Below are 61,103 nucleotides of genomic sequence, written 5' to 3' on the forward strand. Positions count from 1 at the left end.
TACCTTTCTATCCAGTATGTACGTACCTTTACCTTTCTATCCAGTATGTACGTACCTTTACCTTTCTATCCAGTATGTACGTACCTTTACCTTTCTATCCAGTATGTACGTACCTTTACCTTTCTATCCAGTATGTACGTACCTTTACCTTTCTATCCAGTATGTACTTACCTTTACCTTTCTATCCAGTATGTACGTACCTTTACCTTTCTATCCAGTATGTACGTACCTTTACCTTTCTATCCAGTATGTACGTACCTTTACCTTTCTATCCAGTATGTACGTACCTTTACCTTTCTATCCAGTATGTACGTACCTTTACCTTTCTATCCAGTATGTACGTACCTTTACCTTTCTATCCAGTATGTACGTACCTTTACCTTTCTATCCAGTATGTACGTACCTTTTCCTTTCTATCCAGTATGTACTTACCTTTACCTTTCTATCCAGTATGTACGTACCTTTACCTTTCTATCCAGTATGTACGTACCTTTACCTTTCTATCCAGTATGTACGTACCTTTACCTTTCTATCCAGTATGTACGTACCTTTACCTTTCTATCCAGTATGTACGTACCTTTACCTTTCTATCCAGTATGTACGTACCTTTACCTTTCTATCCAGTATGTACGTACCTTTACCTTTCTATCCAGTATGTACGTACCTTTACCTTTCTATCCAGTATGTACTTACCTTTACCTTTCTATCCAGTATGTACTTACCTTTACCTTTCTATCCAGTATGTACGTACCTTTACCTTTCTATCCAGTATGTACGTACCTTTACCTTTCTATCCAGTATGTACTTACCTTTACCTTTCTATCCAGTATGTACTTACCTTTACCTTTCTATCCAGTATGTACGTACCTTTACCTTTCTATCCAGTATGTACTTACCTTTACCTTTCTATCCAGTATGTACTTACCTTTACCTTTCTATCCAGTATGTACTTACCTTTACCTTTCTATCCAGTATGTACGTACCTTTACCTTTCTATCCAGTATGTACGTACCTTTACCTTTCTATCCAGTATGTACGTACCTTTACCTTTCTATCCAGTATGTACGTACCTTTACCTTTCTATCCAGTATGTACGTACCTTTACCTTTCTATCCAGTATGTACGTACCTTTACCTTTCTATCCAGTATGTACTTACCTTTACCTTTCTATCCAGTATGTACGTACCTTTACCTTTCTATCCAGTATGTACGTACCTTTACCTTTCTATCCAGTATGTACGTACCTTTACCTTTCTATCCAGTATGTACGTACCTTTACCTTTCTATCCAGTATGTACGTACCTTTACCTTTCTATCCAGTATGTACGTACCTTTACCTTTCTATCCAGTATGTACTTACCTTTACCTTTCTATCCAGTATGTACGTACCTTTACCTTTCTATCCAGTATGTACGTACCTTTACCTTTCTATCCAGTATGTACGTACCTTTACCTTTCTATCCAGTATGTACGTACCTTTACCTTTCTATCCAGTATGTACGTACCTTTACCTTTCTATCCAGTATGTACGTACCTTTACCTTTCTATCCAGTATGTACGTACCTTTACCTTTCTATCCAGTATGTACGTACCTTTACCTTTCTATCCAGTATGTACGTACCTTTACCTTTCTATCCAGTATGTACGTACCTTTACCTTTCTATCCAGTATGTACGTACCTTTACCTTTCTATCCAGTATGTACGTACCTTTACCTTTCTATCCAGTATGTACGTACCTTTACCTTTCTATCCAGTATGTACGTACCTTTACCTTTCTATCCAGTATGTACTTACCTTTACCTTTCTATCCAGTATGTACTTACCTTTACCTTTCTATCCAGTATGTACGTACCTTTACCTTTCTATCCAGTATGTACGTACCTTTACCTTTCTATCCAGTATGTACTTACCTTTACCTTTCTATCCAGTATGTACTTACCTTTACCTTTCTATCCAGTATGTACGTACCTTTACCTTTCTATCCAGTATGTACTTACCTTTACCTTTCTATCCAGTATGTACTTACCTTTACCTTTCTATCCAGTATGTACTTACCTTTACCTTTCTATCCAGTATGTACGTACCTTTACCTTTCTATCCAGTATGTACGTACCTTTACCTTTCTATCCAGTATGTACGTACCTTTACCTTTCTATCCAGTATGTACGTACCTTTACCTTTCTATCCAGTATGTACGTACCTTTACCTTTCTATCCAGTATGTACGTACCTTTACCTTTCTATCCAGTATGTACGTACCTTTACCTTTCTATCCAGTATGTACGTACCTTTACCTTTCTATCCAGTATGTACGTACCTTTACCTTTCTATCCAGTATGTACGTACCTTTACCTTTCTATCCAGTATGTACGTACCTTTACCTTTCTATCCAGTATGTACGTACCTTTACCTTTCTATCCAGTATGTACGTACCTTTACCTTTCTATCCAGTATGTACGTACCTTTACCTTTCTATCCAGTATGTACGTACCTTTCCCTTTCTATCCAGTATGTACGTACCTTTCCCTTTCTATCCAGTATGTACGTACCTTTACCTTTCTATCCAGTATGTACGTACCTTTACCGTTCTATCCAGTATGTACGTACCTTTACCTTTCTATCCAGTATGTACGTACCTTTACCTTTCTATCCAGTATGTACGTACCTTTACCTTTCTATCCAGTATGTACGTACCTTTACCTTTCTATCCAGTATGTACGTACCTTTACCTTTCTATCCAGTATGTACGTACCTTTACCTTTCTATCCAGTATGTACGTACCTTTACCTTTCTATCCAGTATGTACGTACCTTTACCTTTCTATCCAGTATGTACGTACCTTTACCTTTCTATCCAGTATGTACGTACCTTTACCTTTCTATCCAGTATGTACGTACCTTTACCTTTCTATCCAGTATGTACGTACCTTTACCTTTCTATCCAGTATGTACGTACCTTTACCTTTCTATCCAGTATGTACGTACCTTTACCTTTCTATCCAGTATGTACGTACCTTTACCTTTCTATCCAGTATGTACGTACCTTTACCTTTCTATCCAGTATGTACGTACCTTTACCTTTCTATCCAGTATGTACTTACCTTTACCTTTCTATCCAGTATGTACTTACCTTTACCTTTCTATCCAGTATGTACGTACCTTTACCTTTCTATCCAGTATGTACGTACCTTTACCTTCTATCCAGTATGTACGTACCTTACCTTTCTATCCAGTATGTACGTACCTTACCTTTCTATCCAGTATGTACGTACCTTTACCTTTCTATCCGTATGTACTTACCTTTACCTTTCTATCAGTATGTACTTACCTTTACCTTTCTATCCAGGTACGTACATTACCTTTCTATCTATGCAGTATGTACGTACTTTTACCTTTCTATGCAGTATGTACGACCTTTACCTTTCTATCCAGTATGTACTTACCTCTTACCTTTCTATCCAGTATTACGTACTTTACCTTTCTATCCAGTATGTACGTACCTTTACCTTTCTATCCAGTATGTACGTACCTTTACCTTTCTATCCAGTATGTACGTACCTTTACCTTTCTATCCAGCATGTACTTACCTTTACCTTTCTATCCAGTATGTACGTACCTTTACCTTTCTATCCAGTATGTACTTACCTTTACCTTTCTATCAGTAGTTACGTACTTTACCTTTCTATCCAGTATGTACGTACCTTTACCTTTCTATCCAGTATGTACGTACCTTACTTTACCTTTCTATCCATATGTTATGTACTACCTTTTCCTTTCTATCCAGTATGTACTTAACCTTTAACCTTTCTATCCAGTATTACGTACCTTTACCTTCTATCCAGTATGTACGTACCTTTACCTTTCTATCCAGTTGTACGTACATTTACCTTTCTATCCAGTATGTACGTACCTTTACTTTCTATCTCAGTAGTTGACTCACCTTTCTATCCATATGTACGTGACCTTAACCTTTCTATCCAGTATGTACGTACTTTACCTTTCTATCCAGTATGTACGTACCTTTACCTTTCTATCCAGTATGTACGTACCTTTACCTTTCTATCCAGTATGTACTTACCTTTATACGCTTTCTATCCAGTATGTACGTACCTTTACCTTTCTATCCAGTATGTACGTACCTTTCTATCCAGTATGTACGTACCTTTACCTTTCTATCCAGTATGTACTTACCTTTACCTTTCTTCCAGTATGTACTTACATTTACCTTTCTATCCAGTATGTACGTACAATTACCTTTCTATCCAGTATGTACTTACCTTTACCTTTCTATCAGTATGTACGTACCTTTACCGTTCTATCCAGTATGTACTTACCTTTACCGTTCTAATCCAGTATGTACTTACCTTTACCTTTCTATCCAGTATGTACGTACCTTTACCTTTCTATCCAGTATGTACTTACCTTTACCTTTCTATCCAGTATGTACTTACCTTTACCTTTCTATCCAGTATGTACTTACCTTTACCTTTCTATCCAGTATGTACGTACCTTTACCTTTCTATCCAGTATGTACTTACCTTACCTTTCTATCCAGTATGTACGTACCTTTACCTTCTTTCCAGTATGTATTACCTTACCTTTCTATCCAGTATGTACTTACCTTTACCTTTCTATCCAGTATGTACTTACCTTTACCTTCTATCCAGTATGTACTTACCTTTACCTTTCTATCCAGTATGTACGTACCTTTACCTTTCTATCCAGTATGTACTTACCTTTACCTTTCTATCCAGTATGTACGTACCTTTACCTTTCTATCCAGTATGTACGTACCTTTACCTTTCTATCCAGTATGTACTTACCTTTACCTTTCTATCCAGTATGTACTTACCTTTACCTTTCTATCCAGTATGTACGTACCTTTACCTTTCTATCCAGTATGTACTTACCTTTACCTTTCTATCCAGTATGTACTTACCTTTACCTTTCTATCCAGTATGTACTTACCTTTACCGTTCTATCCAGTATGTACGTACCTTTACCTTTCTATGCAGTATGTACGTACCTTTACCTTTCTATGCAGTATGTACGTACCTTTACCTTTCTATCCAGTATGTACTTACCTTTACCTTTCTATCCAGTATGTACTCACCTTTCTATCCAGTATGTACGTACCTTTACCTTTCTATCCAGTATGTACGTACCTTTACCTTTCTATCCAGTATGTACGTACCTTTACCTTTCTATCCAGTATGTACGTACCTTTACCTTTCTATCCAGTATGTACTTACCTTTATACCTTTCTATCCAGTATGTACGTACCTTTACCTTTCTATCCAGTATGTACGTACCTTTACCTTTCTATCCAGTATGTACGTACCTTTACCTTTCTATCCAGTATGTACGTACCTTTACCTTTCTATCCAGTATGTACGTACCTTTACCTTTCTATCCAGTATGTACGTACCTTTACCTTTCTATCCAGTATGTACGTACCTTTACCTTTCTATCCAGTATGTACGTACCTTTACCTTTCTATCCAGTATGTACGTACCTTTACCTTTCTATCCAGTATGTACTACCTTTACCTTTCTATCCAGTATGTACGTACCTTTACCTTTCTATCCAGTATGTACGTACCTTTACCTTTCTATCCAGTATGTACTTACCTTTACCTTTCTATCCAGTATGTACGTACCTTTATCTTTCTATCCAGTATGTACTTACCTTTACCTTTCTATCCAGTATGAACTTACCTTTCTATCCAGTATGTACGTACCTTTACCTTTCTATCCAGTATGTACTTACCTTTACCTTTCTATCCAGTATGTACTTACCTTTACCTTTCTATCCAGTATGTACGTACAATTACCTTTCTATCCAGTATGTACTTACCTTTACCTTTCTATCCAGTATGTACGTACCTTTACCGTTCTATCCAGTATGTACTTACCTTTACCGTTCTATCCAGTATGTACTTACCTTTACCTTTCTATCCAGTATGTACGTACCTTTACCTTTCTATCCAGTATGTACTTACCTTTACCTTTCTATCCAGTATGTACGTACCTTTACCGTTCTATCCAGTATGTACTTACCTTTACCTTTCTATCCAGTATGTACTTACCTTTACCTTTCTATCCAGTATGTATGTACCTTTACCGTTCTATCCAGTATGTACTTACCTTTACCTTTCTATCCAGTATGTACGTACCTTTACCTTTCTATCCAGTATGTACGTACCTTTCTATCCAGTATGCACGTACCTTTCTATCCAGTATGTACGTACCTTTCTATCCAGTATGTATGTACCTTTACCTTTCTATCCAGTATGTATGTACCTTTACCTTTCTATCCAGTATGTACTTACCTTTACCGTTCTATCCAGTATGTGCTTACCTTTACCTTTCTATCCAGTATGTACGTACCTTTACCTTTCTATCCAGTATGTACTTACCTTTACCTTTCTATCCAGTATGTCCGTACCTTTACCGTTCTATCCAGTATGTACTTACCTTTACCTTTCTATCCAGTATGTACTTACCTTTACCTTTCTATCCAGTATGCACGTACCTTTCTATCCAGTATGTACATACCTTTCTATCCAGTATGTACTTACCTTTACCTTTCTATCCAGTATGTACTTACCTTTCTATCCAGTATGTACGTACCTTTACCTTTCTATCCAGTATGTATGTACCTTTACCTTTCTATCCAGTATGTACTTACCTTTACCTTTCTATCCAGTATGCACGTACCTTTCTATCCAGTATGTACATACCTTTCTATCCAGTATGTACTTACCTTTACCTTTCTATCCAGTATGAACTTACCTTTCTATCCAGTATGTACGTACCTTTACCTTTCTATCCAGTATGTATGTACCTTTACCTTTCTATCCAGTATGTACTTACCTTTACCATTCTATCCAGTATGTGCTTACCTTTACCTTTCTATCCAGTATGTACGTACCTTTACCTTTCTATCCAGTATGTACTTACCTTTACCTTTCTATCCAGTATGTCCGTACCTTTTCCGTTCTATCCAGTATGTCCGTACCTTTACCTTTCTATCCAGTATGTACTTACCTTTACCTTTCTATCCAGTATGTACTTACCTTTACCTTTCTATCCAGCATGTACTTACCTTTACCTTTCTATCCAGTATGTACGTACCTTTACCTTTCTATCCAGTATGTACTACCTTTACCTTTCTATCCAGTATGTACGTACCTTTACCTTTCTATCCAGTATGTACGTACCTTTACCTTTCTATCCAGTATGTACTTACCTTTACCTTTCTATCCAGTATGTACTTACCTTTACCTTTCTATCCAGTATGTACGTACCTTTCCTTTCTATCCAGTATGTACTTACCTTTACCTTTCTATCCAGTATGTACGTACCTTTACCTTTCTATCCAGTATGTACGTACCTTTACCTTTCTATCCAGTATGTACTTACCTTTTACCTTTCTATCCAGTATGTACGTACCTTTACCTTTCTATCCAGTATGTACGTACCTTTACCTTTCTATCCAGTATGTACGTACCTTTACCTTTCTATCCAGTATGTACGTACCTTTACCTTTCTATCCAGTATGTACGTACCTTTACCTTTCTATCCAGTATGTACGTACCTTTACCTTTCTATCCAGTATGTACGTACCTTTACCTTTCTATCCAGTATGTACGTACCTTTACCTTTCTATCCAGTATGTACTTACCTTTACCTTTCTATCCAGTATGTACGTACCTTTACCTTTCTATCCAGTATGTACGTACCTTTACCTTTCTATCCAGTATGTACTTACCTTTACCTTTCTATCCAGTATGTACGTACCTTTACCTTTCTTTCCAGTATGTACGTACCTTTACCTTTCTATCCAGTATGTACTTACCTTTACCTTTCTATCCAGTATGTACGTACCTTTCCTTTCTATCCAGTATGTACTTACCTTTAACCTTTCTATCCAGTATGTACGTACCTTTACCTTTCTATCCAGTATGTACGTACCTTTACCTTTCTATCCAGTATGTACGTACATTTACCTTTCTATCCAGTATGTACGTACCTTTACCTTTCTATCCAGTATGTACTCACCTTTCTATCCAGTATGTACGTACCTTTACCTTTCTATCCAGTATGTACGTACCTTTACCTTTCTATCCAGTATGTACGTACCTTTACCTTTCTATCCAGTATGTACGTACCTTTACCTTTCTATCCAGTATGTACTTACCTTTATACCTTTCTATCCAGTATGTACGTACCTTTACCTTTCTATCCAGTATGTACGTACCTTTACCTTTCTATCCAGTATGTACGTACCTTTACCTTTCTATCCAGTATGTACGTACCTTTACCTTTCTATCCAGTATGTACGTACCTTTACCTTTCTATCCAGTATGTACGTACCTTTACCTTTCTATCCAGTATGTACGTACCTTTACCTTTCTATCCAGTATGTACGTACCTTTACCTTTCTATCCAGTATGTACTTACCTTTACCTTTCTATCCAGTATGTACGTACCTTTACCTTTCTATCCAGTATGTACGTACCTTTACCTTTCTATCCAGTATGTACTTACCTTTACCTTTCTATCCAGTATGTACGTACCTTTATCTTTCTATCCAGTATGTACTTACCTTTACCTTTCTATCCAGTATGAACTTACCTTTCTATCCAGTATGTACGTACCTTTACCTTTCTATCCAGTATGTACTTACCTTTACCCTTTCTATCCAGTATGTACTTACCTTTACCTTTCTATCCAGTATGTACGTACAATTACCTTTCTATCCAGTATGTACTTACCTTTACCTTTCTATCCAGTATGTCCGTACCTTTTCCGTTCTATCCAGTATGTCCGTACCTTTACCGTTCTATCCAGTATGTACTTACCTTTACCTTTCTATCCAGTATGTACTTACCTTTACCTTTCTATCCAGCATGTACTTACCTTTACCTTTCTATCCAGTATGTACGTACCTTTACCTTTCTATCCAGTATGTACTTACCTTTACCTTTCTATCCAGTATGTACGTACCTTTACCTTTCTATCCAGTATGTACGTACCTTTACCTTTCTATCCAGTATGTACTTACCTTTACCTTTCTATCCAGTATGTACTTACCTTTACCTTTCTATCCAGTATGTACGTACCTTTTCCTTTCTATCCAGTATGTACTTACCTTTACCTTTCTATCCAGTATGTACGTACCTTTACCTTTCTATCCAGTATGTACGTACCTTTACCTTTCTATCCAGTATGTACGTACATTTACCTTTCTATCCAGTATGTACGTACCTTTACCTTTCTATCCAGTATGTACTCACCTTTCTATCCAGTATGTACGTACCTTTACCTTTCTATCCAGTATGTACGTACCTTTACCTTTCTATCCAGTATGTACGTACCTTTACCTTTCTATCCAGTATGTACGTACCTTTACCTTTCTATCCAGTATGTACTTACCTTTATACCTTTCTATCCAGTATGTACGTACCTTTACCTTTCTATCCAGTATGTACGTACCTTTACCTTTCTATCCAGTATGTACGTACCTTTACCTTTCTATCCAGTATGTACGTACCTTTACCTTTCTATCCAGTATGTACGTACCTTTACCTTTCTATCCAGTATGTACGTACCTTTACCTTTCTATCCAGTATGTACGTACCTTTACCTTTCTATCCAGTATGTACGTACCTTTACCTTTCTATCCAGTATGTACTTACCTTTACCTTTCTATCCAGTATGTACGTACCTTTACCTTTCTATCCAGTATGTACGTACCTTTACCTTCTATCCAGTATGTACTTACCTTTACCTTTCTATCCAGTATGTACGTACCTTTACCTTCTTTCCAGTATGTACGTACCTTTACCTTCTATCCAGTATGTACTTACCTTTACCTTTCTATCCAGTATGTACGTACCTTTTCCTTTCTATCCAGTATGTACTTACCTTTACCTTTCTATCCAGTATGTACGTACCTTTACCTTTCTATCCAGTATGTACGTACCTTTACCTTTCTATCCAGTATGTACGTACATTTACCTTTCTATCCAGTATGTACGTACCTTTACCTTTCTATCCAGTATGTACTCACCTTTCTATCCAGTATGTACGTACCTTTACCTTTCTATCCAGTATGTACGTACCTTTACCTTTCTATCCAGTATGTACGTACCTTTACCTTTCTATCCAGTATGTACGTACCTTTACCTTTCTATCCAGTATGTACTTACCTTTATACCTTTCTATCCAGTATGTACGTACCTTTACCTTTCTATCCAGTATGTACGTACCTTTACCTTTCTATCCAGTATGTACGTACCTTTACCTTTCTATCCAGTATGTACGTACCTTTACCTTTCTATCCAGTATGTACGTACCTTTACCTTTCTATCCAGTATGTACGTACCTTTACCTTTCTATCCAGTATGTACGTACCTTTACCTTTCTATCCAGTATGTACGTACCTTTACCTTTCTATCCAGTATGTACTTACCTTTACCTTTCTATCCAGTATGTACGTACCTTTACCTTTCTATCCAGTATGTACGTACCTTTACCTTTCTATCCAGTATGTACTTACCTTTACCTTTCTATCCAGTATGTACGTACCTTTACCTTTCTATCCAGTATGTACTTACCTTTACCTTTCTATCCAGTATGTACGTACCTTTATCTTTCTATCCAGTATGTACTTACCTTTACCTTTCTATCCAGTATGAACTTACCTTTCTATCCAGTATGTACGTACCTTTACCTTTCTATCCAGTATGTACTTACCTTTACCTTTCTATCCAGTATGTACTTACCTTTACCTTTCTATCCAGTATGTACGTACAATTACCTTTCTATCCAGTATGTACTTACCTTTACCTTTCTATCCAGTATGTACGTACCTTTACCGTTCTATCCAGTATGTACTTACCTTTACCGTTCTATCCAGTATGTACTTACCTTTACCTTTCTATCCAGTATGTACGTACCTTTACCTTTCTATCCAGTATGTACTTACCTTTACCTTTCTATCCAGTATGTACGTACCTTTACCGTTCTATCCAGTATGTACTTACCTTTACCTTTCTATCCAGTATGTACTTACCTTTACCTTTCTATCCAGTATGTATGTACCTTTACCGTTCTATCCAGTATGTACTTACCTTTACCTTTCTATCCAGTATGTACGTACCTTTACCTTTCTATCCAGTATGTACGTACCTTTCTATCCAGTATGCACGTACCTTTCTATCCAGTATGTACGTACCTTTCTATCCAGTATGTATGTACCTTTACCTTTCTATCCAGTATGTATGTACCTTTACCTTTCTATCCAGTATGTACTTACCTTTACCGTTCTATCCAGTATGTGCTTACCTTTACCTTTCTATCCAGTATGTACGTACCTTTACCTTTCTATCCAGTATGTACTTACCTTTACCTTTCTATCCAGTATGTCCGTACCTTTACCGTTCTATCCAGTATGTACTTACCTTTACCTTTCTATCCAGTATGTACTTACCTTTACCTTTCTATCCAGTATGCACGTACCTTTCTATCCAGTATGTACATACCTTTCTATCCAGTATGTACTTACCTTTACCTTTCTATCCAGTATGTACTTACCTTTCTATCCAGTATGTACGTACCTTTACCTTTCTATCCAGTATGTATGTACCTTTACCTTTCTATCCAGTATGTACTTACCTTTACCTTTCTATCCAGTATGCACGTACCTTTCTATCCAGTATGTACATACCTTTCTATCCAGTATGTACTTACCTTTACCTTTCTATCCAGTATGAACTTACCTTTCTATCCAGTATGTACGTACCTTTACCTTTCTATCCAGTATGTATGTACCTTTACCTTTCTATCCAGTATGTACTTACCTTTACCATTCTATCCAGTATGTGCTTACCTTTACCTTTCTATCCAGTATGTACGTACCTTTACCTTTCTATCCAGTATGTACTTACCTTTACCTTTCTATCCAGTATGTCCGTACCTTTTCCGTTCTATCCAGTATGTCCGTACCTTTACCGTTCTATCCAGTATGTACTTACCTTTACCTTTCTATCCAGTATGTACTTACCTTTACCTTTCTATCCAGTATGCACGTACCTTTCTATCCAGTATGTACGTACCTTTACCTTTCTATCCAGTATGTACTTACCTTTACCTTTCTATCCAGTATGTACTTACCTTTACCTTTCTATCCAGTATGAACTTACCTTTCTATCCAGTATGTACTTACCTTTCTATCCAGTATGTACGTACCTTTACCTTTCTATCCAGTATGTACGTACCTTTACCTTTCTATCCAGTATGAACTTACCTATCTATCCAGTATGTACGTACCTTTACCTTTCTATCCAGTACGTACTTACCGTTACCTTTCTATCCAGTATGTACTTACCTTTGCCTTTCTATCCAGTATGTACTTACCTTTCTATCCAGTATGTACGTACCTTTACCTTTCTATCCAGTATGTGCGTACCTTTTCCTTTCTATCCAGTATGTACTTACCTTTACCTTTCTATCCAGTATGTACTTACCTTTACCTTTCTATCCAGTATGTACGTACCTTTACCTTTCTATCCAGTATGTACGTACCTTTCTATCCAGTATGTATGTACCTTTCTATCCAGTATGTACTTACCTTTACCTTTCTATCCAGTATGTACTTACCTTTCTATCCAGTATGTACTTACCTTTACCTTTCTATCCAGTATGAACTTACCTTTCTATCCAGTATGTACTTACCTTTCTATCCAGTACGTACTTACCGTTACCTTTCTATCCAGTATGTACTTACCTTTGCCTTTCTATCCAGTATGAACTTACCTTTCTATCCAGTATGTACGTACCTTTACCTTTCTATCCAGTATGTACTTACCTTTCTATCCAGTATGTACGTACCTTTACCTTTCTATCCAGTATGTACGTACCTTTACCTTTCTATCCAGTATGTACGTACCTTTACCTTTCTATCCAGTATGTACTTACCTTTACCTTTCTATCCAGTATGTACTTACCTTTACCTTTCTATCCAGTATGTACGTACCTTTACCTTTCTATCCAGTATGTACGTACCTTTACCTTTCTATCCAGTATGTACGTACCTTTACCTTTCTATCCAGTATGTACGTACCTTTACCTTTCTATCCAGTATGTACTTACCTTTACCTTTCTATCCAGTATGTACTTACCTTTACCTTTCTATTTACTTTCTATTCAGTATGATTACAACGGAAGGTGTGTGTTATTCCAGTAAAGGAAGGATACAGAACAGACTATATACTCTCTTGACCAGTTGATATGAATAATTAGATATTGGTGTGTGTGTCTCCTCCAGGGTTGTGGATTGTGAAGAACATTTTCCCTCTGGTCCAAAAATGGGAATGGGGAACCACGTCCAACTTCCTCTTCAAGATCGACGGTACAGTAACATCAGACCTCTTCCTAACTTGATAGCATAACTAGTATCAGTCATCAGGATCTTATGTTTCCCTCCAAAATAGCAGCTTTCTTGGTTGGTTCTCTCTTTCTCTCTCTCCTCTCTCTTCTCGCTCCCCCTCTCTCTGGACCCCCCATTTCTCTCTATCCCCCCTCTCTGTACCCCTTGCTCTCTCTACCCCCTCACTCTACGCTCGCTCCCTCTCTCTCTACCGCCCCCCCCTTTCTCAATCTCCCCAGATACTAACGTTCCGAGCAGCATGGCGTCCAAAGAGAAGATTCATCTGGTAGACGCTGGGTTAAAGTTGAACTCTCCCTACCCCCCCGTCCTGCGCACATCGAGGAAGGTCGACCTCATCATCTCCTTGGACTTCAGCGAAGGAGACCCCTTTGAGGCAAACACACACACACAATGTTTATTCCTATTCAAGCCTTTCAGAAGAACATGATGTGCCTAGATAGTAGTGACCCTCTCAATTCAATTCAAGGGGCTTTATCGGCATGGGAAACACATGTTAACATTGCCAAAGCAAGTGAAGTAGATAATATACAAAAGTGAAATAAACAAAAATGAACAGTAAACATTACACTCAGAAATTCCAAAATAATAAAGACATTACAAATGTCATTATGTCTATATACAGTGTTGTAACAACATAAATGGTTAAAGTACAAAAGGGAAAATAAATAAACATAAATATGGGTTGTATTTACAATGGTGTTTGTTCTTCACTGGTTGCCCTTTTCCTGTGGCAACAGGTCACAAATCTTGCTGCTGTGATGGCACACTGGTATTTCACCCAGTAGATATGAGTTTATCAAAATCGGGTTTGTTTCAAATTATTTGTGAATCTATGTAATCTGAGGGAAATATGTGTCTCTAATATGGTCATACATTTGGCAGGAGGTAAGGAAGTGCTGCTCAGTTTCCACCTCATTATGCGGGCAGTGTGCACATAGCCTGTCTTCTCTTGAGAGCCAGGTCTGCCTACAGCGGCCTTTCTCAATAGCAAGGCTATGCTAATTGAATCTGTACATAGTCAAAGCTTTCCTTAAGTTTGCGTCTGCCACTGTATACTCTCTGTTTAGGGCCAAATAGCATTCTAGTTTGCTCTGATTTTTTGTTAATTCTGTCCAATGTGTCAAGTAATTATCTTTTTGTTTTCTCATGATTTGGTTAGGTCTAATTGTGTTTCTGTCCTCTCTCTCCCCTCTCTTGCTCTCTCTCTAGGGTGTAGGGGCTAGGGAGTAGTGACTAGGATGTAGGGCCTAGGGCACATGTCAAACTCATTCCATGGAGGGCTGAGTGTCTGAGGGTTTTCGATCCATCATTGTACTTGATTGATAAATGAAGTTACTAACTAGTAAGGAATTCCCCTCATCTGGTTGTGGAGGTCTTAATTGAAAGAAAAAAAGTCAAACCTGAGCCACTCAGCAAGCCATGGAATGAGTGACACCCCTGACCTAGGGACTAGGGCCTAGGTAAAAGTTACTAGGAAGTAGGTATTAGTGACTAGGAAATAGGGACTAGGGATTAGGGTCTAGGGAGTAGGGACTAGGGGCTGGTTTGGAGAAGGACATTGACATAACCATACTACTGATTCTGCTCTTCACAGACGGTGTTTAATGCCAAAACGTATGCGCTTCAGCAGAAGCTTCCCTTTCCCCCAGTAAAGGAGAGTGTGAGGGAGGAGAAAGACCATCCTCAGGGCTGCTACATTTTTGAGGGGCGACGCCCTGAAGAGCCCACCGTCATGCACATGCCCCTGTTCAACCTGCAGAACTGCCAAGGTCAGTTGTAGACACAGACTACTATGATGACTATCTGTGTCTGACTTTTATCCTTGTCTCTCTGACTACGCCCTATTCTGACATCTCTTTTTTCCCCTGTCTTTTTTTTTTATCTCTGTGTCATGTCTTTTTCTTGTTTATCTGCACCAACTGTCTGCTTTTTATGACGGCATTAGTATTTAGTTTTTTTATTTCAACTTCATTTAACTAGGAAAGTCAGTTAAAAACAAATTCTTATTTTCAATGACGGCCTAGGAACAGTGGGTCAACTGCCTGTCCAGGGGCAGAACAACCTTGTCAGTTCAGGGATTCAAACTTGCAACCTTTCGGTTACTAGTCCAACGCTCTAACCACTAGGCTACCACTACCGACTTGGACTGGAGTGTGGACCTCAGTTTATCTTTCAATCACCCACGTGGGTATATTCTCCTAAACACCAATGAGGAGATGCGAGAGGCGTGACTTGCAGTGCACAAGCATTGTGGGTGCAATGATTGGATACTGCACTCGACAAGAGCGGTCATCATGTTAGTCTCTGTCTCAGTCTCTAAGTTGTTCTAAGTGTTGTATCTGTATTAATTCTCTGGACTCTATTTTTAACACCCTCACGCCATTGTAAATCTAAACGGTGGCGGTAGCACTATAGCAGCCATACTCAAGCGCGATCCGGACCCAGAACTGGGTCAATACGGACCGCGGGTCCGGAGTGTAAAAAAATTCTATATGATTATTATAATTTTTTACACTCGTGTCACGAACTGGCTCGTAGCCCGTAACAAAAAGGGAGACAATGCAGAGATCAAGGAATAACAAAAATATATGTATTAACTAAAAAGAACTATATTCAATTAACAATGCGGTGTGTAGTCAGTAATCAGTAATGCAAGTGATTGGTTGTGTAGGTAGATGTGATAATGAGGGGTGTCCCTGGCTATGCCCCCCACCTCCCCCATAAAACTGGGGACCCCCAAGGACCCCGGAACATCACACTAACTAACCGTAAACAAACAAAAAACTGCCCTGGTAAACGTTATCACCCTGCCCCGGCAAACTTCATCCTCCCCAGACCTCAGCAACCTTTGCGCACAGGAAGCAACCTTTAAGAGGGAAGAAGAAAATGAGGACAGCAGGGAACAGATGACATGAGCGACAGTGGAATGCTAAATAAACTAAAGAAACAGTGGCCAGCCTTCCCTGGGGGACCAAGCGTATGAGAAAACGCATGTCCACCGATCAATAGGACCAGGCGCGTTCAGGAACAGCGCGCACGAGAGATCACGTCAGCAACGACATTATCAGTACCCCTGATGTGCCGCACATTGAGATGGAATGATCATGGAATGAGTCACCGCCCATGCAGAGAACACCTCTGGGAAACACTGTGCTCTCGTCGGGAATCCCTACAAACGATGGCTTAGCAGAAACCACCAGAGATGAAGACACGACAGGCCATACACGCTCACCAGAGAATTTATTCCCAAGGATAACGTTGATACCCTCAATAGGAAACGAAGGACGCACCCCTACCACAACCTTGCCTTTCACCAGTTCAGACAACATCAGTTTATGCAATGGAACTGACAGTGTTCAACCCGATTCCCCTAATTAGAACACTATTCCCTGAATCAGTCTTTTAAACTGTGAAGATAACTCTCACGCAAACTCAACATGAGTCTGTTTATCAGCCTTTTTTAAATTCTAAATCTTTGGCGGTAAGCCTCAGGAATCAATTCGTTTTAACCTGACACTGTCGACTACACCAAGAGCTGAATATGCTTCCTGCGATTTACCAGTCAACACACACTGCAACATTAAAGTGTGATCAGAATCAGGCCAGCTCCTAGTGTCAACAACACGCTCAAACAACAACAACAAAAACGTCTCAGGGTCCTTCTCATGAAATTTTGGCAACAGCCGTACGTTTTCAACAGTATTAAATGTGTCCGGGGCACGACGAGGAACAACCCCTAGGTAACTCAGGGTCACTTTCCCAAAGCAAACTCTCCCCCGGAAGCTTTCCTTCCCTAACTAATTCTAGCCGCTCTTGTTGCAGCTTGATTTTAGCACCAAATACTGTTTAAATTCCAATTCCTTTTCATACTTAACACGATCATGCTCCAGTTGAGCTTGTTCATGCTCTGGCTGTAACAGAAGCAGTTCTTTCTGCTGTTCAGAAGGAAGACGGAAAGGCCATTGTAATAAAACAGGGAGACTGCTGGGGGGGGGGGCGAGTCCTTGTCAGAGGCTTCTGGGGGGTGGCGAGTCCTTGTCAGAGGCTGCTGGGGGGTGGCGAGTCCTTGTCAGAGGCTGCCACAGTGGTAATGTTGACTATACCACTTTCCATCAGATTGTCCTTCAATATCAATTTCAACCTGGTAGTGATTAGTGATCTTCATCAGCTGTTCTTTAGCACATAATTCTAACAGTTCCTCTGATGGAATGTGAATGAACTCGTCTAATTGCCATAGTCACAAGTAACTACTAAAAATAATCTTGCTCTTCCCGTCTGCTGAGCACACCAGACCACAACAAGAGAAACGCAAATCATACTGGGCACCACAGGAGAGAGATGAGATGCATAAGGAGCTTCCCCAAATCCTACAATAACTCAACCTTAGTCTTCATGTGGATTTGCGGTGTGTATTTACGCACTGTAGCCCGCTGGCACAGGGGGAAAAACTGCACGGATGTGCCCCCGAGACAACTGCTCTGTCCACAGACACCACACGAAAATAACAAACAAAATAACCATGCCCAACGTATTTCAAAGTGGAACATGTCACTAAGCCTAACAAGGGAAAAGAAAGGCTATAGCTCTGGGTAGCAAGTGGCACTACCCTACCCAAATCTCTCATTGGAGGTACACAGCAGATTGAACTCTGCTCCTCGAACCATTATCCCAATAGTGAGAGGAGCAAGAATTCCCAGCCTGTGCAGGGCCTGGAAACGAATCAATGTTACTCCAACGCAGCACATAACCAATTATCCACCGCAGCGGCAAGTTTAACAAACAGAGGCAACCAACACTGGGCTTACCAAACAGCGCAACTCAAAACAGCTGTACCAAAAGCTGCAAACAAGCAGCTACAGAGTTGATCAAAAAAGCAGCTACAGAGTTTATCAAACAAGCAGCTACAGAGTTTATCAAACAAGCAGCTACAGAGTTTATCAAACAAGCAGCTACAGAGTTTATCAAACACTAACTCCACATTTTCTCCCAAACAAAATACACTTACCAGTTAGCTTAACGAGACTAGAATTAGGCCTACTGGCATACTTTTGCATGCAACGCACCATTTGATGACATCACAGAACAACCAAAATCACTGATACTTCTATAAGGCACTATACCAAACACTTATAAGACTATGCAGCGAATACCAACTAAAGCGCATCCCAATTAGCATTAATCCCTTATAATGCAACAAAATACTATACGCAAAAATGTCTAGGAACCAACCATATAATCCCAGATGAGCCATCACTTGTCATGAACCGGCTCGTATCCCGTAACAAAAAGGGAGACAACGCAGAGATCATGGAATACAAAAATATATTTATTAACTGAGTTAAACTATATACAGTTAACAATGGGGTGTGGTCTTATGTAAGGGAGTGGTTGCGTACATAGATGGTGATAATGAGGGCTGTTGAAAGGTGCCGAAACAAACAACCCACAAAATGCCACAACCAAAAATAACTGTGTCTGCGTGGAGTGAGTCTCCTCAATGAACGGGGGAAAGGTGAATTTATCCTCGAGAAACACCCAAACCCAGGTGTGTCCCATTTCCCTTACAACCCTCCCGGCTCCACCCACCGACATCCTATTAAGGAAAACAAGAGCAAAGAAAAATAATTCGGCAGACAGTGGGAGGTTGTCACACTCGGACCCGCGGTCCGTATAGAACCTGTTATGGGTCTGGATCCGGAACGCATTTGAGTATGGCTGCTATAGTGCTACCGCCAACGCTTAGATTTACCATGGCACTAGGTTTGTTAAAAATAGAGCCAAGAGACTAAGAACACAGATACTTACAAAACTGGTTTTACTCAGTCGGGCTTTGATCCCAGGTATCATAAACACACAAGACATGGACAAATGTGTAGAAATTAGCTTTAAAATGTCAAAATGTTCTCTCTGCCAACAACAGGTGTGTAAACAGTTTGGAGTCGATTGGGTTGCGAGGTGGGGGTTTATTACTGCTCAGATAATTGACGATAACCATCCAGTTCTCACCTACAGCAAGGTCAAACAAGTCAATGTTTTCGACAGTTTACTAAACTACTTATTTAGAACCGTAGAGTTACAGCAAGTCATCACAAAGACAACAGGAGCAGGGTCTATTTTTCTCCACTTCCTGTCTGACTGATGTGCCCAAAGTAAACTGCCTGTTACTCAGGCCCAGAAGCCAGGATATGCATATAATTGGTACCATTGGATAGCAAACACCTTGAAGGTTGTAGAAATGTTAAAAATATTGTATGAGACTATAACACAATTGATATGGTAGGAGAAAATCCAAAGAAAAACCAACTGGACTTATTTTTTTGGAGAGCCCATGCTCTTCCAATGGAACGTATAGGGTCATATCCAAATCCAGCTCCCAGATGGCAATTCCTATGGCTTCCACTAGATGTCAGTCTTTGTTCGTTTGTTTGGTTTCAGGCTTGTTTCTTCCCAAACGAGGAAGGAATTATTCCTCTGAAACTTAATATTTGAATAACATTTTGGTGATTTTAAGATTTATTTCCAAGCTGTCTCAGGAGTCAAACCATTTATTGACATTATTGACTACTTCGCGATTGCTCTTATTCCATGCGCATATGGGAAGTGTGTCAACCCCCCCCAAAACAGCTTTTGGTTAGTTATAAATATCCCAATCAGCGGTGACTGAAATTACCACTTTAATCATATTTTTAAGGACACACCTAAAATATTTCCACTCCTCCCATCTGATTGCAAGGAGCCGATATAAAACAGGTAAATTGCTCAACCTGGTGTTCGGGCAGGAACATGATAGTGGGTCAGTTTTTACATGACGAAATTGCAAACGTACATGTATTTGACACTAGCGTCGCCTTAATCCCCCAGCTGTAAATAGAACCCTCTGTGTTCAATATGTTCAAAGTTGTGTTGTAAGGCTCTCTGTTCTCTTCCTAGACGAGGAGGGGATTAAGAAGGAGAGGGAGAAGTACACAACGTTACGGCAGCCCTACGGTGCGCCTGAGAACGAACGCCTCCTGAAGAAGGCCAAGGACAACTTGAAGAACAACAAATACAGGATCCTGGTACAGATCATTATGGCTGTCCAACGCAGAAAGAATCGCAAGTCAGTGGCTCAATAGTCTGTATCTGTGGTGTAAAGTACTACAGTATATATATATTTTTTGTTGTTGGTATCTTTACTTTCTTTATATTTGACAGCTTTTACTTCACTAAAATTCTAAAGAAAAGTATATTTTTTACCCCATACACTTACCCTGACACCCAAAAGTAGCCTACTTGTTACATTTTGAATGCTTAGCAGGACAGAAAATGTATAATTCAAGCACTTATCAAGAGAACATCCCAACCTGTTAGTCCCTGCTGCCTCTGATCTGGTTGACTGATTAGAAGCACCTGCTGCTCATCTGTGTTCCCAACAAATGCTGTCTTGATTTAAAAAGATTTGTATCTACACACTAGAGAAAACTGAAAGGTCTGTGTATGCTATCTCTAATGCATTAAAAAAAACTTGATTTTCTTTTTGAGTGCAGACACATCACACCCTTCCTCTGAATTTGCAGTTTTTACGCACGAAAAGCTAGATTGTCCCGTGATTAGGACTCAATAAACACAAATGCTTCTTTACATGTCTGAGTGTTGGAGTGTGCCCCTGGCTGTCTGGATTGCGAATATAAGTCCTGTGATGTGATTTATACTTAAGTATATTTAAAACCAAATACTTTTACCAGGTGATTTTAAACTTAGGTCATTTTCTAAACTCAGCAAAAAAAGATGTCCTCACTGCCAACTGCATTTATTTTCAGCAAACTTAACATGTGTAAATATTTGTATAAACATAAGATTCAATAACAGACAAACTGAAAAAGTTCCACAGACATGTGACTAACATAAATTGAATGTGTTCCTGAACAAAAGGGGGGGTCAAAAGTAAAAGTCAGCATCTGGTGTGGCCACCAGCTGCATTTTAAGTACTGCAGTGCATCTCCTCATGGTCTGCACCAGATTTGCCAGTTCTTGCTGTGAGATGTTACCCCACTCTTCCACCAAGGCACCTGCAAGTTCCTGGACATTTCTGGGGGGGGGGGCCTAGCCCTCACCCTCCGATCCAACAGGTCTCAGACGTGCTCAATGGAATTAAATTCCGGGCTCTTCGCTGGCCAGAACACTGACATTCCTGTCTTGCAGGAAATCATGCACAGAACAAGCAGTATGGCTGGTGGTATTGTCATGCTGGAGGGACATGTTAGGATGAGCATGCAGGAAGGGTACCACATGAGGGAGGAGGACGTCTTCCCTGTAACGCACAGCGTTGAGATTGCCTGCAATGAGTCCGATGATGCTGTGACACACTGCCTCCAAATCGATCCTGCTCCAGAGTTCAGGCCTCGGTGTAACGCTCATTCTTTCGACGATAAAAGCGAATCCGACAATCACCTCTGGTGAGACAAAACCGCGACTCGTCAGTGAAGAGCACTTTTGTCAGTTCTGTCTTGTCCAGCTATGGTGGTTTTGTGCCCATAGGCGACGTAGTTTCTGGTGAGGACCTGCCTTACAACAGGCCTGCTAGCCCTCAGTCCAGCCTCTCTCAGCCTATTGCGGACAGTCTGAGCACTGATGGAGGGATTGTGCATTCCTGGTGAAACTCGGGCAGATGTTGCCATCCTGTACCTGTCCCACAGGTGTGATGTACCCGATCCTGTGCAGGTGTTACGTGGTCTGCCACTGCGAGGACAATCAGCTGTCCATCCTGTCTCCCTGTGGTGCGGTCTTAGTACGTCTCACAGTACGGACATTGCGCTATTGCGCCTTCTTTACCACACTGTCTGTGTGAGTGGACCATTTCAGTCTGTCTGTGACGTGTACACCAAGGAACTTAACTTTCCAGCTTCTCCACTGCTGTCACTTCGATGTGGACAGGGGGTTGCTCCCTCTGCTGTTTCCGGAAGTCCACAATCATCTCCTTTATCATAACAAATATTCATTCAAGGAAACTGAGATTTACAACACAAGCCTTTGTTATCTAACAGCTATGAACTTTTCTTTAAGGTTAGAAAAATTAAGCAATCGGGTAACTAAAATCATAAACTATGGGTGTGGTCAAAATCTGTTTGCCATGCCAATACCTAGGGTATCCAGGGAAAAAACCCACAAACATAAGGAATTAAGAACATTCATGTATGTATTATTTTCATAGTAAATTCATAAATCACATTATCATAGGCAATATTTAATATTTTTGTAAATGGAGCAAAAACAATAAATATAGGAGAAATAAAATGGGAATTTGACTCCAACACTAGTGTTTATGGAAACTAAATCATGAATGACATCCATTTCTAAGAGGTATCGTGTTAGCAGAGTATTAATCTTGGAACCTAGAAGCTAGCTTTTAAATTGAAATTATGGGGGAGCAGGAAATAAACACTGAGGACGTCTCCACCCCACTAACATTTTTGCCACAATGCCCATTCCATTCCGTCCCCGGCCCTACGTTTACAATCCGACCTGGAAGCGTTCCGCGAAACATTGAGTTAGCTGAACATGTTGGATGCCATCATTTCGCAGGTGAGCAGTGTGCATGCAATTCCGTTTGTAAAAAATCTGATTTCACTTGTAGCACCCTACTCTCGATTTGGTCGATAGGTTTTTACCAAAGCCACAGATTCTATTTAAATAGTCGGATTTATTGAGAGTGGCAGATTACTCATTTTCTGTTACACTTTGCATTAGCCCACCATTATTCCTGATTCTCCAATAGAATCTGTGGATCTGGTCAAGTTGAACCATTTTGGGTTCCGTTTAGAAACCTCAGTGGAAATGGTTCAACATGGAACCCAACAGGACTCTTCAAAAGGATGCTCTGAACATTGGCTCCTACAGGGGAAAATTAAAGAACCCTACTTTGATACTAATGATTACTTTTTGTGTGTACCATCGTCACCTGATCATCCACTACATTCACCCGCTCTTCTGTCCAGTGCAACTCTTCCCCAGGGCTCCACTACAACACAGTAAAGTGCTGTAATGGTCTTCCTCTTGGATATTAGTAGTCGTTCTGGACCACTTCCGACCTATATTTTTGTGTACAGAGCTTTGTGAACGTCACAGGGTCCAATCCTTTATTCCGCCGCCATTCGCCATTCTCCAGTGCAGAGCAGACTTGAAGTGTCAGGTTTCACATCCCTCATTTGCATAGGGAGCGATGTCACATTTTCTGGCCTATTCGGACAAAGGATTGATATCCTCTGGCTTGTTTTCTGGTAGGGGAGAGTGGTGCGCATTTGTGAACTTTATCTCACCATTTGAACTTGCTGTGGTCTTCTCAGATGGATTAAGATCTCAAAATTATTTTTTTCCTGTAAAATGTATATATGATGACTACTTTCTCACAGAGGGAGGAAATCAGACTCCTTACAACTTCAGCGTTAAGTGAAGACATTTGAATGGTAGCTGTGTGACGCAGAACTTTCTGACAGTAATGTAAAATGGTGGCAATTTGTCACTTAACATTTATTTTTGTTGTAAGAAAGGTGAAATCTTAGTCATTTTTAATTTGATTGTTACTATATTTAGAAAGGCCTTTTGCTGAATAGGGGGAAGAAAATCATGTTTCATAATATTTGTACTTGAACCTGTGACCTCAAGTTAGTACACCTCAGCAATTTCTAACCATTGTGTCACAGAAAGGTGAGTTCCAGACCTTTCTAGAACTATTCAGCATGGCCAACACATGAAAAAAATAACTTTTGGACATGTCTATTTAGGTGGAAATCTAAATTTATATAGCTATATTCATAAAAAAAAAATTGTGCAGAACAGAAAGGGTTTTTTCATGTTACAATCATTTCAGCACCATTACATTAATGAAATAAGCATGCATGAACATACTGATCTTCGATTGTCTATAATTTCACTGCCATTGGGAAAGCAGAAAAGGGTGTTTCAGAACTATATTGTCTATAATTTCACTGCCATTGGGAAAGCAGAAAAGGGTGTTTCAGAACTATATTAAAAGGTCTGGTTTTGTATCTCATCAGGTAAGATTTGTTTTAAATTGTTTTTGGGGGGTGAAATGCTAATTGACTTTTTTGTGTGTAAAGGATACAGACAAATCTTAGCCTTGTAATTTACTTAAATTTGCAGAGGAGCACTTACTCTGGTACAGTCCAATCAGTCTTAGGGACATTCATATGAGTGGCGGCTTGTGATTGACTGATTATATGGGCGGACAGCCTGCTGAAATGTTTGGACAAAAATGCATTTCATTACCTTAGCCTATATGCTATAGTTAATTAAACCAGTCAAAGGCAACAGTTTGCCAAGAAAATAGGGTTTTCCAACAGGTCCAGTACTGCGAGATCCATAAATTCTACTAAATGCCCCAAAACCTGACTGGATTGACATCATTACAGAATAACACCAGTCCTGATGGAAACCAGAAATGACTGCAGATCAAAAACACAGTTCTGGCATAACTGAAATTGCAGAGAAAAGCTTAATTGCCAACTATATTGCCTTGCAAAAAATAAAAACCTTATCCTCTCCTCCATTGGTGAATAAGAATACATCATTTTGGGACATACACCAAAGCAAAGCGCCAGTCTGAGTCTACTGAAGGATTGGGCCTCATCAAGTAGCAAGCAATGAACATTCAAGCTGTGTTGGCTAATCTGGAAACTAATTCCACCAACATTTCCTCTTGTTGCCTAAACCTGTCATGAGCATGACAGTCAAGCCAGAGGTCAGGTGCCACACAAAATCAGTGCTGTATTGATCATGGGTTACTTTATTCCTGATTTCAGATTGTAATGACATATACAGTATACTCACAGCCGCTAATCCCACCACGAGATGCTGCCTGTCGGCGCCAAAATCCCATTAATTTTCACATCTGTTGACCATGATTACTGCCTGCTGTTGGAATGGAGTTAGATCAGATCAGCCAGGACGTTCAAGCTCAACGCCCCAGGAGGAGCAATAGACTTAAAGCAGCAGTGTATTTCTTCTCAGAACCGCTAGGTGTCAATGTAATCTAATGTAGCGGTCCTGGATGCTAAAACATGCCCCCCTCAAAGCAATAAGAGGCCAACTGAAATAATAGTTTGGAACACATTTAAACTGTAAAATATAAAGGCTACAGCAATTGACTGTTTTAAACACACTTTTTTTTTGGGACCATACGGTGCCGCCCCCAACACCCTAATGGGCAAGCCGCCACTGATTCATACTGTACTAAATACCAGTGCGACTGCATTGTCTTACGACAGGTGTCGTCATGCTAGTTGCCTGAACTTCCTGTCTTGAAGAGTAATCCAACAGATCAGTGTGGACGAAGCTGTCAACGGTACGTCTGTACCATAGACCACCTTTACCCTAATCATCATGATCCTAGTCAGGAGAGAGATGTTCTGAAGGACTTCTGTTAAACACTGGAATCTGAACATGTTTTCATTTTATTTTCTTCCCTTCTTGGTAAGGATGGAAAAACGGCATTCTCCAGAATGTTCCAAATCAGAACTTGACAGGGCAAAGGAAACAGCAGATCATCCCATCGGTCACATTTTTCTGATGCGTTCAGGCTCTTTTCTTTGTTCTTTTCAAATCATTCTTTGACAGAAAGTAGGAAGCTGCAAACGTCCCATTAATTACCTTCTCACAATGAAAAACAGGGACAGTTGTAATAACGACGTTCTCTTGACATAGTGTGGCATGCTTGTACCTTTAATAGTAAAGCAAGTGTTAACAGTTGTCTTATCAAAATAAGGTACAACTTTGTACCCCTCCCCTTAACAAACATTCAGGAATCTGAGGGGACATATAAACAAAACAGAAACACAAACCAATGGGGGGGGTCTTGAGGATACCCCTGCCTGTCAATGCAGGAACTTTGAAAGAGTGAGCCATACCCCCCTTAACCTGTACCCCCTATCCCTCCCACGCAATCCTCCCTAGCCCCTCACGCACTGAATTTGGCCCATGTGTATGCACAAGTGTGTGTGTGTGTGTGTGTGACAAGTCCCTGTCCACCAGAGGAGGATTTGGTCTGTGTGTTGATGCATGCATGTATGTATGTATGCATGTATGTTTAGTCCCGACAGGCAGGCCAGCAGCCACCTCAGGAGGCGTTGGTGATTGGTTTGTACTTCTTGAGGCGGGTCCACTGTCCTGTGGAGTAGTTCATCTCAAACACTGTGTCCACCAGCATGGTGGTGCTGCCCGTGCCATCTGCCTTGGGCAGGATCTCTGTGTGTTCACTCAGCTTTATCTGGATAATGTCCCCCTGCTCCGGACACGGGTTCTCTGGAGAAAGAGGGTATAGATCAGTCAGATGTTCTAGAGTGTTAAGGTAGAAGGGTTCTCTGGAGAAAGAGGGGATAGATCAGTTAGAGATTCTAGAGCAGTGGTCGCCAACCAGTCGATCGCGATCGAGGCATCTTCAAGGCATTCCTAGTCGATCACCAAATATTTCTGTAGGAAAGCCCATGAACGATAAAGGCTTGCGCTTGTGGTGAGCAGTTGACGGTAGGTGCACTTGATTCAAAATCCTGCTCACCGTGTAAGCAAAGTGTTCCCATGAGACAAACTCCACTGGTGGACCGGCAAATCTGTGACTAAATCGAGTGCACCTACTGCGCTGCCCAATCGGATAGCTCAAATCACTGTGGCTACAGAGCTTCCATGACCCTGGCCACAGCCAAGTTAAATAGGCTACTAGACAACGTCAGATTAAATAACTTTTAAAACCATCAGCACAGAGAGACTGTCAACGAATACAGCAAAGAGCTGCTGTTTCCATGACTGCGTTCATGGTTAAGTTTATAGTCAGCAATGTCGCTGTTTTTATTCAACACTTACAAAATGCGCCTCACCGTTCTTCCGTTTGGGCTGCAGCTGCAATGAATGAGTAGCCAAGAATCGATAGCTCTGCTCTGCTCTCGATTTTAATATTAAGGAATATTTAACTTTCTCTGGTCATAGTAACAACATGAATTTGTGCATGAGGCAGATGCAATGCGACTTGAGTTTCGCCATCAGGTGGGAGACTGTGTCCCCTCTCTCTGGTCACTCTCACCAGAGGAAAGGAAGGAGAGCAGGGACCGTGAGAGGCGGTTGGGAAAAATAATTTTGAATGGTCATCCAACTCGGAATTCCAAGTCAGAAACTCAGGCATCTTTCTAGAGCTCTGACTTTTCGACCTGAAGACCACTGACGTCGTGATTTGACCTCGCTGACTATCAGATGCAGGTACCATCAGTCCAGTAAAATAAAAAAGCTAATTATTTAATTTTGTGCTAAACCAACTGATCCATTATGTTATCAAAGCTCGAGTTTTGAAATATAATATGGTCTGATTATTAACAATATTGGCAGGCCAATCATATAGCCAATATGCTGTGATAATGTGTTAGGGCCAACTGCCCAAACCTCATTCCTACAAAACTGTTTGCGTGAGGTTAATGTAAAATAAATACATCTCAGCAGTAGATCTCAGCTTGCTTTTTGACTGCGAAAGTGATCTTGACTCACAAGGTTGGTGACCACTGTTCTAGAGTGTTATGGTAGAAGGGTTCCCTGGAGGAGGGGATAGATCAGTTAGAGATGTGTGCTAATATGGTAGAAGTCAGACATTTTCAACTAGCAGTGAGGGTAAGAGTATTGGAAGGTGTGTTTGTGTACACATGAGTAAATAGCCAGTTAGGCTTAGATTCGACCCCCACCAGAGGGCTTGCACATATCCACATCCCAGTCGAACACATTACTAAAACATTACTAGTACGTTAAACTCACAGTATACGACAAGGTGGACATACCCCAGGGAATATTCATAATCCATTGAAAAAAGCTATTACTTTTGACTAAAATCAGGGAGTATTTTGCAGAAAGCAGTACAGTACCTCTGGATCCAGCCATGAAGCCCAGGATGAGTGCTTTCTCTGGTCTGGTAACCTTGTTGGCCGTCTTGAACATTTCCTGAGCAGCATACATCTGGTCTCTCTGAGGTTACACACACAGCGGCGCAGAGGTTACACACACAGCGGCGCAGAGGTTACACACACAGCGGCGCAGAGGTTACACACACAGCGGCGCAGAGGTTAGACACACAGTGGTGCAGAGGTTACACACACAGTGGTGCAGAGGTTACACACACAGTGGTGCAGGGGTTACACACACAGTGGTGCAGGGGTTACACACACAGTGGTGCAGGGGTTACACACACAGTGGCGCAGGGGTTACACACACAGCGGTGCAGAGGTTACACACACACAGTGGTGCAGGGGTTACACACACAGTGGTGCAGGGGTTTACACACCACTAAGGTAGGTAAAACTACCACATACTGTACTACAATCTCCACAGTTAATGTTTGTATGTAAGCATAGCAGTCTCACATCGTAAGTAGTACAGATTAGAACGCTCACCCAATATAATGCCTAATTCTAAGTAGAATACTAGTGTGGATATTGGAAGTCCCAATGATGCCTTGAGCCAACTCACCGTGAGCGAGAGGTTCTTCTTGGGCTGGGGCTGCTGGGGCGTGGGCGTCGGGGGCTGTGTGGTGGGGGTCTCGGGCTGCGTGGCGGTGGCGGCGGCCGGGGGGCCGTTGCTGCTGGCAGGGGTGCTGGTTGGCGTGCTGGGCGAGGCGGGGGCGGTGGGGCTGGTGGCAGTGTTGCTGGCGTTGTACATGGGCGTCCTCTGTTTGAACTGGCCCGGGAGGGTGGTGGTGGCGGCAGCGACAGGCGTGGCTGACTCCTCAGGCTGGCGACCCGACTGCAGGGCGTCACGTCCCAAACCACCTGCGTTCGCTAGAATGAAGACCCAGTTATCGACATGAAACAATCGCTATATCACTCTGCCAATCTGAGAAGATTGGATAGGAGTAACTACAGAAAATGTGTCTGGAGTACAAGGAGTGGAATGTTAGCACAAACCGACTGATACCCAGGCTAGCCAAATGGAGGGTTACCCTGAGATCGGAGTAACAGCTCTGTAGGCGTCTCTCTCACCTGGCTGTGTCTCTGAACTGGGAATGTAGGAGGAGGAGGGGACCATACTGGGGGTAGACGGCAGGTAGCTCGTAGACGGCAGAGCACTCTCGTTGTTCAACGCACCCAGTTTCTGAAACACAGGAAAAGTGGGTCAATACCTCTGTATAAGTTGCATTACATTGTGTGAGTTAGTGAGTGTGTGTGAATGACGCTGAGTGAGTGAGTGTTCCTACCTGTGTAGATACCAGTCCAGCAGCATAGTCTGGTGTAGCGTTCTCCACCACAGCCTCCTCTTTGGCAGCTTTCTCCCCAGCCTCGGTTTCTGTACACACAGAGACAGGGCCATAAGTGGTTTAAGTGATCATTAATCATTAATAAGAGTCAGTGAGTCTGAAGGATGGTGAGCAACAGTGAAGACTGCTAGCTAGAGAGGGATAGATGGGAATAGAAAAGGCAGTTACCCAAAGTCTTTCTTCTCCTCTTTGCCTCTCTACCAGCTCCCACCATATCCAGCTCTGAGATGTCTAACAACTGGGGAACAGAGAATAATGTGCATCAGCTTCTCTTGACACATTTGAACACACACTATGTAGGGAATAGGGTGCCATTTGGGACACAGCCCGTGCCACTTGTTAAGCCCCCTTAGTCACCTTGACCCCCCTCTCCTTGCGCAGGGGTGTCCGTGCTGGGGCGATGGGTGTGCGGTTGCTGGGGGGGCTGAACATGCTGGGGGTGGTGGGGCTGCGGAACGGGGCTTTGGGGATCCCCTTCAGGGGTGCTGGAAGGAAGGGTAGAAAACATGATAACATGATCTCAGCAACCACTCAGATACCAGTGGGTATTAATCAGGTTTTCCGGTAGGAAAATGTGGCCCCGGACATTTGACTGGCAGCATTTACATTGACCAGACATTTGACTGGCAGCATTTACATTGACCAGACATTTGACTGGCAGCATTTACATTGACCGGACATTTGACTGGCAGCATTTACATTGACCGGACATTTGACTGGCAGCATTTACATTGACCGGACATTTGACTGGCAGCATTTACATTGACCAGACATTTGACTGGCAGCATTTACATTGACCAGACATTTGACTGGCAGCATTTACATTGACCGGACATTTGAGAAATTTACCAGACTGCATTGGGTGTGTAACCCGATTAGGGCGTCCACCCAGTGCTCAAAATGACAGAAAATCACATTTAGAGTATGGTAGTTCATCTGAACCGAACATGCAACTCAAGGATGCAATTTGAAGATGCTAGAATAACTGTCCACATGTACTTTTCCTCAGCCAACAAGACGAGTAACGAACAGCAAAATCACTAGCGTATGTCAATCTACTATCTCCCATAGTAGAAAAGTTGAACTACTCTATTTGTCAGCTTGTCGTTCTGTGCGACAAAGAAATGTCCTATTCCAAAACAGACACTGGGGCAGTTGTGGGGCGATGGAGCCCAAATTCATACAACCAGTAGGCCTAAGATACTTTTAAAAAACCTGCTAAAAAGCAATGAATCTGACGCGACAGATCAGAACATTTAGCTTAAGTTGATTAACTATAATTTCTTCACATTATAAAGTGCAGCGATGCACAGATACAGATTGTTTAATAGTCACATGTACAGGGTTGCAAGTGTGATGCAGGACTAAGGGAAATAAAATTATGCAAATGGTAGTAAAAAACAAACAAATGGCACTATATACACAACTGTAGCAGTGATGAATAAAAACATATTGGGGTGGAGGCAGAATAAAGACCATAGGGAGAGCAACGTAACCATTGAGGGGGGTGTGGGGACCAAGTGAAATAAAAACAAAATATGTACAAAAATACATAATATACACATTAACAACTGCAACAGTGATGCACGCTATTGGGGTAAGGGGGAATGTCCATAGCAGGAGAAGCAGGGGTGGGGGAGCAGCAGGTAATGTAAGTGACCATTGACGGTGGGAAATGTCCATACGGGAAGTAGTTGGGGGAAAATATCCATGTGGGAGTAGCAGTGGGGAGGCTGGAGCAGATAGCTGACTAGTGGTGGATATTCAGCAGCCTGATGGTCTGAGGGTAGAAACTATTATCCAGTCTGGCCACGTCTGAATGATTGAACAGGGCATGGTTTGGATGGCTGGGGTCCCTGATGATCTTCTTGGCCTTCCTGTGACACCTGGTGCTTTCAGCTGCACGTATCGCCATCTAAAGAGTCCTGGGGTCCGCGGCAGTGGAGTTTCCGCACCAGGCGGTGACCCAGCACGACAGTATGCTCTCGATGGTGCTCCTGTTGAACACTGAGGGCCCTCGGAGACAGGCGGGATTTCTTCAGCATCCTGTTTAAGAGTCTCTGTCGTGCCTTTTTCACTACGGTGTCCCAGTGGTTAGACCATTTCTGCTTCTCTGAGATATGTACGCTGAAGAATTTGAAGTTATTGACTGTCTCCACGGCGGCCCAGTTGATGGTGATGGGGGCGTGTCCAGCCTGGTTCCTCCTGAAGTCCACAAATCAGCTCCTTTGTTTTGCTAACATTTGAGGGAGAGGTTGTTTACCTGGCACTATACCGTTAGAGTGCCTACCACCTCCCTGTAGGCTGTCTCGTTGTAGTTGGTAAATCAGGCCAACTACTGTCGTGTCGTCAGTGAACTTGATGGAATTTGAACTCTGAGACCACGCAGTCGTGGGTATACAGGGAATACAGGAGGGGACTGAGGACACACCCTTGTGGGGCCATGTTGAGAATCCGTGTAGAGGAGGTGCCTACCTTCACAACCTGGGGGCAGCCCGTCAGGAATTCCAGAATCCAGTTGCACAAGGCAATTGGCTACACGCGAATGTTCATTCCATAATGCAATTAGTGGGAAAACACTGTCAAAAGCGCACTGCACACGCGCTGCTAATATGACCAGGATTCTACTTTTGGATACTGGACATTGAAAGAAACAAATAGAACATGAGAGAAATAGACTACTGGTTTCATTGGCATATGGAAGTCTTTATAAAATAATTGCCTCCATGTTTGGTCAGATTTTGGATACAGGATACTTTGAAGGTAAGACATGCCCTGTTATATACAGTTACATGTTCAGGTTTCAAACAATTAAAGGATATGTTTTTTTGTGTGCAACAAATGGAATAGAACATTGCAAATATAACAATTTAATGTGTACAACATCTAAAAGACCTTGCATCACAATACTGAGAGCTTTTCCGTTTCTAAAATGAGGTATTTTGGTGTTTTTGGAGCATGCGTTTCCTGGGGTCCCCATACTACACAACCAGGAAGCCATTTGCTGTAGCTATGTGGAATCGTTGCCATCAAAAGTTTTTTTTAACACACAATTACATTTAGAATTGTTCCACAATGATTGTGCTAATAAAAGCATGTTTCACTCCAGCAGCAACAAATGACTTGATTGAGGCGCTGTAGCAGCATCTCTTGCGCTATTCATTTCAATTACAGGCTAAACCCTGGTATAAATGGTATAAGTGCTCATAGGCTTAGTCTTAACAACAACAAGAAGTGTGTCAAACTCACTGGTGGTGTCCATCTTCTTGACCAGGCCTCTTCCTTTGGCGTGGAAAGGCACTCCTGCTGTCTTCTTCAGCTGTTGAGCCGTCTCTGTGGCTGAAAACACAATAACAATGAGACAATGGGGTGTATTAAATCAGTGAACATTGTAGCATAACATTTAGCAACAGAAAACATTTTAAAACTCAAATAAAATGTTCAAATGGACCAATTCCAGTAGGTCCTTCCTCGTCTCACCCTGTTTTGCTTCCGTTAGGCTCCTAGTGAATACACCCAAGGGTGCGGTTCATTAGGCACCTGACAGAAGAAAACTGACAAACAGGGAGGGACTACATTAACTTGTCCAATAAGAAACGCTCATGCTTGTTTTCCAGCGAGTGCCGCAATTAACATGAGTCATGACCATTCATCAATGTGACAAAAAGACCATTCAACTTTCTGTAAAATTAGCACAAAGGAGAGGAGACTTGAAACACAGGGAGGCATTTCAACAGTCTAAAGTGGCTTCCTTTTCTCATCTGCACTAATAACAGTAAATGGACAGGAGGGGGACCTGATCCCAGATCAGCACTACTAATCTGAGACATTCGATACATTTGTCCCCAGATGAAGATGCGGAGATTGAGGTGAAGAGACGAGGTGGCCATTTTAGACTCTTGTCATGTACCCTTGGATGGAGCGAAGTGTCTTATCTTACATTTCTGCAGCAGCTCTGCCCTGAGCGTGGCACTCTTGGGCTTCCTCTTCAGCTGGAAGTGTTTGACGGGGGGCGTGAGTGGGCCCACCAGCGTGGTCAGGGCGCTCTTGTTCAGGTACTGGCACTCCAGAGGGAGCATGGCTGACGCCTCACATTCACTCACTGCAGGGAGGAGAGCAATCAAAAGCATTTCTTTTCTTGTTTATTACATCTCTAAATGGATCTTGAAAGCTTAATTAAGCCCTTTTTACATCAGCAGCTGACACGTGTTTTTACAGTAACTCGACCTAGACCCCAAAGGGCAAGCGAAAGCTGTTAGTACACATGCCTGTCTGCATCATGCTATAACCAACCAGTACCTCTACATACATGTGCACAGGTGATAAATAAAAAGTGCATAATGACAAGTAGTCTAGAGCTCAGCAATTCACCACTCATGTACTGAATACAAAAAACTATTCTCCACTCTGATACACGACCAATCAACAGGTGATTGTAGAGCAGCACCAACATGCTGGAAAATGTATCCTATCTGAAATAGGCACAAAACAAAAAAAACATTTTCCTAAATCATTCATTCCGGTGACAACGCTAGAACCATGAACCTCAATGACTCCTGCTGTTCTCATTTTCCCCCTTGACTAGTGACTCCTGACATATGGTAGTGTACCCACCTTTCTCCCGGAGCTCCCCCAGGATGTCCTGTACATTAGGGTTCTGCTCCTCCAGGTCCAGGTTGAGGGAGCCCGTCTCAGGGAAGGACTTTAGGATGTCTGCCACCATCAGTACCCAGGGCTCAGAGTCCACCGTGGCCAGCTGGATGATCTCGGACAGGGCCTCCTTCATCTGCACAGATAGGGTCAGGGAGGTTGTGGAAGTGTGGAGGGCAAGATTCAAAAACTATTGTCCAATCTTGTGGAATGGTAATGTGTTTTTAGGCTTTACATGCATGCATGGCTCACAGTAGGCCTTAAGCAGTTTATACAAATGGTATAGAACAAGGTATGGAAATAAACTGAACCTAGAATCTCCATGGGGCAGGGTGTGTAGGGGCAGAGGGTGGATATGGAGGTTAGAGCAGGGAACGGAATTCGAATATATGTATCTATATATCGATATCTATATAACACCTGGACACTCGCCAACTACACCACCAGTTGAGGCTCCTCAGAGGAGGCTAGAGAGGACCATCCTCCTCAGTGAATTTCATACAATTTAAACGTTCCAAAAGTTAAACATTTTTGATAACTACACTAAATATGTTCACGTCACCAAATAATTCATTAAAACACTGTTTTGCAATAAAGTCTACAGCAGCCTCAACAGCACTCTGTAGGGTAGCACCATGGTGTAGCCAGAGGACAGCTAGCTTCCGTCATCTTCTGGGTACATTGACTTCAATACAAAACCTAGGAGGCTCATGGTTCTCACCCCACTCCATAAACCTACACAGTAATTATGACAACTTCCGGAGAACATCCGCCAACCTATCAGAGCTCTTGCAGCATGAACAGTGAGTAGTTGACTCAGAGAGGAAAAAGACAATAGATGAACACTTTTGAACAAATTAATAAAAAAAAATGTTTTTAAAGAACTTAGCTAGCAAATGTAGCTAGCTAGTTTAGCCTACCCAAACAGATGGATGCTATGACTGTCCAACACAGCACTGGAACTGGTAAGTTTTTGGTTTTACTCATTTATATCCACCGGGGCCAGCTGGTGTAAGCGCTAAACTGCTTACTGACTATAGACTAACATTACTGCATGATTGAAGTAGGTTTACTAATGCTTTAGTTCTGTTAGCTATGCTGACTATGGTTACTTTAGCTAATATTGTTTTATTTTATTTAACTAGGCAAGTCAGTTAAGAACAAATTCTTATTTTCAATGACGGCCTAGGAACAGTGGGTTAACTGCCTGTTCAGGGGCAGAACGACAGATTTGTACCTTGTCAGCTCGGGGGTTTGAACTTGCAACCTTCCGGTTACTAGTGGTGACAACGATGTAGGCTGTGTTTAGCGGTTATCATATGGTTTGGCTTGGAAAGTTTTTTTTCGGCTGGTCACATACAGCTGATGCATTGAAGTCCACAAACGAAGGGAAAAGGTGAGAGGAGGCGAGCGCATAGATGCCAGAAGGAATACAATGTGGCTGCTATGAAAGTGAACTGGGTTTACACGTGATCAGGGGTGTATTCAATCCACCGATTCAGCTGAAAACGTTTCTTAAACGGAACAAAACGGGGATAAACGTACCTGAATCTGTCCAATAGAAACTCTTGTTTGCACCTGTTGGACTAATGATTACACCCTAGGTAAGCTAGATGCACGCAAGAGTGTGCAAGGCAGTATTGAATGTGTCACTGTCTGTCCATGCTTCACTGTCTGTCACCTCATTTCTCTCGACCTATGTCCACCTACGTTGTAAACTTTCATTCATTGTCTAGGTTGTAGCAACCTCATGATGGGTATAGGGGAAAATGTTGTATCATGTAGTATCCTAAACCTATCAATTTGACATTGATCATGGTGAATGGAATATGAATGGCAGTCATCCAATATGCTGTAATAGAAATAAGGCCAAACTAATAAAAATAAAAATGTCCTCATCATAAACGGCACCGACCGCCACTGTACTACTCCTGCCATATAGAGAGTGTACTGACTTTCTGTTTCCTGGCCTGGTATGGTGGGCTGTCAATTGCCTTACAAGGCCATCATTGGGAGGCCCTTAAACCCAGGTTCCAAGCTCAGCAGGCTGCAGTAAAGGGGACTTCATGGCCTCCATCATAGATGGACAAGGCAAGGCGCATCATAGAGAACCCTGCACACAATCTGGTCCAATGTTTTGAGCTGCTGTCCTCCAGAAGGAGATATAAGGTCCCACTGTTCAGCAAGAATAGGAGCAAGGCAAGTTCCATTACATCAGCCACCAGGCTGCTGAACAGTGGGACATAGGCCCAATATATGGTCGGACAGAAGGCTGCTGGGATTGTGAATGTGTGCGTTAAGCTAAAAAACAAAAAAAAAGGGGGAAAAAGACAGCATTTAAACTGACAGCCCAATTCTGATCTTTTATCCACTAACTGGTCTAATCAGATCAGCTCTGATAAAAATCTGATTAGTGGAAAAAAGTATCTTAATTGGGCTGCCTATGTAAACGCAGCCCTATTAACTTTCCAGTGTTTTTGTGTATTTGTATTCTGATCGCACAAAATGAATTTCCATGTAAATGAACAATAAGGTATATTCAATCGCACATAGAAGCTACAGCTTCTGTGGTGCAGAATGTCAACCAGAGCCAACTCCATTGGATGAAACTTAGGAGTGCAAAGAACTTTGGACTCATTTTAGAGATAATGTATGACAGGAGATGCTGATTTTGTTATGGTCATAAAAAATGGAAGTGACAAGTCTAACTGTATAGCCTACATGTAGCTAATTCAATCGCTTACCGGTATTAATCACGGAAGTAGAATGGGTAAACAAAGCAATCGAGACATTTTATGGAATGCACCTGGTTTACAACACCGGTTGTAGACCAGTTGAGATTGATTTAACAAAACTTAATAGAAAGTTTAACTGTTGATAGCTGATTTGAAATAGAGCAACAACTATTCCAAAGGCCATCTCCCACTAGTTTGGAATTGTGACCTAGCTAGCTCGCTGGTTACGGCCTCCAAAATGGCACTACCTGGCAGTCCAATCCAAAATTAAATCTAGAATTCGCAACAAAGCCTCCTTCACTCATGCTGCCAAACATACCCTCGTAAAACTGACTATCCTACCGATCCTTGACATTGGCGATGTCATTTACAAAATAGCCTCCAACACTCTACTCAGCAAATTGGATGAAATCTATCACAGTACCATCCGTTTTGTCACCAAAGCCCCATATACTACCCACCACTGTGACCTGTGTGCTCTCGTTGGCTGGCCCTCGCTTCAAATTTGTCGCCAAACCCACTGGCTCCAGGTCATCTATAAGTCTTTGCTAGGTAAACCCCCGCCTTATCTCAGCTCACTGGTCACAATAGCAGCACCCACCAGTAGCATGCACTCCAGCAGGTATATTTCACTGGTCATCCCCAAAACCAATTCCTCATTTGGCTGCCTTTCCTTCCAGTTCTCTGCTGCCAATGACTGGAACGAATTGCAAAAATCACTGAAGCTGGAAACTCATATCTCCCTCACTAACTTTAAGCATCAGCTGTCAGAACAGCTTACAGACCATTGCATCTGTACATAGCCCATCTGTAAATAGCCCACCCAACTACCTCATCCCAATATTGTTATTTATTTATTTGCTCCTTTGCACATTCATCTTCAGCACATCTATCACTCCAGTGTTTAATTGCTAAATTGTAATTATTTCGCCACTATGGCCTATTTATTGCCTTACCTCCCCAATCTTACCTCATTTGCACACACTGTATATAGACGTTTATAGTGTGTTATTGACTGTAGGTTTGTTTATTCCATGTGTATCTGTGTTTGTGTCGCACTGCTTTGCTTTATCATGGCCAGGTCGCAGTTCTCAACTGGCCTACCTGGTTAAACAAAAGGTGAACTAAAATATATTTTAAAAAAAAGCGAAACCACCTGATTGACAAAACTCTTACAAGTTCAGCATTTCAATGATTCTCAGACAAATCAGATTACAAATACGACTACACTACAAACAGGTCCAATGCTACATTTTAGGTTAGCTAACTAACGTGGTGTTTATGAAAAAAAGGCATGTGCATTAGGTAAACAAAACAGAAAACATACGACTGGACAGAATTAGCCTAGCCGCGATAGTTAGCTACCTCCAGACCGGAGACACTTACCTACACCGCTGACGTTAGCAGCTATCTAGCTAACCAAGGAAGCGATCGATGCGGACTGCTGGCTATCGATGGTTTAACTTGAGTAGAGAACACTGTGTAATGATGTTGACTGTCTGCATCGCCATATCTGCGGCTAACTAGCTAAGTGTACATTTGAAACAGCTTGTAAACATGGTGTCCATTGACGTTACAACTATACTTCCCGCTCAGGAAACATCAGCTAGAAACTCGGTCAAGGCTGCCTGTTGCATAATCCCATCTAAACTGGCTACCTAGGGCTCAATCAGTCATATCAACTCGCGTAACGTTACCCACCTCGTCAACAGTCCGCCTGGGAAGATGCAGCATCCCTAGCAAGAGTTTTAGCTTAACTGGAGGCGACAAACTCGAAAAACACAACCGTATATTGTCGATAACTGAAACGGTGAGGAGTGAAGCAATACTAGAAGGCGCCCAAAGCTCGTCTGTTGATCCTAGTTTATTATGGAGCCACAGACCGGTGTCGCTGTCCTTCATCGACGCCATCTTGGAAAAAGAAGTGTATTGAGTTCGGGCATTTTAACAGGCTACCTAAGAAAACAGAACTGTTAGGACCCACCCACATGTTCATATCGGGGAGAGCAAAATAAACTCACCTCTCTCTTACCTGTCCTCAAAAAATATTATTTTACAGGGCCTTTTGAAATAATTACTTTACAGAACACTTGAGGTGTACAACAGCATTGCATTTATTTACCATTCATTTCGCGTGTTAGACTTATGCAACTAAATAATTTATTAAAATAGACAGGCCTGTAGGAATATTATTGTACAACAATTACTGTATCCCAAATCAAATGTTATTTGTCACATACACATGCTTAGCAGATGTTAATGCGAAGTGTAGCGAAATGCTTGTGCTTCTAGTTCCGACCATGCAGTAATAACCAACGAGTAATCTAACCTAACAATTTCACAATTACCTTATACACACAAGTGTAAAGGGATGAAAAATATGTACATAAAGATATATGAATGAGCGATGGCCGAACGACATATGCAATGTCGTATGTCGCATATGCAAAGTAGATGGTATCGAGTACAGTATATGCATATGAGATGAGTAATGTAGGGTATGTAAACATTATATTAAGTGGCATTGTTTAAAGTGGCTAGTGATTCATTTTTTTACATATTTAAGGTTATGCAACTAAAGATGCTAAAATTAGTGCTGTGATTAAATTAGCCTATAAGACATGTGACCAACATAGCGAACCAGAGGCCAACATTTCATTTGCAATGGATAAAACAATTTAGCATAATTTTACGTGCTTTCGGGAGGGACAATCCGTTCGCCTAATTTACAGAGGGTTTTATACGCATGCGCTTTCTGCCCATCGAATTCATATTCAACAGAATCGTCTCTTCATTATCACACACAGTGAGTAGGCCTAGATTTGAATGCTTCTGTAACCGATGTGAAATGGCTAGCTAGTTAGCGGGGTGCGCGCTAATAGCGTTTCGATCGGTGACGTCTCTCTCTCTGAGCGGTTGAGGTAGTTGTTCCCCTTGCTCTGCAAAGCCGCGGCTTTTGTGAAGCTATGGGTGACGATGCTTCATGGGAGGCAGTTGTTGATGTGTGCAGAGGGTCCCTGGTTCAATATATAAACATCTATATATATGTGTATGTAGGCCTATATAATGGTGTGAAAGAGACAGTATATGTTATATAGGATGAAATAGACAATATTTACAGTAAGTTATATAGGATGAGCCTTGAATAAAATTAAGTATGTATATGCATATGAAGTGGGTAAAACAGTAGGCCTATGTAAACATATATTTTTTTATTTATAAATTGAACTTTTATTTAACTAGGCAAGTCAGTTAAGAACAAATTATTATTTACAATGACAGTCTACACCGGCCAAACCCGGACGACGTTTGGCCAATTGTGCGCCGCCCTATGGGACTCCCAATCACCGCCGGTTGTGATACAGCCTGGATTCAAACCAGGGTGTTTGTAGTGATGCCTATAGCACTGAGATGCGGTGCTTTAGACCGCTGCGTCACTTGGGACCCCTAGTGAGTCTTTCGCTGAGCAAACATAGCCTACAGTCGTTTTCATCTAGCCTACCAATGCTTCGTAATATGATAGCTGCCTATCCTAAAGTTTCAAAAGCTGAAATTCGCTCTCTCCGTTTGCCAGGTCTTCCTCTGGACATGATGCACCGCAGTATGGCATCGAGCGGCTATTTGAAAGCGGTGATGCTGCTCTTAGCCGTGCAGCTGCTGTCTTTTAGGCCAGGTTTTGGCGAGCAGGAGACAGGGACGGCAATACCTGCCGAAAGTAAGTGGTTTTATTTAATAGGTTTTATTGTATTTGTTCTTTTTGCAAATACACACAATGAGCGTTTGTTACTGTTGTGCTGATGACTATTGTGCATAGATAGAAAAAATGTAAGATTTATTAGACCTACACAAAATCAAATTTGATTGCCTAATCGATAGTTTACCAATTGAGAACAGCCATTGATTGATGAAGTGTAGCAGCATATAAGGTATTACTTGTAAATCTAAAAGTCTTCAGATATTGATTTTGTTTTCACAAATGCAGTAACCTATATATAATTAATGATACTGAACACTATTTTTGTATTTTGTCTCATTGTCTTGCAGGACGTCCCTGTGTGGACTGCCATGGATTTGAATTCATGCAGAGGGCACTGCAAGACCTCAAGAAGACTGCTTTCAAGCTCGATGCCCAGGTAACAGTTCCTATCCCTCTCTGTTTCAGTTAAACCTTATGTTACATTGTAATTATTCTTGTAAGTAAAGACTATTGCATATACTCAGTGCTTGAAGTGGGCTGGAGCTGTCCACCTCCAATTTGTCTATAGATTGAGAACTGGCACCTGATATAGAATAGGCTATTGGCTTTATTATGTTATGAGTACCACCATCTAAACGAAGACTTCCAGCCCCCAAAATGAGTACCAGTACCTATTTCATTCCACTTTAACCACTGATCAGTGGTGTGTCCAGTACATTTTCAATGGAGTGGCCAAGGTGGGGCACATACCCAGTTTAGGGGGGCCATAACATATACATTTACATTTGAGTCTTTTAGCAGATGCTCTTATCCAGAGTGAGTTACAGGAGGAATTTGGGTTAAGTGCCTTGCTCAATGGCACATCGGCAGATTTTTAACCTAGTCATTATGAACCTTAATCGATGGAAGGTGGATTTTGATCTATATAATTATGATGGTGCAATACATGAAATGCTTCAGCTTAGGTTTGAGATATTTCCCTGTTCAAGTAAATCATAAATTAATTTCAAAATCTTGTTAGAGTGTTTGCATTCAATCTCATTATCACTTAATGTGCCATCCAGAGTGTGAATTATACCGTGTTATTCATGGGGTCTCTATTTTTTAACAGGATATTTTTTTAAATAGAAGGTTAAGTAGGTTCCCTGCGTACGCTTGTCTACTCTGAAATAAGTCCAGCATCCGAAAGAGTGGATTGTGCACCTGCCATTTGAACGGAAAGGGATATATTTTACAAACACCATAAGTGTAATGACATTCAGCCTACAAAGGGGCGTGGAAACATGGATGCCAACAGAACCCAGTCAACATTAAAAAAAATGAAATGATTTCTCATTCTTGTCTAGCCGTGTTTCATAAGTTTCCTTCAATTTGCAAGAGGCCGAATCTTTCATCAGAGAAAGCGTCAAACAGCGCCCCTCTGTCTTAGTATCTGTAGTACACGCATCTGATAGTGTCTGGCCAAAAATCATATGACATGGGTTGGATTGTGAGCGTAAAGACACATTTCCGTTCTCTATAAGTTAATGGACAAAGTAATGTATTAGTCTTGTTTAGAAGGTTTACTCGGACTGGTGCTCACTAACATGGCATTGCCTCTATTTCTTCCTAGACTGAGACCCTGGTGTTGAGGGCAGAGAGGTGAGCCCTGTGTGGATGCACACCCACTAATACCCTGCACTGAGTTAAGTAGTAATGTGCCCTCACCATGGCAACCGACTCCACACCCACTATTACTGGACACCTTCTTTAAACTACTACAAACACTGCCTGGACTAGACAGATGTCTCTGAGCCTTCTTCTATGGAATACTGTAAAACACAAAAAAGTTACATCATTTGTACAACATGCTCTTTATTTTCTTTGCTAACATATCAGATATTATATTGCAGTGGTTTAATTGTAATTTGAATATAAGATTTTATTTGATGAGTTCAGAAAACCAGCAATGCGTTACTATGTCATGTAGGGCAAAGCAAACTACACCTCATGTCCCTCTTGGTCATATGTGAGGTTTTGAAACACAAATCTAGATCATTTTAGGTAGTTCTCTAAGTACATTCAATGAACAGATATCTTTATAAAATGTGGCAAAATATCAGTGATCTTCAAGATAATTCACATATACACCTGGCAGCGGTCTTGAATTCAAAAGAGCTGGTAATTCATAATAACACCCGTATCATTTTAAGAAAGTGTCTTGGAAAGTGTTTTTATAGTCATGGGAACACCAGGCTTCAGAATAAGTGTTCTTTTTAGTTCTCTGTGGTACCATACATCCTTGCTGCATGAATATAAGGTATAGACCTACACTCATCTCCATCAGTTATAACAAATGTCATTTGATCACACTTTTATTGCTGATAATTTTCCTGTAGATGAGCTTTGTGATTTGCATCCATTCACTGAAAACCCACATTAACACACGGTTATATAGATTTTGTTTTATTGAACTAGGCAAGTCAGTTAAGAACAAATTCTTATTTAAAATGACGGCCTACCCCGGCCAAACCTGGACGACACTGGGCTAATTGTGCGCCGCCCTATGGGACTCCCAATCACAGCCAGATGTGATGCAGCCTGGATTCAAACCAGGGACTAAAGTGACACCACTTGCACTGAGATGCAGTGCCTTAGACCGCTGCGGGAGCCCGACAGTATTGCACTTTCCATGAAGCCTACTTTTGGACAGCTAACCACCGAGAATGCAACATTATGGACTAAACATTCAAATCCTGTTTTGCGGAATTATTTTGCTGTGACAGTACAGGTCAAATTAAGATCCTACCACCATTTGAACATGCAGCACAACACATCTCCTTCGCATAGAGTTGATCAGGCTCTTGATTGCAACCTGTAGAATGTTGTCCCACTCCTCTTTAAAATAGTTGTGCGAAGTTGCTGGATATTGGCGAGAACTGGAACATACTGTTGTGCACGTCGATCCAGAGCATCCCAAACATACTCAACGGGTGACATGTCTGGTGAGAAAACAGGCCATTGAAGAACATTTTCAGCTTCCAGGAATTGTGTACAGATCCTTGCAACATGAGGCTGGATGAATGGCACTACAATGGGCCTCAGGATCTTGTCACAGTATATCTGTGCATTGAAATGACCATTGAAAATTGCAATTGTGTTTATTGTCCGCAGCTTATGCCTGCTCATACCATAACCCCACCATGGGACGCTCTGTTCACAATTTTGACATCAGCAAAGCACTCGCCCACACGACGTCATACACATGGTCTGTGGTTGTGAGGCCGGTTGGACACACTGCCAAAATCGCTAAAACGTTGTTGGAAGCGGATTATGGTAGAGAAATGGACATTCAATTCTCTGGCAACAACTCTGGTGGGCATTCCTGCAGTCAGCATGCCAATTGCGCGCTCCCTCAACTTGAGACATCTGTGGCATTGTGTTGTGTGACAAAACTGCACATTTTAGAGTGGCCTTTTATTGTCTTCAGCACAAGGTGCACTTGTGTAATGATCATGCTGTTTAATCAGCTTCTCAATATGCCACACCTGTCAGGTGGATGGATTATCTAGGCAAAATAGAAATACTCACTAACAGGGATGTAAACAAATTTGTGCACAAAATTGGAGAGAAATAAGCCTTTTGTGCATATGGAACATTTCTGGGATCTTTTATTTCAGCGCATGAAATATGGTATGAAGGCAATTTGTAATCCAATTCCAAACTTACCTTGAGGCCACAGGTATGTGATGACGTAGTCAGACGCATTTCCAAAGCAATCACAGAACAGGGAATCCAAAGCTCCGATAGTGTAAAAACATACATTTATTTTCCAAACTAAAGGTAATTTCATTGGCAATATTCCATCAACGAACAAAGTCGAAGCGATCAGTTTTCAACTCCAAACAAAAGGTATAGACTAGTAGCAGCTACTGTAAGGTAGCTCCATACCCGAGGCCTTGTAGACCCATACTGCAAAAAAAAACAAATAGGTAAAGGGAAGGGGAACATGGGGGAAAAAGGGGTGTGCCCAGGAAATACTCCATAATGCTTTTAAATACCCATGTTAATCATAATAGAAAACCAAAAACTCCAAATATACTCCATAATTCATAACGCTATATTTATAGTTGTATAAATGGACTAAAACAATATATTTAACACAAGTAAAGAAAATGGGGATTTGGCTCCAACACATGGGACCCCGGCTGGTCCGCTCATTAGGTAGGCAGATTGACAAGGGCAGCATTTTCTGAGCTAAACTGACCAAGACACACCTCCAACAACAACACATAAAACCTCACATAATTCTGCCAAAAAACAATGTCTCTCAACCAGTGACATATGGGCTTTCTAGGTGAGCTCTGATGTCGCCCTTTGTTAAGCATTGCCCACTTTGTCAAAGGCAGGGGGGGGGGAATATTCCCAGCGCCTCTCCAGGGTGCTGTTGGAGAGATGCATCTCTGCAGCGCCACACCAACTTTCAGTAAAAAAATGTATCTAACATAAATCATGTAGCAGATAGAGAATATGCCAGAAAGAGTATGTGGCCCTTTCTGTAGCCTACAGGCTGGAGATCAAATGTATGAAGATGTAGGATCCTTTTACATCATGCAGGTTCTCTGATCTAATAGGCTAATAACCTAAATGGCACTCAATCATATAAAAAATTTGCTGTAATGTTAACAAACAACATAACCTAATAACAGGACAGGTCAAAGTAAAATGGACAATATGGAATGAACAATCACAACTGTTGTACAGGAGTTTCACCCGATTGTCATCATCAGTGGTTTGAAGTTTATATCCATAAATTTGACCGGCTGATCATAGCGAAAAATAAAATACTTCTACATGTCCCACTGTGTAAACACATTACAAATAGGCTCGTGATAAATCCAGATAAAGTTAAGCAACTCTGATATTCAAAGATTAAATCGCCAAATTGATTAGTCACAGGAATCAGGACTAATAAAACCAACAACGGCCTGTTTTATAAATGGTGGACCTACCACATGGATGGGAATTCATAAAATTCCATTGCGGGCGACATGGTAGGCCACACCCCAGTAAGCATGAGCCGACGTTTAAGACGTTTTTTTTTGGTCCTGTCCGGACGTCGTTTTTTGGTGTTTTACAAATGGTTTACCACATAGATGGGCATTCATAAAATTCAATTTCAGGCACGACTGTAGGCTACACCTCTGTAAGCATGGACTGACTCCGAAGCCTTTTGGACATCTTTTGGGAGCTTACACCTGCTTACACCTGTCAAATTCTCTCAGATCTCCACAAGTGCATAGGGCTTAGGGATCGATTTGGGATTGGGCCACAGTTCCAATTCATGCATTAGAGGCTCAGTATTTCATTGTCTGACAGACAACCCCAGCAGCAGAAGAACATTTGATAATCAACCCATTTGTGTGTGTATGTGTGTGTAAAGTATACCAGTGTGGGTGTGTGTGTGTTAGGGAGTTTTGCTTGTTATAGATACTGCACAGGCCTGCCCATCAGCGCTAGTGGCAGAGACGCAATTATTATGGCTGGGTCCTAAATGGCACCCTACTCCCTATGTGGTGCACTACGTTTGACCATAGGCTCTGTTCAAAAGTAGTGCACTATATAGGAAATAGGGGGCTGTTTGGGACATATCCTGTGTGTAATAGGACCGATTTCTCCCCTGCAGAGAATAGGTGCTGTTCGTCACACTTTATCAACTACTATCAGGCTAAACAAGGCCACACTCTTGGTGTGTGGTGTGTGTTTATGTGTGGTATGTGTGGGACAGTGACTGTGAGATTGTAATTTCTGTCTGATGCTATGTCCTTGGTCTACTGATATTCTTATACATAACTAGATTCAGGGGCGCAACCTTGGTTTCAGAAGTTTTTTAAATTTTTAAATCCAGTCGGCTAAACACTCAAAACAGCCTACCCAGCCACTCTGTCCAAAAGCACACTGTTGCCTCGTTTTGTGTCACATTCCAATGATAAATTGGGGGGGGGACAAAAATACAGTTTCAGAATGTTGGGGGGGGGGGCATGTTCCCACCGTCCCCAGTGAAAGTTGCGCCCCTGACTAGATTCTAAAAAGAGAATCATGGTTATTAAGTGATCATGATCAACATTATTATTACATAGAATTAAGAGGCAGTATTTTATTCAAAACCCTATAACCATGCCTCTCCTCATAGGGTGTCTGAATAGACTACTCAGCTTGGAATGAGACCCCAGGCATTATCTATCAAACGCCAATCAAAAACAATGACTGTCTCAGATCACACAGCAGCAGTTGAGGAGAGACTGCTTCAATTCTTCTTTTTATAAGAAACATGAATTTGTTGAAAATTCCAAATTGCTTGCGTAGCCAATTTACACACAGCTCTGACAAACACACTTATCCCACCAGTCCCCAAATCCAGAACAAATTCAAGAAAGCATACAGTGTATATAGCCAGTTTTGCATGGAACTCCCTTCCATCTTATATTGCTTAAATGAACACAACGCCTCTCCTCTATCTGACCTAGATAGTTTGTGTGTATGTATTGATATGTAGGCTACACGTGCCATTTTTAAATGGATGTAGTTCTTTCCATGTGCTGTTCTTGTCTATTAATGTTCTGTATTATGTCATGTTATGTTATGAACCCCACGAAGAGTATCTGCTGCTTTCACAACTCTCTCTTTGTGGACATATTGATTGTTCTGGTCTGGAGCTGCTTCTGTCAGTTGTATTTCCAGAATGCAGCAGTAGCCAGCCTGGTCCCAGATCTGTTGGTCCTGTCTTGCCAACTAGGCAAGACTTGGCAAGACAGCACAAAGAGAATGAAGACCAGGCTAGAAGTAGTCTGAGTCTCGCCCCAATTACCGCATACTCTCACATGCTCCTTCATTTATTTATAATGTGGATTACAGCACAGACCCAGGTTCAATTCCAGGCTGTATCACAACTGGCCGTGATTGGGTGTCCCATAGGGCGTCACACAATTAGCCCAGCGTCGTCCGGGTTAGAGTTTGGCCGGGGTAGGTCGTCATTGTAAATAAAAAATGTGTTCTTAACTGACTTGCCTTGTTAAATAAAGGTTAAATAAAATAAATACAAATAAATGTAGACAGAGACTGCCATACCCCTTCCATCCACATGGAGGAGCCCAAACTCAGCGCAGGGCAGGACATTTGGTACTGCTATGTCGCATTGATGCAGCATCTTCCCTATAGGCTTAAAATCGAGAGTTATCTCTGCAGAGCAAGCATGTTTATGAATTAAATATATCTAGCAACAGTTTGAACAAAAATCAAACGGTCTGTTATATACTCCACTGGCATTGCAACCCTGGGCTACCTACGTCTCAAATTGTACCGTATCAAAAGTAGTGCACTATGTAGGGAATAGGGAACCATCACCTCCATCCACCCAGGTCTAAGACGCCATCCTCATGTCGCAACTCTGACTAAACTGAACACACCCAGTCAGGCCACATTCACCCCTCTGTTCTCTCTCTCTCTGTCTCTCTCTCTCTCTCCAAGTACATTGAACTTTGAACTCTTTCGTCACCTTAATAAGTGTTTGGTTACCTGGAAGTGTTTTATAGAGGGTATTATATTATTTGTTAGCGGGGCTTATAGGAAATGACAGACAGACACCTTGGACTTGCAGAGAGGTATCACTGGCTCATGGTACTCGTGTTGCAGCAGTAATAGGATATTCAATACTTCTTAGGACATCTCTGGAGAGCCATAGAGGAAGCCAATCATTGGTGGTAAGAATTTAGTGGGGTTTGGCTTACATTATGGCACATGGCGTGTTTGTGTCAGAGAAGGCGAGAAAAGCAGACACTCAGTAATCTTATGATGACTTAATGGAGGAATCACATCCTCTCAGATGGGCTGAGAATCAAGCTGATTTTCTGCTGAATCATTCAAATAGATCCTGGCGGCGAAGGCAGCCTCTCAAGATTCTCTTGTCTTCCATCAAAATCCCCCTTTCATCTGTTCCTGTGAAACCCCACTAAATCCTTACTACCGTTTGAAGTGTTGTAGTTCCCTGACATACAGTTGAGTTGAAGACCTCACACACAAACACACACACATACACACACATAATCACACACACACACATAATCACACACACACACATAATCACACACACACACACACCAAGTGTTTAACCTTGCAGAAGTTTGCCAACCGTACACTTACATGAGTGTCCACTTTAAAAACTTAGCCCCAATACCACCCACAATCCATCAATACCTAAAATAGTCCACACCACCCACAGTCCGCTACCACCCACAGTCCCAACCACCCACAGTCCATGGATGAGCAGGCCTCTCTCTGCAAAGAGGTTCAGGCCTTTATGGCACACCTTTTCCCCTTCAATCGCTACATTGTTTACAAATAACCGAATAAAACAAGCTTATATTTTGGGTTATGATGATGTACGACAGTTGAACTAACATCATGAAGCATTTTATAAGTTATATTTTTCTAGAATCAATGGGTATACAGTATATCATATTATATTAAATGTCAAAAAATGGATGTACCAAGAGCAGATTGCCCCTTTCATCACTACATTAACACTCCAGCCCCTGCTCTCTACTCTACAACACTGGAATGCACTATTTTAGCAGGAGAATGATCCTCCTCCCAACGGTTCTCCTCTGGAGCGGGAAACCCCCCAATGTCTAGGAACAGAAATGTCTTAAAAGGACAGGCGATGAGAGGAATTCAGAACAGTCTTTACTCTCTCCACACACACACACACAACGTCTGAAACGGTGCCACAGCTAGTGTTAAAACAAATTCCAACAGGACTTGATTAGCGGTGACACCGGGAGGGACAATGACAGCCAATCAACAACGCCCTGTATTTCTGTCCTAGATCTCCCATGCAGGCTGAATATACCTGAATAGGCCAGTCTGCCATCCGGGCACCTAAGACCCATAGAGATGGTGTGGCCGGATCTATTTTTACCCACCATGCCCTGCAAATGGAGCCAAAATGGCCGCCCAGTGGGCATACCTCCAGCAAGTAAGTAGGAGGCTGCAGTCCTGCTGCCTACCAGGGCTGCCACCATTAATAAATTATATGCATGATAATGCATTAAATATGCATATATATTTTTGCAGGGCTTCTATGAATTACTCATTAGAGGCAGATCTATGAATAAAGCCCTGGCCAACCCTGATGAAATATTCACTGGATGAAGATACACAAGGGTGGAGGGTGGAGGGTGAAGAGAGAGAGAGAGAGAGAAAGAAATAGAAGGTGTGAGAAAATCACATGCTTTGGATTCTGAAAGAAGAGGAGAATAAGTTATTCAGGGTAGTTAGGGGTTGTGGTGTCACAGCGCCTGGAGTGGTGGAGGCGGAGTCAAATGCAGAGAGCAGAGGATACTGGGGAAACTGGACTTTATTAGGTTTCCAAAACGAAGAAGTTACAGGTCTGTGAGAGCTAGAAATCTTGCTTGTTTGTAGGTGACCAAATACTTATTTTCCACCATAATTTGCAAATAAATTAATTAAACATCCTACAATGGATTTTCTGGATTTGTTATTCTCATTTTGTCTGTCATAGTTGAAGTGTACCTATGATGAAAAGTACAGGCCTCTCTCATATTTTTAGGTGGGAGAACTTGCACAATTGGTGGCTGACTAAATATTTTTTTGCCCCACTGTATATATCCCTCCCTCCCTCATTATATCTCTCCCCCTCTATATACAGTATATCTCTATATCTCTCTCCCTCACTCTCTCTATCTCGATCTCTCTCTTTCTCTCTCTTCCCAGGGTTCTGTGTGTTTGCATGCAGTCTGTGGGTAACTGCTGACGCCTGGTAAACACAGGGCTGAATCCCAAATCATACCCTTTTCTTATATAGAAGTAGTGCACTATGTAGGGAATAGGGTGCAATTTGAAACACAGCCCCAGACAACCCTGAATCTCATTCTAAAGAGCTGGGTCTTCGCTTTTCAAGTATACCTCCACCCTCTCTCTCTTTCTCCCGCTCTCTATCTCTCATCCTCTCTCATTTGCTTCTGTTTTTCTTGGGTCAAAGGGCAGAGCAGTGTTTTCTCCACCTCCCCTCTTGCACCATCTCTCCGTCTCTCCTTCACTCTGCCAGTCTTATCTTAACCTTATCTTTCCCATCACTAAGTCCCTCTCTCCCCCTTTCAGCCCTTCTGTCCCCATCTCCCCTGTACTTTATCAAGCTATATCTCTCACTCCCTCTCATCCCATTTAGAGCCTGTAGCACACACACACACACACACACACACACACACACACACACACACACACACACACACACACACACTGCCCTCAGAGCAGTGGATGTCTCTGGCAGACAGAATGGTTCACAGGGGGACAGGGGAAGTGTGTGTGTGTGTGTGTGTGTGTGTGTGTGTGTGTGTGTGTGTGTGTGTGTGTGTGTGTGTGTGTGGAACAGTGTATATGCTACAGGCTCTGACTGGGTCAGACTGGGACGAGAGGGAGAGTGTGTGTTTCTGTGTGTGTCAGACGAGGAGGGTACACAGTGTGGTAACAGAACAGTGGAAACCGGGGAAACCGGGGACAAGGACCAGAACTATCCTGCAGCCAGCCTGGTTATAAATAGACCGTGTGTAGCCTAAAACTAGGAAACATTGGCACCACACACACACACATACACACGCCCCACACTCTCTCGCTCACTTCACACACACACCCTGGCAGTTTGAATACAAAATGCAGAGCAACACCCCCCCCCCCCACACACACACAAACACACACACACAAACAAACACACACACAAACACACACAAAGTCAGGTTGAAGATAATCAGAGCAAGTGGGCTACAGCCAGTCGTTCTGTCCCAGTAAAGACTTACATCTCTTTAACTAGTTATTAAGAGTCATGGTTCTTATTGGTTCCCTAACCCTTGCTTGTTTGCCTTACATAACTCCAATCCTTCATTCGATTTCTATGGTTTGCTGATGTGTAAAGTGTTGTCCACTGCAGCCTCTATAAAATCACACTGACTGTGACCGAGGTCCCCTTGAATCACCCTCTGCTATTGTATATCACCTTGAATATAACAACACATGTATGGTTGTATGTATAGGACCCTAATAAACAACCGTTCAGGGTAAAATGTAACGCATGTAGTCTGTCGATTCTATAGGGTCGATGCTGGTGTAAGATCAATCCGCGCATGCTCAGGACACATTCTGATCCGTCTCCCGGCAGAGGGAGCTTCGGTTCAGTCCACCCGCAGGCGCTGCTGCTGTCTTGCTGTGTGAAATGACTGCGTCTTGTGCGCGAGAAACCTGCGATGTCTAGGCTAATACAACCTATAGTCTACTGCAAGGGCTACTCTGCCCCGTGCGCATGTTTTGAGGTCTGCGGCTCTACGCGTCGACGACCAACACACATTTGGGAATGTTTAGGTGTTTGGACAGACCTATAGACTGCATGGGATTGATGTGTTCTTGGGGAGTGGAGTGGGTGGGTGTGTTATCAACAGTAGGGCGGGGAGGTGGTGATGATTCTAGTCTAAACCAATGATTTATATATATATACACTAGCCTAGTTCTGTTCAATGCGATAGGCTAGTAACATCTTATACCGAACTAATTTAGAGCTATACAAATGCATTTTCTTCGCTAGGTTGATAATGCTAGCGTAAAAATGCATAAAAACGTCAGAAAATTAAGATAATGCTTTAAATTCGTGTTTACATTTAGGCTGCGCGCTATGGAACGAAGCCAATGCAAATGTATAATGATTTGGTAGAGCATTTGGCCTATGAAGGCATCCGCTTAGTGAAACTTTCTCCACTGATTATAATATTGCTTTACAGGCGTAACAAACCATAGGCATAATCGAGTATAGATGAGGAATTGAATTGGGTGTAGTAGTAGCGGGACCATTGTAACGGCATTGGTTTATTATAGGCGGTGTCGCCCCTTTAGTGTCAACAAAACATCACCCCATAAATGTGTATTGACGTGATTGATATGTCCAGTGAGGCATATGGCCACATTTAAATAGAACACTGAATTAATGTAAACAGTCAATTGTAGCATGTGTGAATAAATTAATGACAGTGAATTTAAATTACCTCATACTGTGCCAAATAGCCTACACAGCCAGTCCTACGACTTAGGCTAAGGAATGTTCAATGATGATACACCGAAACGCCGTCGTAAGGAAAGGGTCGGGGGAAAGGACGAGTGAGGAGAGAATAAAACCGGGGTGGAATCACTGCAGTGCAGCAGAACTGTCAGTCATGAGACCGGAGATCGAAAGAGGCACAACGCCGGGAGGAGCGAAGCGCCGCTTCGCAGCCACCTAAACCAGCCATAGGCTACACAGTCAGTCAGTTCTCCAAACATTCCCTTACAAAGTCCCACCATCACCAAGTGTCCTTTATATTTTGACGTATGAACGCGTCTTATCCATTCTGGTAAGTAATTTCAGTCATCACTGCATAGAGGGTCTGGCGCAGCTCCCGCAGCAGGTACACCGGTGCAGGCCGGGTTGTTTCGGGTGAGCTTCAAAGGGCCCCATTAGCCTACCTGTTCCGAAATACCCTTACGCAAATCCACCCTCCTTGTCCCCCTCAAACACACATGTGTGGAATTTCGCCGGCACACCAGGAGCAATGTTGAGGTTTAAAAAAATAATTAAACCGGGTGCCTCACTCTTGTCTCGATACGCCTATCAGAATCGAATGGAGAAGCGCCTGAGCCAATGTACGCGCTGTGCGGGCCAGCCCCTGAATCTGAATGCATCCGCTAGGGCGCATTATAAATAGGCTAAGTGCTGGCCGGCAACCCTTGGTCGTGCAGAAACGCTCAGGGTTGCAACAGAAACACCCGCCGCCTTTTTCTTTGCATATTTATAAACGCATCGTATCCCATTTCTATTCTTACCAAGGATCGAGTTATTTTTGAGGCCAGTTGCATGCATTGTTCGTCTCCAAAAATGGTTTGCGAGACAAAAATTGTTGCGGATGAACACGATGCCATACAAGGGACAAAAAAAGATTCTATCATCCTTTCCTCCTCGCAAATGTGGACTTCTTCCACACCGGCACCGAATCCTCTCGAGGAAAATGATGTGAGGAAAGATACGGTTTTGATCCGCGAGTTTGAGCGCACGGACCATGTGGAAGTGCGCCGCATCTTTTATGAGGGGATAATGGAGAGAATACCCAACACCGCGTTCAGAGGCATATTACAGCAAAGTCAAACCCAATTCGTATATGCTCTTCTGACACGTAAGTGACACGATTCACCCGATACTAACGATTTACTGCAGTGAAATCCGTTTGAAGTTGCCATTACTCATTGAAAAACGCTTTTCATTTTACCCATGTATATTATGTATTTGAAAATGATTCTTGTAAAATACATTCTTAATGAATAACCCAACCATACTAACACATGAAAACCAATCATTGAAAAATGTATTTATTTGTTTTATTGTGAGTTGAAATGCAGTTGAAGGAAAGCTTATAATCTGTTGGGAGCATCAATGTGTGTGTTAATGGATAACTCGATGCCCTCTTTTCCTCGATTCCGGCATGTAGCTCACTTGCCTTTACAGCACCGCATCAAACCGCACACAAAGGCATGGCTAAAACGCATGGTGCATGTAGTATGTAGTCGGTGCCCTGTTGGATGTGCGTGTAGGGCGCTACGATGCAGGTTGGGTTGGACGCATGAATGAATGAATAGAACTTGAGGATTGGCCCACAGTGTGCGCGTGCGTGCACCAATCGCACCCCCCCACCAGTTCCCATCATACACACATTTTACTGTACGTGCACACAACGCGCAGCACCACCAGCCGTGCGCGCATGCTGGCATTGTTTATAATTCGAGTGCAGATGTTAATTTCAAAATGTTCATCACGTACGTATGTACACCTAATTCCTTTATCTGTACCGTGGTAAGTACCATACAGATTAAACAGTAAAAACCAACTAAACACACCATACTTCACTGTCGAAATGTTGTATGAAAATTGGTGTGGGTTATCATGTGGATATGACGCTATTATTTGGAACCATGCCGCTACAAAGTAAGGGCACACTGTTGACAGTAGCACGCCATATCGTGGCGCAATGGAGTAAAATAGTGTTGCATCATGCCAGGCTAGACGAAAACATAATAACATGCAATGGTGCTGCACAGCCTGTCTGTGTGGTGGGTTCCACTCTGGCGCCATCGTGCTGCCCAATCAGAGAAATAGGCTACTCCAAAAAGCACCGACTGCAGTAAATGGACCAGAGTCTGAGATTATTTTAAAAGGCTATTGGATGTGTAGGATATTTAGGCTATGTGTATACACTTAAATTTGCACCCAGTAAAATAAATACATATTCAACATAGGATGTCATGTGATGTTTTTCAATTACTTACTCCTTATTACGTGTGTGATATTAGGGACTGATCTTATTTTGAAGCAGCAACATATACTTCTTTTTGGAATGTCACTGTTTGGTTATGTGTGTGACTTCCGCCAAAATCCAACATTTGATTCTTTTTTCTGACAGGTATCGTTTATTTTTCTTCCTTATCTCCATAGTGATGTGCTTTGTTGTGACCAAATCCCTCGCGCTGACCTGCTGCGCGCCGTTCCTTCTCATGGGCGCGCGCTACTTCTACAGCCACAAAGTCATCCACAGCTATCTGGCCTGCGCGCTCCACACTGACATGGCAGACATCGAGGAGTATTACATGAAACCTACAGGTAAGAGGGGATAGGGGGCAATTGGACACAACACACAAACTAAATCCTGAATATAATGTGAAAATGAAATAGGCCCATTCTGTTGTGTTTGTCAGTATATAAATGTTCATCCGCAGACCCATGGGCCCTGGCCAAAAGTAGTGCACTATGTAGGGAATAGGGTGCCATTTGGGACGTAGTTACGCGTTCAAAGACCAAGGCAGTCTGCCTGCTTATTAAGTATGCAGGGCGACTCGCTCCACTGTGTTACTGCGGGAGGTTTCAGGGCAAGCCACACTACTGGGCCTATTGATTGCGAGGAGGAAACTGCTGATAGACTTTCTGCAGCAGTCGGCCAAGCCTCATTGGAGTCATTTCCTCAACTACATCAGTCCCTAATTAGGACAATCCATAAATCTCCTATGATGCAAAACACTTTGATTCTAAGAAGTGAGCTATGACACACTTCCTCCTTGTTCCGTTCCAAAACTTTAGGCTATAATCAAATCGCTTTCTCTCTGTCTCGCTGTCTATCTCTCTCTCTCGGTCTCTCTCACATGCTGACACATACACACACACACCGCACCCACACACTTTTATCTGCCTCTACCCTACATCTTGGGGTCAATTGCCAGTTATTTGTGAATCTCCTAAAAGGCAGGTTTTTGATAAGCCTTTGATTTCCCCCCTCTTGCTGACATTGTCTGCTAACCTCCGTTATCCAGTACACACACACACACACACACACACACACACACACACACACACACACACACACACACACGCATCTCCTCTTCAGTAGGTGTATACAGTGCCTTCAGAAAGTATTCAGACCCCTTGACTTTTACATATTTTGTTATGTTACAGCCTTATTTTAAAATGGATTTTCAAAAATCCTCAGCAATCTACACACAATACCCCATAATGACAAAGCGAAAACAGGTTTTTAGAAATAAAAAAACAGAAATACCTTATTTACAGAAGTATTCAGACCCTTTGCTATGCAAATTGAGGGCAGGTGCATCCTGTTTCCATTACCCGTGGTAAATTCAATTGATTGGAGATGATTTGGAAAGACACACACCTGTCTATATAAGGTCCCATGGTTGACAGTGCATGTCAGAGCAAAAACCAAGCCATGAAGTTGAAGGAATTGTCCGTAGGGCTCAGAGACAGGATTGTGTCGAGGCACAGATCTGGGGAAGGGTACCAAAACATTTCTGAAGCATTGAAGGTCACCAAGAACACAGTGTCCTTCCCGCATTCTTAAATGGAAGAAGTTTGGAACCTGGAGGAAACCTGGCACAATCCCTACATTGAAGCATGATGGTGGCAGCATCATGCTGTGGGGATGTTTTTCAGCGTCAGGATCGAGGAAAAGATGAACTGAGCAAAGTACAAAGAGATCCTTGATGAACACCTGCTCCAGAGCGCTCAGGACCTCAGACTGGGGTGTAGGTTCACCTTCCATCAGGACAACGACCGTAAACACACAGCCAAGACAACGCAGGAGTGGCTTCGGGACAAGTCTCTGAATGTTCTTGAGTGGGCCAGCCAGAGCCCAGACTTGAACCCAATCGATACTTATGTAAATGTGATATTTCAGTTTTTCATTGTTAATACATTTGTAAACATTTGTAAGTATTTTGTGTAGATTGATGAGGATGAAAAAATATATATACATTTTTAAAATAAGGCCGTTACCAAACAATGTTCTGAATATTTCCCGAAGGCACTGTATATGTGTTAGGGCTGGGAATTGCCAGGGTCCTCCCGATACGATATCATCACAGTACTTTGGTGCCGATACGATATGTATTGTAATGGTCAGGATTCTCATGATTCTATATGTATTGCGATTCGATACTGAGATTTTATACCGATTCAATGATCCAAACACATTGCTCACCATTTGTCTGCTGCAGAAGGACAAAGACAGAGCCATGAGAAAACCAGTTTTGATCAGTCATTTGAAAACAAATTGGCTGCCTGTTTAATAAGAAGATGGAGAACAAGGTATGAAGGAAGAATACTGTCGGTACAGCCAACTATCACAAAAATAATATTGCGATATTGTCAGAACGATACAATATATCGTCAGAAATAATATCCCGATATGTACCTGTATCGATACCCCGCCCCCATTACTATAATGTGTGTTAAGCATTTACTCGTCCCACTGTCACAAAAAGCCATCTGTAATCTCAGCCCTCTGCTCAGCGTGTGTGTGCATGGGACATACCAGGAACAATAAGGTCATGGGGGTGGGTGTTTAACTAGGGATTCTTAACATCAAAGAGCAGGACATTAATTCTACCAGCTTGAGTTTTCCCTGACATCCCTGTGGTACTGTCAACCAATCAATAAAGGCTGTGTCATTAATCAACCAATCACTAAAGGCTGTGTCATTAATCAACCAATCACTAAAGGCTGTGTCATTAATTAATCAACCAATCGATAAATGCTGTTTCATTAATCAACAAATCAATCCCATCCACTTTCACTGCCCTGTACAAATACACCACTGTTCTGTAGTCTATACCAGGTAGGGTCTGGCTGTATCCAGATTTTCATACCTTCATAATGTTCCTGTACCATAGCAGGGTATATGGTATTAATGTCAGTGCAAACAGGGGCCGCTTTTTCTTTCCAAACATAAATGTTTGTTGGGTTCTCAACCAATGTTCCCTCACATTTTTGGGGGCACTGAGAAAATTGTAGGTATTTTGAGCGGAAACTTGAACATTGTGAGAACTTCCGGCGTGCATTTACACTGAGTGAACACTGAGGCTGTACCCTTATGGTTTTAGACAGTAGTCAATAGGCTATTGTGGCTATCTGAGCATAATGTAGGCCAACCAACTAAACCAATGGAGAAAATCACTGAACATTTTCCCATGGAAATAGCTTTTGATTTCTATCATATAGCCTACAGTATCCTATATGTGGTCAATGCAGGCCTACACTGCTTGAGACATATAATAATAATAATTACCATACAGAGAATTAGACATTGTAGGCTACCCCTCTGTCTATTAGCTTATCTGTATATTCAAACCGGTCTCAAAATACAACACTGCCCCTTTAAGACAGGATATTTTTTACCTGACTGTCTTTTTAAAGACAGCTTGAAATGTAGCCTCCACGTTTTGTGATCTTGTAGGAAGCAGTAACTCCCCATTGCTGACCTTTACTTATCTATAACTGGGCTAATAACTCGCGAACTGGAAATGAATATCAGCAAATGTGCACACGCACAAGCTCTGTTCTGAACTGATCTGAAAAGCGCATTCACTTGCAGGGGATTGAAAGACCTCTTATGGGCTACACCGGCCAACAGAATTCTACTCCGCTGCGCTCCGGCTCTGCCTACGACAAAATCAGACTCAATCTTGCAAAGTTCGATTTGTTTTGGTTTGTTACATTGGAAAGGGGCTGATGTAATGTTGATTCGATCACAGAAAAATGTTTGATCTGTATAGTGCCAACTAATGGGGGGGGGGGGGGGGGGGGGGGTTCAGTCTCTTACGTCTCTGCGCGGCCTGGCATGTCTTCTGCGTGGCAGTCCTGGAGGAGGTGCGTGGCTGCACACACACGCAGGATTCCCATAGTGGACGCTAGCTAAATGCTAACATGAGCAAGCGAATAAAAATTTATTATTATTTTTTACCGTTATTTAACTTGGCAAGTCAGTTAAGAACAAATTCTTATTTTCAATGATGGCCTAGGAACAGTGGGTTAACTGCCTTGTTCAGGGGCAGAACGACAGATTTTGTACCTTGTCAGCTCGGGGATATGAACTTGCAACCTTTCGGTTACTAGTCCAATGCTCTAACCACTAGGCTACCCTGCCGCCCAGGCGGTGACAGATATTGCAGTGATATTCCAGCTCATAAAGTTATACAACTATCTCAAAAGGCTACTCACAGTTTGCTGCATGCACAAAACATATTAGACAGCAAGGCTCTTGTTCCAGGAGAGGATTGGCTATGCCGTAACTAAGAGGCTTGACCTTGCCATCTAGCAAGTTAGCAAACCAGATAGATAGCTGGAGTGCTGAGCTAGAGATAATTTATTTGTCACATCTTAGATAGTTAACTTCGAGCTAGTTATAAAGAGTAGCGTAGCACGTACCCCCGCAGCCCCCGTTGTTATACAAGACATGGCGAGGGGCGTGATTCGGCACAAGGAAAACCAAGCTCCTTTACCACGTTCCTCACTTTAACATTATGAAGCTTGGGCCCAATTCCTAATGGCACCCTATTCCCTATATAGTGCATTACTTTGGACCGCCCTGGGGCGGCAGGGTAGCCTAGTGGTTAGAGTGTTGGACTAGTAACCGGAAGGTTGCAAGTTCAAATCCCCGAGCTGACAAGGCAAAAATCTGTCGTTCTGCCCCTGAACAGGCATTTAACCCACTGTTCCTAGGCCATCATTGAAAATAAGAATTTGTTCTTAACTGACTTGCCTAGTTAAATAAAGGTAAAATAAATAAATAAATAAAAAATTACTTTGGACCAGGGCTCATTGTGCTATGTAGGGAATAGGGTGCCATTTGGGACTCACTCAACCTTGCTCTCTAAAGTGAAGGTATCTAGTGTGCTCCACACAGTACATAGGTAGATGGGCCAAGGTGACTCAACAGTTACAGCCACCTGATTCCTGGGCCCCAGGGCAGTGATAGGAGTGGCCAGATGGGTTGTTGTCCTCATCTCAGTCTGGGTCAGAGCCTGTCCCATACCGGGTCCTGCCTAGACAGAGCAGTCTACTTCCACATCCCAAATGACACACTAGTCCCTATATAGTGCACTACCTTTGACCAGAGCCCTATGGGCTACTATGTAGGGAATAGAGTGCCATTTGGGACGCTATCTACTTGTCTGTTAGCCCCTATTCACTTCCCTGCTAATGACAGTGATCTCATTCTGTTCTGGGGAGTTAGTGGGTGCAGACACTTCACTACTGTCACTCACAGTACCTGCTGCTTATTATCACTCTGCTGAGAGAGATACAGAGACAGAGAGACAGAAGCAGTCGGACAGACAGAGGCAGTCGGACAGACAGAGGCAGAGTGTGAGAGACGGAGGCAGAGTGTGAGAGACGGAGGCAGAGTGTGAGAGACGGAGGCAGAGTGTGAGAGACGGAGGCAGAGTGTGAGAGACGGAGGCAGAGTGTGAGAGACGGAGGCAGAGTGTGAGAGACGGAGGCAGAGTGTGAGAGATGGAGGCAGAGTGTGAGTCAGACAGAGAGAGAGTGGGTCGTGGGGTTAGACAGGGATGCAGCTTAAGCCCCACCCTCTTCAACATATATATCAACGAATTGGCGAGGGCACTAGAAAAGTCTGCAGCACCCGGCCTCCCCCTGCTAGAATCCGAAGTCAAATGTCTGCTGTTTGCTGATGATCTGGTGCTTCTGTCACCAACCAAGGAGGGCCTACAGCAGCACCTAGATCTTATGCACAGATTCTGTCAGACCTGGGCCCTGACAGTAAATCTCAGTAAGACCAAAATAATGGTGTTCCAAAAAAGGTCCAGTCACCAGGACCACAAATACACATTCCATCTAGACACTGTTGCCCTAGAGCACA

The 61,103-nt window shown here is 42.1% G+C and overlaps 3 protein-coding genes across 4 annotated transcripts in view; 2 read left to right on the plus strand and 1 right to left on the minus strand.

The window, feature by feature from the left end:
• Window positions 1-25,888: 25,888 nt before the first annotated feature.
• On the minus strand, window positions 25,889-39,120 carry LOC109906422 (negative elongation factor A). 2 transcript variants are annotated; one of them, XM_020504109.2, is made up of 11 exons: window positions 38,820-39,120; window positions 34,348-34,519; window positions 33,674-33,835; window positions 32,983-33,072; window positions 30,091-30,218; window positions 29,902-29,971; window positions 29,674-29,762; window positions 29,459-29,570; window positions 28,950-29,257; window positions 28,349-28,448; window positions 25,889-26,753 (listed from the first exon to the last, which is right to left on the minus strand). In XM_020504109.2, the coding sequence occupies exons 1-11, from the start codon at window positions 39,027-39,029 to the stop codon at window positions 26,569-26,571; spliced, it is 1,626 nt and encodes a 541-aa protein (XP_020359698.1). In that variant the 5' UTR covers window positions 39,030-39,120; the 3' UTR covers window positions 25,889-26,568. The 2 variants fall into 2 exon arrangements, with proteins under 2 accessions (XP_020359698.1, XP_020359699.1); XM_020504110.2 differs by lacking the exon at window positions 38,820-39,120 and adding an exon at window positions 38,505-38,729.
• Window positions 39,121-39,772: 652 nt separating this feature from the next.
• On the plus strand, window positions 39,773-43,006 carry LOC109906167 (neuropeptide-like protein C4orf48 homolog). The gene is made up of 4 exons (XM_020503803.2): window positions 39,773-39,924; window positions 40,693-40,833; window positions 41,163-41,251; window positions 42,428-43,006. The coding sequence occupies exons 2-4, from the start codon at window positions 40,707-40,709 to the stop codon at window positions 42,458-42,460; spliced, it is 249 nt and encodes an 82-aa protein (XP_020359392.1). The 5' UTR covers window positions 39,773-39,924; window positions 40,693-40,706; the 3' UTR covers window positions 42,461-43,006.
• Window positions 43,007-53,611: 10,605 nt separating this feature from the next.
• The window catches only part of LOC109906864 (N-acetylaspartate synthetase-like), a 28,405-nt gene continuing 20,913 nt past the window's right edge, over window positions 53,612-61,103 (plus strand). The window contains exons 1-2 of the mRNA XM_020504708.2: window positions 53,612-54,059; window positions 55,373-55,537. Of these exons, the coding sequence (XP_020360297.1) occupies window positions 53,744-54,059; window positions 55,373-55,537 (481 nt within the window). The 5' untranslated portion in view covers window positions 53,612-53,743. The remainder of the gene's footprint in view (window positions 54,060-55,372; window positions 55,538-61,103) is intronic.

Source organism: Oncorhynchus kisutch, linkage group LG16 (assembly GCF_002021735.2).
Source record: "Oncorhynchus kisutch isolate 150728-3 linkage group LG16, Okis_V2, whole genome shotgun sequence".
NCBI classification, from domain to species: domain Eukaryota; kingdom Metazoa; phylum Chordata; class Actinopteri; order Salmoniformes; family Salmonidae; genus Oncorhynchus; species Oncorhynchus kisutch.

What these genes read in the sequence shown, in the direction of transcription:
- LOC109906422 (XM_020504109.2), bottom strand. Translation starts at nt 39,029, where the DNA reads ATGGCGTCGATGAAGGACAGCGACACCGGTCTGTGGCTCCATAATAAA. An exon ending in CAAGAAGATGGACACCACCA is followed by an intron (nt 30,219 to 32,982) that starts GTGAGTTTGACA and finishes CCTTCCTTCCAG; the next exon opens with CACCCCTGAAGGGGATCCCC. An exon ending in GCAAGGAGAGGGGGGTCAAG is followed by an intron (nt 29,972 to 30,090) that starts GTGACTAAGGGG and finishes TCTGTTCCCCAG; the next exon opens with TTGTTAGACATCTCAGAGCT.
- LOC109906167 (XM_020503803.2), top strand. Translation starts at nt 40,707, where the DNA reads ATGATGCACCGCAGTATGGCATCGAGCGGCTATTTGAAAGCGGTGATG. An exon ending in GACGGCAATACCTGCCGAAA is followed by an intron (nt 40,834 to 41,162) that starts GTAAGTGGTTTT and finishes ATTGTCTTGCAG; the next exon opens with GACGTCCCTGTGTGGACTGC. An exon ending in CTTTCAAGCTCGATGCCCAG is followed by an intron (nt 41,252 to 42,427) that starts GTAACAGTTCCT and finishes ATTTCTTCCTAG; the next exon opens with ACTGAGACCCTGGTGTTGAG.